General features: G+C 43.0%; 2 protein-coding genes and 1 long non-coding RNA gene across 3 annotated transcripts; 2 read left to right on the top strand and 1 right to left on the bottom strand.

Moving 5' to 3' along the window:
• The first annotated feature begins 20,267 nt into the window (after positions 1–20,267).
• LOC123102732 (protein TRI1) lies at positions 20,268–23,668 on the top strand. Its single transcript, XM_044524159.1, has 2 exons — positions 20,268–20,805; positions 23,370–23,668. Exons 1-2 carry the CDS (start codon positions 20,458–20,460, stop codon positions 23,487–23,489), a joined length of 468 nt encoding a protein of 155 aa, XP_044380094.1. The 5' UTR covers positions 20,268–20,457; the 3' UTR covers positions 23,490–23,668.
• An 80-nt stretch (positions 23,669–23,748) lies between these two features.
• Positions 23,749–25,073, top strand: LOC123102733 (uncharacterized). Its single transcript, XR_006449242.1, has 3 exons — positions 23,749–23,877; positions 23,981–24,282; positions 24,379–25,073. It is a non-coding gene; the product is annotated as an uncharacterized lncRNA (long non-coding RNA).
• Positions 25,074–31,512: 6,439 nt separating this feature from the next.
• On the bottom strand, positions 31,513–36,458 carry LOC123102731 (probable WRKY transcription factor 4). The gene is made up of 4 exons (XM_044524158.1): positions 35,928–36,458; positions 34,225–34,886; positions 34,006–34,146; positions 31,513–32,194 (listed from the first exon to the last, which is right to left on the bottom strand). Exons 1-4 carry the CDS (start codon positions 36,339–36,341, stop codon positions 31,918–31,920), a joined length of 1,494 nt encoding a protein of 497 aa, XP_044380093.1. The 5' UTR covers positions 36,342–36,458; the 3' UTR covers positions 31,513–31,917.
• Between the last annotated feature and the right edge of the window lie 35,631 nt (positions 36,459–72,089).

Raw genomic sequence — 72,089 nt, 5'->3', positions numbered from 1 at the left:
AGGACACCACAAGATTGAACCCAAAGCTAAGCACTTCTCCCATTGCAAGAAAGATCAATCTAGTAGGCCAAACCAAACTGATAATTTGAAGAGACTTGCAAAGATAACCAATCATACATAAAAGAATTTAGAGAAGATTCAAATATTGTTCATAGATAAACTTGATCATAAACCCACAATTCATCGGTCTTAACAAACACACCGCAAAAGAAGATTACATCAAATAGATCTCCACAAGAGAGGGGGAGAACTTTGTATTGAGATCCAAAAAGAGAGAAGAAGCCATCTAGCTAATAACTATGGACTCGAAGGTCTGAAGTAAACTACTCACACTTCATCGGAGAGGCTATGGTGTTGATGTAGAAGCCCTCCGTGATCGATGCCCCCTCCGGCGGAGCTCCAGAAAAGGCCCCAAGATGGGATCTCACGGATACAGAAAGTTACGACGGTGGAACTAGGGTTTTGGCTCCGCATCTGGTAGTTTGGGGGTACATAGGTATATATAGGAGGAAGGAGTACGTCGGTGGAGCAACGTGGGCCCCACGAGGGTGGAGGGCGTGCTTGGGGGGTAGGCGTTCCCCCCTACCTCGTGCCTTGCTGGTAGCTTTCTTGACGTAGGGTCCAAGTCCTATGGATCATGTTCGTTCCGAAAATCACGTTCCCGAAGGTTTCATTCCGTTTGGACTCTGTTTGATATTATTTTTCTGCAAAACTCTGAAATAGGCAAAAAAACAGCAATTCTGGGCTGGGCCTCCGGTTAATAGGTTAGTCCCAAAAATAATATAAAAGTGTATAATAAAGCCCAATAATGTCCAAAACATGATATAATATAGCATGGAACAATCAAAAATTATAGATACATTGGAGACGTATCAGCATACTAAGTGTTCCTCCGGTATTCGGGAGTTGCATAATCTCATAGTCATAGGAACATGTATAAGTTATGGAGAAAGCAATAGAAGTAAACTAAACGATCAAAGTGCTAAGATAACGGATGGGTCAAGTCAATCACATCGTTCTCTAATGATGTGATCCCGTTTATCAAATGACAACTCTTTGTCCATGGCTAGGAAACTTAACCATCTTTGATTAACGAGCTAGTAAAGTAGAGGCATACTAGTGACACTTAGTTTGTCTATGTATTCACACATGTACTAAGTTTCCGGTTAATACAATTCTAGCATGAATAATAAACATTTATCATGATATAAGGAAATATAAATAACAACTTTATTATTGCCTCTAGGGCATATTTCCTTCAGTCTCCCACTTGCACTAGAGTCAATAATCTAGATTACATTGTGATGATTCTAACACTCATGGAGTCTTGGTGCTGATCATGTTTTGCTCGTGAGAGAGGCTTAGTCAACGGGTCTGCAATATTCAGATCCGTATGTATCTTGCAAATCTCTATGTCTCCCTCCTTGACTTGATTGCGGATGGAATTGAAGCGTCTCTTGATGTGCTTGGTTCTCTTGTGAAATCTGGATTCCTTTGCCAAGGACCAGTATTGTCACAGAAGATTTTCATTGGACCCGATGCACTAGGTATGACACCTAGATCGGATATGAACTCCTTCATCTAGACTCCTTCACTTGCTTCTTATGAAGCAGCTATGTACTCCGCTTCACACATAGATCCCGCCACGATGCTCTGCTTGGAACTGCACCAACTAACAGCTCCACCATTCAATAAAAATACGTATCCGGTTTCTGACTTAGAGTCATCTGGATCAGTGTCAAAGCTTGCATCAATGTAACCGTTTACGACGAGCTCTTTGTCACCTCCATAAACGAGAAACATATCCTTAGTCCTTTTCAGGTATTTCAGGATGTTCTTGACCATTGTCCAGTGATCCACTCCTGGATTACTTTGGTACCTCCCTGCTAAACTAATAGCAAGGCACACATCAGGTCTGGTACACATCATTGCATACATGATAGAACCTATGGCTGAAGCATGGGGAATGACTTTCATTTTCACTCTATCTTCTGCAATGGTCGGGCATTGAATCTGACTCAACTTCACACCTTGTAACACAGGCAAGAATCCTTTATTTGCTTGATCCATTTTGAACTTCTTCAAAACTTTATCAAGGTATGTGCTTTGTGAAAGTCCAATTAAGCGTCTTGGTCTATCTCTATAGATCTTGATGCCCAATATATAAGCAGCTTCACCGAGGTCTTTCATTAAAAAATTCTGATTCAAGTATCCTTTTATGCTATTCAGAAATTCTGTATCATTTCCGATCAACAATATGTCATCTACATATAATATCAGAAATGCTATAGAGCTCCCACTCACTTTCTTGTAAATACAGGCTTCTCCAAAAGTCTGTATAAAACTATATGCTTTGATCACACTATCAAAGCGTATATGCCAACTCCAAGAGGCTTGCACCAGTCCATAAATGGATCGCTGGAGCTTGCATACTTTGTTAGCACCTTTTGGATCAACAAAACCTTCTGGTTGCACCATATACAACTCTTCTTTAAGATATCCATTAAGGAATGCAGTTTTGACATCCATTTGCCAAATTTCATAATCATAAAATGTGGCAATTGCTAACATGATTCGGACGGACTTAAGCATCGCTATGGGTGAGAAGATCTCATCATAGTCAACTCCTTGAACTTGTCGAAAACCTTTTGCAACAAGTCGAGCTCTGTAGACAGTAACATTACCGGCAGCGTCAGTCTTCTTCTTGAAGATCCATTTATTCTCTATGGCCTGCTGATCATCGAGCAAGTTAACAAAAGTCCACACTTTGTTCACATGCATGGATCCCATCTCAGATTTCATGGCCTCAAGCCATTTTGCGGAAGCTGAGCTCATCATCGCTTCCTCATAGTTCGTAGGTTCGTCATGGTCAAGTAACATGACCTCTAGAATAGGATTACCGTACCACTCTGGTGCGGATCTTACTCTGGTTGACCTACCAGGTTCAGTAGTAACTCGATCAGAAGTTTCATGATCATCATCATTAGCTTCCTCACTTACTGGTGTAGGAATCACTGGAACTGATTTCTGTGATGAACTACTTTCCAATAAGGGAGTAGGTACAATTACCTCGTCAAGTTCTACTTTCCTCCCACTCACTTCTTTTGAGAGAAACTCCTTCTCTAGAAAGGATCCATTCTTAGCAACGAATATCTTGCCTTCGGATTTGTGATAGAAGGTGTAACCAACAGTCTCCTTTGGGTATCCTATGAAGACACATTTCTCCGATTTGGATTCCAGCTTATCAGGTTGAAGCTTTTTCACATAAGCATCGCAACCCCAAACTTTAAGAAACGACAACTTGGGTTTCTTGCCAAACCACAGTTCATAAGGTGTCGTCTCAACGGATTTTGATGGTGCCCTATTTAACGTGAATGTAGCTGTCTCTCAAGCAAAACCCAAAAATGATAGCGGTAAAAAAGTAAGAGACATCATAGATCGCACCATATCTAATAAAGTGCGGTTATGATGTTCGGACACACCATTACGCTGTGGTGTTCTAGGTGGCGTGAGTTGCGGAACTATTCCGCATTGTTTCAAATGAAGACCAAACTCGTAACTCAAATATTCTCCTCCACGATCAGATCATAGAAACTTAATTTTCTTGTTAAGATGATTTTCCACTTCACTCTAAAATTCTTTGAACTTTTCAAATGTTTCAGACTTATGTTTCATCAAGTAGATATACCCATATCTGCTTAAATCATCTGTGAAGGTAAGAAAATAACGATACCCGCCGCGAGCATCAACACTCATTGGACCGTATACATCAGTATGTATTATTTCCAACAAGTCTGTTGCTCGCTCCATTGTTCCGGAGAACGGAGTCTTAGTCATCTTGCCCATGAGGCATGGTTTGCAAGCATCAAGTGATTCCAAAAGTCCATCAGCATGGAGTTTCTTCATGCGCTTTACACCAATATGACCTAAACGGCAGTGCCACAAATAAGGTGCACTATCATTATTAAACTTATATCTTTTGGCTTCAATACTATGAACATGTGTATCACTACTATCAAGATTTAGTAAAAATACACCACTCATCAAGGGTGCAACAGAACCAGTATTCTCTGATTTAAATGAATAACCATCTCGCATCAAACAAGATCCAGATATAATGTTCATGCTCAACGCTGGCTCCAAATAACAATTATTTAGGTCTAAAACTAATCCCGAAGGTAGATGTAGAGGTAGCGTGCCGACGGTGATCACATCGACTTTGGAACCATTTCCTACGCGCATTGTCACCTCGTCCTTAGCCGATCTTCGCTTAATCCATAGACCCTGTTTCGAGTTGCAAATATTAGCAACAGAACCAGTATCAAATACCCAGGCGCTACTGCGAGCATTAGTAAGGTACACATCAATAACATGTATATCAAATATACCTTTCACTTTGCCATATTCTTCTCCGCCAAATACTTGGGGCAGTTCCGCTTCCAGTGACCAGTCCCTTTGCAGTAGAAGCACTTAGTCTCAAGCTTAAGTCCAGACTTGGGCTTCTTAACTTGAGCAGCAACTTGCTTGTCGTTCTTCTTGAAGTTCCCCTTCTTCCCTTTACATTTTTTCTTGAAACTGGTGGTCTTGTTGACCATCAACACTTGATGCTCCTTCTTGATTTCTACCTCCGCAGCCTTTTGCATTGCGAAGAGCTCGGGAATCGTCTTATCCATCCCTTGCGTATTATAGTTCATCGTGAAGCTCTTGTAGCTTGGTGGCAGTGATTGAAGAACTCTGTCAATGACACTATCATCACGAAGATTAACTCCCAGCTGAGTCAAGTGGTTGTGGTACCCAGACAATCTGAGTATATGTTCACTGACAGAACTATTCTCCTCCATTTTGCAGTTGTAGAACTTATTGGAGACTTCATATCTCTCAATCCGGGCATTTGCTTGAAATATTAACTTCAACTCCTGGAGCATCTCATATGCTCCATGACGTTCAAAATGTCGTTGAAGTCCCGGTTATAAGCCCTAAAGCATTGCACATTGAACTATCGAGTAGTCATCAGCTTTGCTCTGCCAGATGTTCATAACATCTAGTGTTGCTCCTGCAGCGGGTTTGTCACCTAGCGGTGCTTCCAGGACGTAATTCTTCTGTGTAGCAATGAGGATAATCCTCAAGTTACGGACCCAGTCTGTGTAATTGCTACCATCATCTTTCAACTTAGCTTTCTCTAGGAACGCATTAAAATTCAATGGAACAATAGCACGGGCCATCTATCTACAACAACATAGACATGCAAAATAGTATCAGGTACTAAGTTCATGATAAATTAAAGTTCAATTAATCATATTACTTAAGAACTCCCACTTAGATAGACATCCCTCTAATCATCTAAGTGATCACGTGATCCATATCAACTACACCATGTCCGGTCATCACGTGAGATGTGATACGTTGGATTTTTTATTGTTCCAAGCTATTATATTATCTATTTTGGATGTTTAATGGGCTTTAATGTACCTTCTTATATTATTTTTGGGACTAACCTATTAACCAAAGGCCCAGTGCAAATTGCTTTTCTGCCTATTCCAGTGTTTCACAGAAAAGGAATATCAAACGGAATCCAAATGGAATGAAACCTTCGGGAGAGTTATTTTTGGAACAAACGTGATCTAGGAGACTTGGAGTGGACATCAAGAAAGAAGCAAGGAGGCCATGAGGCAGGAGGGAGCGCCCCCACCCTCGTGGGCCCCTCGCGGCTCCACCGACGTACTTCTTCCTCCTATATATACCCATATACCCCCAAAAACATTCGGGAGCACCACGGAACCCTATTTCCACCGTCGTAACCTTCTATACCCGTGAGATCCCATCTTGGGGCCTTTTCCGACGCTCTGCCGGAGGGGGAATCGATCACAGAGGGCTTCTACATCAACACCATTGCCTCTCCAATGATGTGTGAGTAGTTTACCACAGACCTTCGGGTCCATAGTTATTAGCTAGATGGCTTCTTCTCTCTCTTTGGATCTCAATACAAAGTTCTCCTCGATTCTCTTGGAGATCTATTCACTGTAATTCTTTTTACGGTGTGTTTGTCAAGATCCGATGAATCGTGGGTTTATGATCAAGATTATCTATGAATAAAATTTGATTCTTCTCTGAAATCTTTTATGCATGATTTAAATATCTTTGCAAGTCTCTTCGAGTTATCAGTTTGGTTTGATCTACTAGATTGATCTTTCTTGCAATGGGAGAAGTGCTTAGCTTTGGGTTCAATCTTTGCGGTGTCCTTTCCCAGTGACAGCAGGGGCATCAAGGCACGTATTGTATTGTTGCCATCAAGGATAAAAAGATGGGGTTTATATCATATTGCTTGAGTTTATCCCTCTACATCATGTCATCTTGCCTAATGTGTTACTCTGTTCTTATGAACTTAATACTCTAGATGCATGCTGGATAGGATCGATGAGTGGAGTAATAGTAGAAAATGCAGAATCGTTTCGGTCTACTTGTCGCGGACATGATGCCTATATACATGATCATGCGTAGATATTCTCATAACTACGCGCTTTTCTATCAATTGCTCGACAGTAATTTGTTCACCCACCGTAGAATTTGCTATCTTGAGAGAAGCCACTAGTGAAACCTATGGCCCCCGGGTCTATCTTCCATCATATTGTTTTCCTATCTATTTACTATTTTTATCACTGTTTATTTTTCAATCTTTATTTTCCAATCTACATAATAAAAATACCAAAAATATTTATCTTATTATCTTTATGAGATCTCACTTTCGTAAGTGACCGTGAAGGGATTGACAACCCCTTTATTGCGTTGGTTGCGAGGTTCTTGTTTGTTTGTGCAGGTACGAGGGACTTGCGTGTAGTCTCCTACTGGATTGATACCTTGGTTCTCAAAAACTGAGGGCAATGCTTACGCTATTGTGCTGCATCACCCTTTCCTCTTCAAGGGAAAACCAACGCATGCTCAAGAGGTAGCAAGAAGGATTTCTGGCGCCGTTGTCGGGGAGATCTACGCACAAGTCAAGACATACCAAGTACCCATCACAAAATCTTATCCCTCGCATTACATTATTTTCCATTTGCCTCTCGTTTTCCTCTCCCCCACTTCTAAAACGTTTTTCGAAAACCTTTGCCTTTTCTTCGCCTTCTTCCCGTATGTATCTTTGTTTGTGTTTCCATATGCCTTCTATTTGCTTGCATCTTTGCTTGCTGAAAATATATTGATATGGATCCACTTCAAGTGTTCTACTTGGATCGTCTTTGATCCTTATGCGCTCATGCTGAAACCCCAACTAGCCTAGTTGATGGGAAATCTTTAGATGAGCATGCTCATTTTGTGCGTCACCGTTTGTCTGAAAAAGGGAGACTCTTATGGGATCAAATAAACAGATTGATGTGTTATGCTTGGAATCTTTGTGAGATTTATGATTTTACTTGTTGCTCTAAGAACCCTAAAAAACACCTCCCCTACCTATGTGAGTTTAATGATAATGAAATCTTATCTTCTTATGCAAAGGGTGTTTATAGTTACTACGATATCGAACAAATTGAAGAATTTGTTGCTTTTAAGAGTGCTTATGAAGTTGCTTCTTTGATTGAAAAGTACGATATTACTCTCTATGAATCTAAAAATTTTGACATACTTAAATATTGCTATGAAAAGTATGCTCATAATGTCTATGTCAAAGAATTTATTGAAAGAATAACCGCTGCTTTGGAAGAAAATAATGATATGCATGAATCTATAGATAATTATGATTCCGATGATTTGATTGAAATATCCCTTGATGAACATGATGCTTGCTATTCTTGTGGCCATGATGCCAATATTTATGAAGATGAATTTGCTATAGTTCCTTATGTTAAACATGAGATCGTTGCTATTGCACCCATACTTGATAGTTCCTTCGATGAAAAGCATGATTGCAATGATGTTATTATAAATTCTCTTAATATAAATTGTGTTAATGATATGCAAAACCTCGAACTTGGGGATGCTAGTTTTGCTATGTCCACTACTTGTTGCAATGATCATGATTGGGGTGATTCTTCTTATGATCTTAAAAATTTATCTAAGACCCATGATGAATATAAGATTTATAATAATGAAAGTGGGTTTGGAAGAGTGTCAACTTTAGATCCCATGTATTTGGAGAATGTTCAATCTTATGCACTTTTCGATAAAACTGGGTTTGGAGAGGTCATGACTTTAGTTAATGTTAATCCCACTATTTTGGAAGAGTGTCAACTTTGCATGCATGTGGATCGTGTTGAAAATATATTATGTGATAGCTATTTTGTTGAATTTGCTTATGATCCCACATGTAATTATTATGAGAGAGGTAAATATGATTGTAGAAATTTTCATATTACTAAATCACCTCTCGTTATGTTGAGATTGCTATTGTTTCTTTCCGCTTCCTTGCATATGCTAGTTTTTGCTTGCCTTGATAAAAATTTTGCCTATAAGATGCCTATGCATAGAAAGTATGTTAGACTTAGATGTGTTTGTCCCGTGTTTTATGATGCTCTCTTTATGCTTCAATTCTTGTCTTTCATGTGAGCATCATTGAAACTATCAATGCCTAGCTAGGGGCGTTAAACTATAGCGCTTGTTGGGAGGCAACCCAATTTTATTTTTGTTTCTTGTTTTTTGTTCCTGTTTAGTAATAAATAATTCATCTAGCTTTTTTTAGGTGTGTTTTTATGTTTTAATTAGTGTTTGTGCCAAGTAGAACCTTTGGGAAGACTTGGGGAAAGTCTTTGCGATCTTGCTGTAAAAAACAGAAACTTTAGCGCTCACGAGATTTGCTGCCATTTTTTACTGGAGAGTGCAATTAGGTTGATTCTTTTTTGAAGATGATTAATAGACAAATTCCTCATGTCCACCAATTTATTTCATAATTTTTGGGGTTACATAAGTATTCGAAACCTACATATTACTACAGACTGTTCTGTTTTTGACAGATTCTGTTTTTCGTGTGTTGTTTGCTTATTTTGATGAATCTATGGCTAGTATCTGTTGGGTTCTACGGTAGGGTGCGTCGACTGCAAATTAAAATTTTCCTACGTGCAGAACAACCAAGAACATGCTACGGGAGATGGATCACAGTTCGTTACACTAGACGCGCAGTGCCGTGCAGCGGAAGAAGAGTTGGGGCAGCACGTCCGCGTGGATCGTCTCCTCCTCGTCCGATCTCCCTTGTACAGCCCGTCGTTGGTTCCCACGTACAGGTTCTACGAAGCGGCGCAAGTGCACCGCCTCTAACGGTATCCGCGCGTGCAGGAGGAACATCGTGTGGTGGAATGCTAGGTCCGATCACACAACCGGCGGCGAGTGGAGGTGTCTATTCGCAACACATGCAAACCCTAGTGACAGCGCCGAAGCGATCAATTGCGTGAGTGTGCGGCACCTCCACTTTATATAGGCGTCTGTCGCGGGCTCAACACTTGGTCCTCGCACGGACCCTAAAGCCCATAAGTCTACTCGACCACAATCCGAATACAGCTCGGATCACATCCGACCAGTGTCCTCGGATCCGACCTCGTAGGTTCCTTCCCTTAAGCGCGCGACCCCTTAGGTTCAAGCTGGCTTGGTTGCGGTTTGGATCACCTCCGAACTGCACCGTTGGTAGCAGCCTCTAGCAAGGCATGCCGAACACCAAACAGACTATGAAACTGGTTAGGCGAACCTGTACATCATACTTCCATTCCTTTTGCCACACGATATATGTTGTCGGGCTCAAGGCGAGTCTGTCACCCTTGTGCTAGCCCGACCTCTTTCTCGTTCCAGTGATGCCGACCACAAACCGGATTATCTCATAATCCTTGTCGCATGGCCATGCTTATCCTAGTCGGATCACACGAGGGGGCCAGAGTATATCTCTCCTGATCAGAGGGGCAAATCCCATCTTGCTCAACCACATCTTGCAACATGGTTCTGGACAAACCCAAAACCTACCTTTATAACTACCCAGTTACGGAGTAGCGTTTGGTCGGCCCAAAGCAAGTCTGTCACCATCCCGAGTACATGCGTCAGCTCAGGTCTTAGGACATAGAACATATGTTGTACTCGAGACTCACAGATGACATATCGTTGCGTCTCATAGTTGGGTCTGTCTGACAGATCTGACTATTTCGAATCCGACCAGATCCTTCCAAGTCCATATTATCCGGTTAGCATCCAATGCTCCATGGCTAGTGAGACCAAGCCATCAACCGTGTCATATGCTAGTCTAGTTGGCTGCGCACCCACACAACCCTTTTGACTAGGGGCCTTTTAGGACAGTCATCATACAATGCATAGTCCCACAAACAAGTCACGTACTTGCTGATACACATCTTTGATAATGTCCAAGGACTATCTTTATTCATAAACACATAGGAAATACCATCATACATGATTGCCTCTAGGGCATATCTCCAACAGTATCGGGGGGTATGAACCATAGAGAAGTTGGAATACAGTAGGTTTAACACCAATATAAATAAAGAATGAGTTCATTACAGTACCTTGAAGTGGTGGTTTGTTTTCTTATACTAACGGAGCTCATGAGATTTTTTGTTGAGTTTTGTGTTGTGAAGTTTTCAAGTTTTGGGTAAAGATTTGATGGATTTTGGAATGAGGAGTGTCAAGAGCCTAAGCTTGGGGATGCCCAAGGCACCCCAAGGTAAAATTCAAGGACAACCAAAAGCCTAAGCTTGGGGATGCCCCGGAAGGCATCCCCTCTTTCATCTTCGTCTATCGGTAACTTTACTTGAGGCTATATTTTTATTCACCACATGATATGTGTTTTGCTTGGAGCATCTTGTATGATTTGAGTCTTTGCTTTTTAGTTTACCAAAATCATCCTTGCTGTACACACCTTTTGTAGAGACACACATGAATCAGAATTTATTAGAATACTCTATGTGCTTCACTTATATCTTTTGAGCTAGAAAATTTTGCTCTTCTTCACTTATATCTTTAAGAGCATGGTGGTGGTTTTATTTTATAGAAATTATTGATATCTCATGCCTCACTTATATCGTTTTGAGAGTCCTTTAGAACAACATGGTAATTTGCTTTGGCTATAAAATTAGTCCGAATATGATAAGCATCCAAGATGGGTATAATAAAAACTATCATAAAAAGTGCATTGAATACTATGAGAAGTTTGATACTTGATAATTGTTTTGAGATATGAAGATGGTGATATTAGAGTCATGCTAGTTGAGTAGTTGTGAATTTGAGAAATACTTGTTCTAAAGTTTGTGATTCCCATAGCATGCACGTATGGTGAACCGTTATGTGATGAGGTCAGAGCATGATTTATTTATTGATTGTCTTCCTTATGAGTGGCGGTCGGGGACGAGCAATGGTCTTTTCGTACCAATCTATCCCCTAGGAGCATGCGCGTAGTACTTTGTTTCGATAACTAATAGATTTTTGCAATAAGTATGTGAGTTCTTTATGACTAATGTTGAGTCCATGAATTATACGCACTCTCAACCCTTCCACCATTGCTAGCCTCTCTAACACCGCACAACCTTCGCCGGTACCATAAACCCACCATATAACTTCCTCAAAACAGCCACCATACCTACCTATTATGGCATTTCCATAGCCATTCTGATATATATTGCCATGCAACTTACCACCGTTCTGTTTGTTATGACACGTTTCATCATTGTCATATTGCTTTGCATGATCATGTAGTTGACATCGTATTTGTGGCAAAGCCACCTTTATACTTCTTTCATACATGTCACTCATGAGTCATTGCACATCCCGGTACACCGCCGGAGGCATTCACATAGAGTCATATTTTGTTCTAAGTATCGAGTTGTAATTTTTGAGTTGTAAGTAAATAAGTGTGATGATCATCATTATTAGGGCATTGTCCCGTGTGAGGAAAGGATGATGGAGACTATGATTCCCCCACAAGTCGGGATAAGACTCCGGACGAAAAAAAGGGGGCCAAAAAAAGAAAAAGAAAAAGGCCCAAATAAAAAAATGAGAGAAAAGAAGAGAAGGGACAATGTTACTATCCTTTTACCACACTTGTGCTTCAAAGTAGCACCATGATCTTCATGATAGAGAGTCTCCTATGTTGTCACTTTCATATACTAGTGGGAATTTTACATTATAGAACTTGGCTTGTATATTCCAATGATGGGCTTCCTCAAAATGCCCTAGGTCTTCGTGAGCAAGCGAGTTGGATGCACACCCACTTAGTTTGTTTTGTTGAGCTTTCATACACTTATAGCTCTAGTGCATCCATTGCATGGCAATCCCTACTCACTCACATTGATATCTATTGATGGGCATCTCCATAGCCCGTTGATACGCCTAGTTGATGTGAGACTATCTTCTCCTTTTTGTCTTCTCCACAACCACCATTCTATTCCACCTATAGTGCTATATTCATGGCTCACGCTCATGTATTGCATGAAGATTGAAAAAGTTTGAGAACATCAGGAGTATGAAACAATTGCTTGGCTTGTCATCGGGGTTGTGCATGATTTAAATACTTTGTGTGATGAAGATAGAGCATAGTCAGACTATATGATTTTGTAGGGATAACTTTCTTTGGCCATGTTATTTTGAGAAGACATGATTGCTTTGTTAGTATGCTTGAAGTAGTATTATTTTTATGTCAATATTAAACTTTTGTCTTGAATCTTTTGGATCTGAACATTCATGCCACAGTAAATAAAATTACATTGAGAATTATGCTAGGTAGCATTCCACGTCAAATTTTTTGTTTTTATCATTTACCTACTCGAGGGCGAGCAGGAATTAAGCTTGGGGATGCTTGATACGTCTCCAACATATCTATAATTTTTGATTGTTCTATGCTATTATATTATCTGTTTGGATGTTTAATGGGCTTTAATATACCTTTTTATATTATTTTTGGGACTAACCTATTAACCAAAGGCCCAGTGCAAATTGCTATTTTTTTGCCTATTTCAGTGTTTCATAGAAAAGGAATATCAAAAGGAATCCAAACGGAATGAAACCTTCAGCGAGTTATTTTTGGAACAAACATGATCCAGGAGACTTGGAGTGGACGTCAAGAAAGAAGCGAGGAGGCCACGAGGCAGGAGGGCGCGCCCAGGGGGGTAGGCGAGCCCCCACCCTCGTGGCCCTCGCAGCTCCACCGACGTACTTCTTCCTCCTATATATACCCATATACCCCGAAAACATCCGGGAGCACCACGAAACCCTATTTCCACCACCGCAACCTTCTATACCCATGAGATCCCATCTTGGGGCCTTTTCCGGTGCTCTGCCGGAGGGGAATCGATCATGGAGGGCTTCTACATCAACACCATAGCCTCTCCGATGATGTGTGAGTAGTTTACCACAGACCTTCGGGTCCATAGTTATTAGCTAGATGGCTTCTTCTCTCTCTTTGGATCTCAATACAAAGTTCTCCTCGATTCTCTTGGAGATCTATTCGATGTAATTCTTTTTGCGGTGTGTTTGTCGAGATCCGATGAATTGTGGGTTTATGATCAAGATTATCTATGAACAATATTTGATTCTTCTATGAAATCTTTTATGCATGATTTAAATATCTTTGCAAGTCTCTTCGAATTATCAATTTGGTTTGGCCTACTAGATTGATCTTTCTTGCAATGGGAGAAGTGCTTAGCTTTGGGTTCAATCTTGCGGTGTCCTTTCCCAGTGACAGCAGGGGCAACAAGGCACGTATTGTATTGTTGCCATCGAGGATAAAAAGATGGGGTTTACATCATATTGCTTGAGTTTGTCCCTCTACATCATGTCATCTTTGCCTAATGTGTTACTCTGTTCTTTTGAACTTAATACTCTAGATGCATGCTAGATAGCGGTCGATGTGTGGAGTAATAGTAGTAGATGCAGAATAATTTCGGTCTACTTGTTGTGGACGTGATGCCTATATACATGATCATGCCTAGATATTCTCATAACTATGCGCTTTTCCATCAATTGCTCGACAGTAATTTGTTCACCCACCGTAGAATTTGCTATCTTGAGAGAAGCCACTAGTGAAACATATAGCCCTCGGGTCTATCTTCCATCACATTATTTTCCTATCTATTTACTATTTTTATCACTGTTTATTTTGCAATCTTTGTTTTCCAATCTACATAATAAAAATACCAAAAATATTTATCTTATTATCTTTATGAGATCTCACTTTCGTAAGTGACTGTGAAGTGATTGACAACCCCTTCGTCGCGTTGGTTGTGAGGTTCTTGTTTGTTTGTGTAGGTACGAGGGACTTGCGTGTAGTCTCCTACTGGATTGATACCTTGGTTCTCAAAAACTGAGGGAAATACTTACGCTACTATGCTGCATCACCCTTTCCTCTTCAAGGGAAAACCAACGCATGCTCAAGAGGTAGGAAGATGGAGTAGTTTTCAATGGTGAACATCACTATGTTGATCATATCTACTATATGATTCACGCTCGACCTTTCGATCCCAGTGTTCCGAGGCCATATCTGCATATGCTAGGCTCGTCAATGATACGTCTCCAACATATCTATAATTTTTGATTGTTCCATGCTATTATATTATCCATCTAGGATGTTTATATGCATTTATATGCTATTTTATATGATTTTTGGGACTAACCTATTAACCTAGAGCCTAGTGCCAGTTTCTGTTTTTCCTTGTTTTTGAGTTCTACAGAAAAGGAATACCAAACGGAGTCCAATTGACGTGCCAATTTTTGATGATTTTTATGGACCAAAAGAAGCCCCCGAAGTAAAAGAGTTGGGCCAGAAGAGTCCTGAGCTATCCACGAGGGTGGAGGGCGCCCTACCCCCCTGGGCTCGCCCCCTATCTCATGGATGACTCGGAGACCCCCCCTGATGTGAGACCGATGCCAAAAATTCATATAAATACAGAAACCCCCGAAAAGAAACCTAGATCAGGAGTTCCGCCGCCGCAAGCCTCTGTAGCCGCCAAAAACCAATCGGGACCCTGTTCCGGCACCCTGCCGGAGGGGGGATCCATCACCAGTGGCCATCTTCATCATCTCGGCGCTCTCCATGACGAGGAGGGAGTAGTTAACCCTTGGGGCTAAGGGTATGTACCAGTAGCTATATGTTTGATCTCTCTTTCTCTCTCGTGTTCTTGATATGGCATGATCTTGATGTATCGCGAGCTTTGCTATTAAGTTGGATCTTGTGATGTTTCTCCCCCTCTACTCTCTTGTAATGGATTGAGTTTTCCCTTCGAAGTTATCTTATCGGATTGAGTCTTTAAGGATTTGAGAACACTTGATTTATGGCTTGCATGTGCTTATCTGTGGTGACAATGGGATATTACGTGATCCACTTGATGTATGTTTTGGTGATCAACTTGCGAGTTCCGTGACCTCGTGAACTTATGCATAGGGGTTGGCACACGTTTTCGTCTTGACTCTCCGGTTGAAACTTTGGGGCACTCTTTGAAGTTCTTTGTGTTGGTTGAATAGATGAATCTGAGATTGTGTGATGCATATCGTATAATCATACCCATGGATACTTGAGGTGACATTGGAGTATCTATGTGACATTAGGGTTTTGGTTGATTTGTGTCTTAAGGTGTTATTCTAGTACGAACTCTAGGATAGATCGAATGGAAAGAATAGCTTCGTGTTATTTTACTACGGACTCTTGAATAGATCAATCAGAAAGAATAACTTTGAGGTGGTTTCGTACCCTATAATAATCTCTTCGGTTGTTCTCTGCTATTAGTGACTTTGGAGTGACTCTTGTTGCATGTTGAGGGATGGTTATATGATCCAATTATGTTATTATTGTTGAGAGAACTTGCACTAGCGAAAGTATGAACCCTAGGCCTTGTTTCAACACATTGCAATACCATTTTCGCTCACTTTTATCATTAGTTACCTTGCTGCTTTTATATTTTCAGATTACAAAAACCTATATCTACCATCCATATTGCACTTGTATCACCATCTATTCGCCGAACTAGTGCACCTATACAATCTACCATTGTATTGGGTGTGTTGGGGACACAAGAGACTCTTTGTTATTTGGTTGCAGGATTGCTTGAGAGAGACCATCTTCATCCTACGCTTCCCATGGATTGATAAACCTTAGGTCATCCACTTGAGGGAAATTTGCTACTGTCCTACAAACCTCTGCACTTGGAGGCCCAACAACGTCTACAAGAAAAAGGTTGTGTAGTAGACATCAGTCAAGTTTAACCCGAGTATTCCGCGTGTGCAAAACTTGCTTGCACCCATTGTATGTGAACGTAGAACTTATCACACCCGATCATCACATGGTGTCTCGGCATGACGAAATGTAGCAACGGTGCATACTCAGGGAGAACACTTATACCATGAAATTTAGTGAGAGATCATCTTATAATGCTACCGCCGAACTAAGCAAAATAAGATGCATAAAGGATAAACATCACATGCAATCAATAAGCGATATGATATGGCCATCATCATCTTGTGCATTTGATCTCCATCTCCAAAGCACCGTCATGATCACCATCGTCACCGGCTTGACACCTTGATCTCCATCGAAGCATCGTTGTCATCTCGCCAACTATTGCTTCTACAACTATTGCTACCGCTTAGTGATAAAGTAAAGCAATTACATGGTGATTGCATTTCATACAATAAAGCGACAACCATATGGATCCTGCCAGTTGTCGATAACTCTGTTACAAAACATGATCATCTCATACAATAAAATTTAGCATCATGTCTTGACCATATCACATCACAACATGTCTTGCAAAAACAAGTTAGACGCCCTCTACTTTGTTGTTGCAAGTTTTACGTGGCTGCTACGGGTTGAGCAAGAACTGTTCTTACCTACGCATCAAAAACCACAACGTGGTATAGTGATTGCTTTTTGATCTTCAGAAAGAACCCTATTCATTGAATCTGATTCAACTAAAGTTGGAGAAACTGACACCCACTGGCCACCTGTGTGCGAAGCACGTCGGTAGAACCAGTCTCGCGTAAGCGTACGCGTAATGTCGGTCTGAGCCGCTTCATCCAACAATACCGCTGAATCAAGAATCAACTAGTGATGGCAAGGAATAGGTATATATCCACGCCCACAACTCCTTTGTGTTCTACTCGTGCATATAACATCTAGGCATAGACCTGGCTCGGATGCCACTGTTGGGAAATGCAGTAATTTCAAAAAAAAAATCCTATGCACACGCAAGATCCATCTAGGTGATGCATAGCAACGAGAGGGGAGAGTGTTGTCCATGTACCCTCGTAGACCGTAAGCGGAGGCGTTATGACAACGCGGTTGATGTAGTTGTACGTCTTCACGATCCGACCGATCCTAGCACCGAAGGTACGGCACCTCCGCGATCTGCACACGTTCAGCTCGGTGACGTCCCATGAACTCTAGATCCAGTTGAGTGTCGAGGGGGAGCTTCATCAGCATGACGGCATGATGAAGGTGATGATGAAGTTACCGACGCAGGGCTTCGCCTAAGCTCTACAACGATATGACCGAGGTGGAAATCTGTGGAGGGGGCGCCGCACACGGCTAAACAATCAACTTTTGTGTCTATGGGGTGCCCCCTCCCCCGTATATAAAGGAGTGGAGGAGGGGGAGGGCCGGCCCTCTATGGCGCGCCCAAGGGGGGAGTCCTACTCCCGGTGGGAGTAGGATTCCCCCTTTCCCTTGTTGGAGTAGGAGAGAAGGAAGGGGGGAGAGAGGAAAGGAGGCCCCCCCCACCCATTCGGATTGGGCTAGGGGTGTGCCTTCCACCTTGGCCTTTCCCTCCTCTCTTCCACTAAGGCCCAATAAGGCCCATATACTCCCCGGGGGGTTCCGGTAACCCCCGGTACTCTGGTAAATGCCCGAACTCACCCGAAGCCATTCCGATGTCCAAACATAGCCTTCCAATATATCGATCTTTATGTCTCGACCATTCCGAGACTCCTCATCATGTCCGTGATCATACCCGGGACTCCGAACTACCTTCGGTACATCAAAACACATAAACTCATAATACCGATCATCACCGAACGTTAAGCGTGCGGACCCTACGGGTTCGAGAACTATGTAGACATGACTGAGACTCATCTCTGGTCAATAACAATAGCAGAACATGGATGCTCATATTGGTTCCTACATATTCTACGAAGATCTTTATCGGTCAAACCGCATAACAACATACGTTGTTCCCTTTGTCATCGGTATGTTACATGCCCGTGATTCGATCATCGGTATCTCAATACCTAGTTCAATCTCGTTACCGGAAAGTCTCTTTACTCGTTCCGTAATGCAACATCCCGTAACTAACTCATTAGTCACATTGCTTGCAAGGCTTATAGTGATGTGCATTACCGAGAGGGCCCAGAGATACCTCTCCGATACACGAAGAGAAAAATCCTAATCTCGATCTATGCCAACTCAACAAACACCATCGGAGATACATGTAGAGCATCTTTATAGTCACCTAGTTACGTTGTGGCGTTTGATAGCACACTAAGTGTTCCTCCGGTATTCGGGAGTTGCATAACCTCATAGTCATAGGAACATGTATAAGTTATGGAGAAAGCAATAGCAGTAAACTAAACGATCAAAGTGCTAAGCTAACGGATGGGTCAAGTCAATCACATCATTCTCTAATGATGTGATCCCGTTTATCAAATGATAACTCTTTGTCCATGGCTAGGAAACTTAACCATCTTTGATTAACGAGCTAGTCAAGTAGAGGCATACTAGTGACACTTAGTTTGTCTATGTATTCACACATGTACTAAGTTTCTGGTCAATACAGTTCTAGCATGAATAATAAACATTTATCATGATATAAGGAAATATAAATAACAACTTTATTATTGCCTCTAGGGCATATTTCCTTCAGGAATTACTCACGCACGGCGGTAGGCATCATGAAGTTGGTGACGGAGGATGGTTGATGATGACGATGGCGACGATTTCCCCTCTTCGGAGTCTCGAACGGACTCCAGATCTGCCCTCCCTATGAAGAACGGGAGGTGGCGGCGGCTCCGTATCGTAAAACGCGATGAATCCTTCTCTCTGATTTTTTTCTCCCCGAACGTGAATATATGGAGTTGGAGTTGAGGTCAGTGGAGGTCCAGGGGACCCACAAGGCAGGGGTGCGCCCTCCACCCTTGTGGACAGCAGGTGGGTCTTCCTCTGTTGATTCTTTCGCCAATATTTTTTATTTATTCCAAAACTATTCTCCGTGAAGTTTCAGGTCATTCCAAGAACTTTTATTTCTGCATAAAAATAGCACCAAGGCAATTCTGCTGAAAACAGCGTCAGTCCGGGTTAGTTCCATTCAAATCATGCAAATTAGAGTCCAAAACAAGGGCAAAAGAGTTTGGAAAATTAGATACGATGGAGACGTATCAGTGACTAGGAAACCAGCTGACCTAGCTATGAGAGCATCTACAGTTGGATGCCTCAAACCACCCTATACGTCCGGACGGACGGGCGGGTCACTGACCGGTCAAAAGAAAACTCAACACAGACGGACTCATATCCAACCCAAAATCTAGGGCGGATATGAGGAGTCTCGACCATGTCAGAACCGAGAGGTCGGACCCACCTCAATTTGCACCAAAATGACAAAGTCGTCCAAATCCATCGCCCTCCTCTTGCATCCGTCCCCTATTTTTCGTGTTCGGGTCGTCTGACAGAGCTAAATCCGGTAGATTTCGGGTAAGGGGGCTTGAACTAAGGGTATTGAGACGATGGTAACAAGGGCACGAGTTTTTACCCACATTCGAGCTCTCCCGGAAGATAAAATCGTACGTCCTGCTTGTGTTTTATTGCCTTTGAATGGATTATAAAGTACGGATGATCTACCTCGAGACCATCATATATTCTCTACGAGCCCTACTCCTTGATTTATATAGGTACCAAGGGTCAGGGATACATCTAAGTCGCCTATGTATATAAAAAGACAAATTGTATACAACTTCTAATCATCTTGAAGTATACGACAAGTCTTTGGGGAGTCTTCTTTCAGACTCCATTGGCTGCTTTCGATGTGGTCCACTGATAAACCGACATGGGGTCTTTGGTCCGACCCACCAGACCGGGCGATGACGTGTTGAGACTTCCCTAGTCGTAACACCGTCAATAGCCCTGAACCGGTCTTCAAGTCTTGGCACACCTCAGCCCATTCAAACTGTTTTTTCTCTTGGGTCGTCGTTCTTGAAACAGATTCAACAAATCATCCTTTCGGAGACAACCTATAAAACGGTGGTCTTGTGTAATTTGCTCTCCGCTGGCGCTATTGATTTATCCTACCGTTGCCTCCCACGAAGCGGATAAGGTTTTCAAACGCACGCGCTTGCGCCAATACCAGCCGTCCGACCACTCCCCCATTGCCCATCCGACGGCTGACACGCGCCCCACCCGTTCTACTAGTCCACCGAGGCCTCTCACTCGCACCTCATCACTTCGCCACCACCACAAACCCTATCCCCATTAACCCGCGCCCAAAACCCTGAGCTGCGCACCCACCGGCGATGTCGGCGACGGCCATCCGCTCCGGCGAGCTCCTCGCGTTTCCCGCCGCGCTGAGGCGTGGCCCGCCCGTGGCTTCTGCCTCGGTGGTCGCGTTCCGGTTGAGGGCGCCAGTGGCCGGGCGCGTGGCGGTCAGGGTTGTCGCGGCAGCGGCAGAGGGGGCTGGGGCGGAGGCGGAGGCGGAGGCGGAAGGGAAGCCGAAGCCGAAGAAGAAGAGGGCAGCGAGCGGGATCATGAAGCCTAAGCCGATTTCTCCGGAGCTAAGGGAGTTTGTCGGAGGCGCGGCGGAGCTGCCCCGGACAGAGGCGCTCAAGATCATCTGGGCGCACATCAAGGGAAACAACCTCCAGGTAAACCACTCCCTTCTCCTCTCTCATTCCTTGATGTTTAATTCCATTTTAGTGGTTTATTAGGTGTAAATGGTACTATAGGTATGATAGTTTTGTGCCTGCAACTTCGATGTTATTTGTTCCATCGGCGTGGATTTTGATAATTAACGGTATGTTTCATGGAGTGCTGTTTGTGTATCTAGTTTCATGGTTTGTGGATGAAGGTATTTCAATATCTCGGTTGGATTTGTAGCCTCAGTAGTTTGCTAGTTTTTTCCTGAAATGTTGTATAGGCAAAAGCAGGATGCGGAACTAATGTTGTCTATGGTCAAGTGAATAATAGGAAGGGCTTGGGTGAGGGTCTGTGTGGGACTATTGAGTATGGACCACCCATGCTGTATGTTGCGATGGGCTCAGATTTCAATCCTGTGCTGGCGGGAAATTTGGGGTATTTGCCTGTTTTGTTCGATTTAGGGATGACCATGCAAGCACTGAATTTGGGAATAAGCTCATTGTCTGGTTATGTCGTTGGCCAGCGCCCTTGTGTAAATCTGTAGGATTGACCTTAAAATGATGCAAATCTTCTGAACATAAATGCGGACTGTGGTCAGGGTTTAAACTTGACTATGGAAGTTACTCATTCCCCATCCTAATTTTTTCGATAAAGGGCAGTTTTATTATCTCATAATATAGCATCAAGCGGATACAAAGCATGATGAGCAGCACCTAGCCTATGCATAGCTAAGACGCACACAGCCAAAACTAACAGCCCCCATCGGCCCATCCTAATGACCAGAGTATTTGTAAGTTCGAAATTATTTAGGTCTCATGAAAAATGAATTTTTTTTACGAAACCCAAAAATTTAGTTTGAATTTGTCCTGTCTGTATTATGACGAATTTCAGTGAAATATTAAACCCTGGCTGTAATATGGAAAGAGGTTCAAAGGTGTACTCTGATATGTATGCGAACTACAAGGCTGGCACTTCCCTTTCGTGTTTACATAGAAACTGCTAAGGATTACTAGTGCACAGGCAATCTGGTACTCCCTCCGTTCCGAATTACTCGTCGCAGAAATGGATGTATCTAGATGTATTTTAGTTCTAGATACATTCATTTCTACGACGAGTAATTTGGAACGGAGGGAGTACATGAGAAATACCCACGGTCCACATGAGGTCTAAAATTTGAAATATGCACATGCAGAAAATCGATTTCATGCACACACCTGCAGCAAGATTATTAAAGAAACATCCCAAAATGAGGAACCTGTGCATGTAAGACCTTGGAATGTGGCACATTGCCCCACTTGGTTACATTATAGGCCTGACTACTAAGCACCTTCCACGTAGGTAGCTCAGTTGCAGATAGCATGCTTGTGACTGGGCACTCGCTTGTGCCGAAATATCTGTGAAGTTCTCATACCATTATTTTTACCCGTAATAAGGACAGAAAAATGAGTCGGTCATTACTTTGGAAACTAGTGATAACAGAAAGGATTGCAATCTTATTTTATGTCTGTTGCAAAATAAAGGGACACTACTTTATCATACAGACTGTATTGCAGTATGACATTATTTAACCCTCTTGATTAACTAATAACCTATCTACAAATAGAAAAGTAAAATAGAGTGCTAGTAGAGAATTTCCACAACATTACTGTATCCGTATTTCTTGCCAATCTTGTAAAGGTATGCCATATGCACAGATGTAGTTTACATAGAAGGCACATAATATTTTCAAGGAAACCACCTCATTAATGCAAGCTTTAACTTAAAAGGTTGAACCTCCCAGTCTCAGTGCTGTATGAATCATTATAACTGCCCACGCACACACATATTCAAACACAGGGCCCATATTTGCCTGGACCACAAGCCAAAGATGCTATTACTGTGAACGTGCTTACTGAACATCCACTGCTAGTAACTTTAAGTTCTGATGTGGCCTTCAATCTTTTATAATTTCATGGCCTGCATAAAAAAATTATCCTCAGTTGCCATTGTTCTTGTAACTATTAGTGTACTTACCTGCTGTGGATGCATTCTGGGAGAAGACCTGCATGTTAGTTATTCTTTATCATTAGCTTGTCCCTGGATTATCTGTTAGTTACTTATAAGATCTTTAGTTTAACAAACAAGTGGCCACCGTTGTGCGTTCAGTCTTCCAGGTTCTTTCTTGACCAGTTCATCCCCACTCACAGATTACCTAGTTCATAACATTACCTATTTGGATCCAAATGCTGCTTATGTATTACTACTTACCTTTGTGGATTGAAATGTGGTATATGTACTAATAGCACCGGAACCAAAATTAAATATTGTCTGCTGTGGAAGAGGTTTAACTGTATTGTCCCATAGAAGATAAGCCAGTCATTGATTTTTATTTTATTTTTATATAAGACCATTTTTGTCATGTTCATTGTTCAGTAAGAGACTAGAGTGGTACTAAAAAAAGAAATTGGCTGCCACTAAAAGGAGACATACTAAGATAATTGGTTGTCATAGTTCTAGTTAACCTTGCAAGCAATACCTTCTGTTTCCATATAGCAGTTTTTTTTCTTCTGAATCTATGTGTTTTTGCAAGCAGGATCCCGAGAACAAGAAGATAATAGTCTGCGACGAGAAACTGAAGAAGATATTTGGTGGGCGTGAGCGTGTTGGATTTCTTGAGATCTCTGGGCTCCTCAATCCTCATTTCCAGAAATAATAGGATTTATGTAGATGTTGCACTTTTTTGTATTAGCGAAGACAGTTGTATCAGCATATTTAGCTGAACCTGGTATGGAGGGTCCGTAATTCTGGTTTGAGAATGGTACGCGTGTTCCCTGAACACATCTTCATCTAGTATTTGCAGTAAATGGTCTGCTGGTTTTTGGGTTGTGATTAGTTATCTCCCGTTCATCCTTTGTGTTTAAGTCCTGTTAACCTACCATATTAGACCTGAATGGTGGATCATCACATTTTCCCATTCTCTATAGTCTATATATATATATATATATATATATATATATATATGCTGTTTGCCCTTTTTTAGACTGCAGCTGAAAGCCAAGCAATTCTGCATGATAACCAGGGTCACCAACAAGGACCTTAAGGTATGATTCATTCATTCTCTTTGGGTCGCTAATGATTGCGCTGCTGAAACTGTCGGCTAGCATTTGCTGCTCTATGATTGTATCTGAAACTGCGCTTTGGCAGGATAGTAAACCGAAGGAACATATTTCTCTGTGCGAGCTACAAATTCAGATCAAGCCCAGGAGAGAGAATTCTGTGCTTCAGGTCGACGCGAACCGCCCGTCACATTCTGAAGTTGGTTGATGCCTTTGACCGTTGCTCACCCCATTCTGGACATGTGGATGGCTGGCAACAGCAACACGGAGTGCTCGCTCGACAGACGAGCTGCTTCACATGCTCCCGGCCTTGTGCTCCTCAACAGCTTCCATGGTACTAAAATCAAATCCTGCTTACGGATGGTACCAAAGGCTCGCTGTTTGTCAAGGGTAAGTGGCCGCTCTACTTTTCCATAGGCTCGTGCACTTGGACAACTCACCTATAATTAACAGCTAACAAACCTCTCTACCATGTACTCACAACAGATTGACTGTGAAGTTGCCACTCATCGTTGATCATCTCCAGACAGTAATACGGGAAATCATCTGTCGTTGGAACGTTATTCTAGAGATTTACTTTGCTTGGGCTCAAATGATTAGCAGCTGGGTGAATGGACTAATGAATGCGCCAAAGTGATTTTATATGATCCTGCTCCTTCTTTTGTCTAAAGGAAAAAGAAGAGATATTGTGATATGAGCATAGTGCTGCCGCGCGATTAGACTATAATTAGTGTGTGTGCGCGCGGAGGCAGAGATCACATGTCGGTGAATGGTGGTCGCGTAGGAGTTAAACAAAGTTGGCGGTCGCCTTTTGGTGTGGCCCTTGAGAAAGACTGGTCACCGGTTTGATATATCCGTGTTAATTTTCCGTTTGCGCCTTTATAAACTAAAAATATTTTCTGTACTCCGGAGTATGTATTAGTAGTCCACACGGCAGTGCAGGTAGTGCGGCACGTTGGTACAGTCCCATGCAGTCTACCTAGTGCGCGAGACTGAATTGGCTTCATCGCCTTGATCAGTGGCATTTGCCAGGGGCAGGGGCACTATCAACTCACTAAACTACGACTAGCTCAGTGAATTAGTCGCAATTAGGGTCTAAAAGTACGACTTCTTTGTGATGCTAATTCTTCTTTGGCTGCCTTTTTTTTCCTAATTAATGGATTAATGGAAAGCAGTGTTACTGTAGCATACACATTGACGATGATCAATCATTGCAGCATGTGCTGTTCTGGTGTTTATAATCTTCACGCCAAAATCCTGTTTAAATACGTCTTTTTTTCTACTACATACATCGTACATATGTGTAGTGATGGCTTGCATGACTGGGAATTCGTGATTTATGGGGATTTGTGATCCATAGTGAGGTAAAGGCAAATTCGCCTTGTTGCGTCATAATATATCTCACTTCACTTGTACCAGAAGGAGATGGTGATTTTGTGATGTGGTGTCCTGTTTCTGGTCTTTTTTGGCAGGTCCTACCAAAAAGGTCCAGTTCACCACAAACGCACATTCCCTTGTCCTCTTTTATGTACGTGACGCAATATTTTTTCTGCGGAAAACTTTCAATCTATTCGTTTTCAATCATGATAATACAACGAACACTAGAAATAATAAAAATTACATCCAGATTCGTAGACCATCTAGCGATGACTACAAGCACTGAAACGAGCTGAAGGCGCGCCGCTGTCATCGCCCCTCCCTCGCCGGAGCTGGGCAAACCTTGTTGTAGTAGACAGTCGGGAAGTCGTCGTGCTAAGGCCCCATAAAACCAACACACCAGAACAGTAACCGCCGCAGATGAAGAGTGCAGATTAAAAGGATCCAACCTGAAGACACGCGAATGAAAACGAACGATGAACATATCCGAGCAAATCCATCAAAGAGAGATCCGCCGGAGACACACCTCCACACGCCCACTGATAACGCTAGACGCATCACCGGAACGGGGCTAGGCGGGAAACCTTTATTTCATCTTCAGGGAACCGCCGCCGTCTCGCCTTCCTAAACAGGACACAAACTCTAACAAAGCTCAAAAAAATCTAAAAACAGAGCCCTCCGACCGGCAAGGGGCAAGATCCACTCCGCCTCCATGGCCCTAAGACCACCGGAGACGGGACGGACCGCAGCCGGCGCCGGCGGGAGGAAGACTACCCTAGCTTTTTGGAGGCGGCGGCTGGCTGGGTCAAGAGGCGGCTACGTGACGCAATATTTAACAACATCAGCAATCGAATCTGTTGCCAAGTATAGCAGCTGCGCGAGAGGAAAATACACAGAAGCACCTGTGCTCTATTCCCCTGTACGGAAATTAAATTCAAAAAATGCCAGAAAATTCAAATAAATCTGAAATCTTGGGATCTCAAACTTGGGTGCTCAAACTACTCCTGTATGAAGTTTTGTAAAAAAAATACCAGAAAATGTATCTGTAGGGAAGAAAAATACAGTCCAAACTAAAATCCATCAAAACAAATGGTTTTCTATACATAGGGAGCTTTTTGTCTTCTTTACCATGGATATGTTTTCTGATATTTTTTCATGAAATTTCACATGAAAATAGATTGGGCATCCAGGTTTCACATCCGGAAACCTTGGTTTTTATTTAATTTTCCGGTACTTTTTGAACTAAACGTTCATATAGGGATGTGAAGCACCCGATGCTGCGCAAGAGTATCTGGATCCTAGCGCTAGTTAGAAAATCCAACATAACTGTACGAAGAGCTCAATGTTATGCACATCACCTTGCAATATGAGGCTTTGGCTTTTCTATTTATTTTACGAAATGTAAAATACTACCAGCAATCCACTTTTCCGCTCCAACATTTTCTTGCATTTTTTAGGCACTCCGTGGCACTGTATCGATCGAAGTGGAATCATCGTTTACTGAAAACTCACACTTACTACTTCCTCCGTTTTAGAATATAAGAATGTTTTTTACACTAGTATAATGTTAAAAACGTTATTATATTTTGGGACGAAGGGAGTAATTTTATGTGTCAATTGAATCCAACATCCAGGGCTTCATCTTCAACCTTGAAATAGTTTCACATTGTTTCTCTTCTTTCCCACTATGTTCGATCTTTCTCTTCCCTAACCGTCCCCATGGATCACCGGCTGGACCGCCCTCTCCTCAACCGTCGCCCACCGTTGTGCTGCCGCCGCCCCCGGCCATCCCTCTAGCCCCGGCGATGGTTAGTTTTTGTCCGGCGAACCTGCACCACCCGCCTACACCCCTATGATAGATAATGGGGTTGCCTGCCACCCTAAGATAGACCTAGAGTGCCTCTCCGGCGAGCTTTTTCCTTCCCTCCGGTGAGCTCGTTCCTTCCTTTCAGCCGTTCTTTCCTTCACACGAAATTCGACTGACCCAAGTTTCTAAATTCAAGCGACTTACATATAGCTATTGCGTGAGAAAACGACTTAGACATAAGGGACTCCAACTAGCAGAATCATTATTATTTGTAAAATATAAATAAATGAATTCCTGAATAGAAGCACAGATCGCAGGAGTTGTTGGAGCAGCAGGTGGGCGATATCACATCCTACCCAACATGCAGCAGGAGAGAAACGATACATGATGCCTGCCACATTCTCTCTGCTCCACATTCAAACGCTCAAACCACACCCCTCAACTCCAAACCCCTCCACTCCACGGACACCCGCAGAGGAGCACCATCTTCAACAAAAAAGAAGTTGAAAGCAATCCAAGACCATCGGCGAGGAGCCAGCGCGGCAATGGGGAGCGCCACCAAGATCATGAGGGCGGCGCTCCACGCCTTCTTCTCGCACTACCACCCGGCGGCCTCCGCGGCGGCGCTGCTCGCGCTCCCCTTCTCCGCCGCCACGCTCCTCTCCCGCTCGCCCGCGGCGTCCCTCCTCCCGCCGCTCTCCCTCCGCCTCCGCCGCGTCCTCGTCGCCGCGGGCTTCCCGCCGGCGTCCCAGCTCCTCTTCCTCCTCAATCACAAGCTGTCGCAGTCCGTCTTCTCCTTCCTCGCCACCCTGCCCTTCTCCCTCTCCTTCCTGCTCCTCGCCAAGGCCTGCGCCGTGCGCGCCATGCAGCCGCCGCCGCCGCCGCCGCGGAAGCAGCGCCGCCACGAGCTGTCGGCGCTTCCCGCGTCGTGCGGCCGCTACCCGGCGATGGCGCGGACGCAGCTCGCCAACTTCGCGGCGCTCCTGCTCGCCAACGCGGCCGTGTTCGCCGCGCTGCTCGCGGCCTTCAATGCCGCGGAGGCGCTGCGGCTGGGCTCCGACGGCAGGGCCGTGCTGGCGCTCTCGGCCGCGGGCGTCATCGTCTACTCCGTCGCGCTCGCCAACGCCGCCGCCGTCTGCAACCTCGCCACCGTCGTCGCGGCCGCCGAGGGCCGGGGCGGCTGCCACGCGGTCCTCAAGGCGCTGCTGCTCGTCCGGGGCGACGCCGCCACCGCCGTCGCCGTGGCGCTGCCGGCCAGCCTCGCCACCACAGCCGTGGAGGGGCTGTTCCAGCTCAGAGTCATGAAGCTGTACATGATCGACGGCAGGATAAGCTCGGCCATGGTTTGCGAAGGGCTCCTCATCGCCTACATTCACTCCATGATCTGTGTTCTTGACACCGTCATCACCTTCATGGTCTACCAGACCTGCAAGGCCACCCATTATTCTCGTGATCTGCTCGAGTTGGAAGAGAAAGGGGATTTCTTTGCCTGATGAATATCTTAAGAGTCTTACTTAATCACTAGAGAGCCTGGAGCACAAACCTCCCATGATGATGGTGATGCTCATTGCTATTTTTTTAAAATCTAGTTTTTTTTTTATCGTTTTGTTAATGCTGGTTCTGGGGACATAGGTGCTGTTAGTATAATTAGGAGGTGCATCAGGTCCATCAGATGGCTAAGGAGGTCAATCTGTAAATAATTGGAAAAAACTGGGGTTACCATAAAGATTTGTTATCCATCAGAGTTTGGTTAAACTAAGCATGCCATTTGGTCGCTCATATTATCAAGGCAGTTTAGTTGTTCTGCTGCTTTTCACATACCTGAAGCAAACAGTATCTCAGCCGGTTGGTCAAGAAAGAATGTTTCTTTTGTCTAGATGAAACACTCTGCAATCTGGCAGCTTTCCAGCATGAATTATCAAAGTACAAACATGTGAAGTTCAAAAAAAAAAGTACAAACATGTGCCAAATTTATGCCATGTCTTGACATTTTTAGAAACACAGATTTGATTTTTTTTTTCAAAAAAAAACCCCACTCCAGCGCCTGCAGATAGCTGTATTGTCTGAGGGATAAGATCCACATCCTGACACTGCCACCCAAAGTCGCCAACAGTTTTTGGGTCACTTTGTAGGAAGATCCTGACCCTACCATTTCAAGTACTTCCTGCCTTGATTCCAAAGCAAAGCAACAGGCCAAGCATGCATACTCATCTCTACTTGTACACTACACATCCACATCAACTTGGCTGGCCTGGCCTGGTGGTTAGTGAGTTGTAAAAAAAACTCAATGATATGTACTAGCAGCTTTTTGGTAACTTTTTTTCCTAGGCCCCAATCCAATCCATGCTCTCAGATCTGGGAAATATGGTAACTGCCACTTGCCATATGCAGATTCCCAGTGCCACAATGCTACAAAAACATCTTCCAATAGAAGGACCTTGGACTTTATGTGCCATTGGAGCACCGGGGTTGGGCCTGGGGACTAGGCTACATTAACAAACGGTGACACTAAAAGTTAGTACTCCGTTTGTTAATGATAAAGTAGCTGAACTTTTGGAATGACCAAACGGGAGGTGACTGCAAAGGCCTTGCTCTGTGACTTTGTTCACCTCACATTTAATTATGTTGGTACTTAATTTGATGCTGAAGCACAATCTGGGAAATACGATCACACGTTTGTTAAGCCGTCCATTTATGATCAGTGTGAAAATGGTTTCCACACAAATGAACATAATTTTGTCTATCAACAGACAGAACAAATTACAAATATGGCTGAATCTTTTGTTTACTAGCACTAGCAATTCTCGTGCATGATCTTGGCCTTTTCAAATATGAACTCGCCTTCCTTGTACTTGCAGGATTCTTTCATAGGCTCTCTCGTATTTCCATCCAAGCACCTCGAGGCAATCACGGCAATGGATCATTGTACTTCAAGTAGACCATTGTACTCCTATATATATGCCCACGAGGCTCAAGCAATAATTCAACAATTCCATCAAATCCCTCTCTCCCTTTTAACACATTCTTTATTGAATAACTTACGGTGATGAATCGGTATGCCCAAATAACTGAATGGCAAAGAACCTAATTCACACCGGAACAGTTGTCTATAAATGTCTTGCTCTTCTTTGGCCTTTTCAAATATGAACTTGCCTTCCTTATACTTGTAGGATTCTTTCGTAGGCTCTCTCGTATTTCCATCCAAGCACCTCGAGGCAATCACGGCAATGGATATCGACCACCGTGTGAAGCCCAGTCATGAGCTGCCTGCCCTCCTTGGCCCCCGCAGCGATGTTCATGGCGCGAGAGAAGAGAAATGCGCGGCCATTCCTCCCCTACAACAGCCAAAAGAGCAAAGGAGAGATAGTATTACTATTAGGATTAGTATTACAGCAGTACTCCCTCCGTTTCATATTAGTTGTATCTCTGAGGGAGTAGTATTAAGAGTCCACAGTTCGGTTGCAATTTTAGCACGGCTTCCCCAACCAGTCCAACATTTCTAAGATGCTATTGTCCAATCTTGATACCTAACTATTGTCCAATCTTGATCCCTAACGCAGGGCAAAGTCAAACAGTGAGGAGGAGAAGCAAAATTATCCTTGTTCTTCACCTCTACCGGGCCGGGCAAATTCATATCCCGGTATGAATTATCAAAATTATCCTTGTTCCCTGAATCATGATCTCCCGGCAGGACTTGACATTGCCCCGGATTCTAACCACCTAGATTGCCCTTCAAGTGAGTTCCAGATGTGACAGGGTAGCAGTACACATACCAGCTAGAAATGGACATGATATACTTTTAGTAAGTGGGACTACACTCTGATTTCCAACAGAAATTTGGAAAAAAGGTCCTAGCTTGGAACTTGAAGATTCTATCACGCACGAGTCCTACTACTTTAGGGCTTAGGTGATGCATCATCTTTTTTTTTCTTTCCATTTTTGAGATGGAGGCAAAAGCTTATATGTTTTACTTTGGAGTCGGATGTCTGTTGTTCGTGTATAGCCGGAGAGAGGAAGCGTTTAGGCAAAGTAAACTTTAGCGTGAAGCATGGTTGAGAAAGCCAAATGAATAAAATAAGCAAATTAGACACCACTGCCTACGGTAGGGTAAAATGTTTCTTCCCAACGGTTCAAGATCAACCAAACCAAACCAAATAGTACTACGTACGTGAGATTCTGAGTAGATGCAGCAGCGCCAGAGTAGGACTTTCTGGCTGATTTTGACAGCGATGTGCCTCACAGTTCCAGTGCCAAACAGCGATATGCTTTGAAATACCCCACATAGCATTTTCCTTTTGATCAGGCCACGAAAAAGAGAAAAAGTGCCCAAGTTGAGAATGAAAAGGCGGGAGGGAGCACCTCATATGATTGCGGGGCAAGAGAATTTCTGCAGCAGATTCAGAGCCTGTCTACAGGTAGCACCTTCAGCTAGAAAGTGAGCCTGAAATAACTTTTTATTTTATTACAACAAACATATATAGAATACAAGAAAGCATATCTGTACATTCACTTCTCCTTTTTAATCTTATTACAAATACAAACAAGAACATGTTGGGGAATATATAAAGTTACAAAGCGAGCATGTATACAACTGACCCATCTACAAATCATAAACAAGTATTAACTAGCTGGTATGTATTATACTGCATTTGCGTCAATTTTGGCAATTCCGTTTTTTGCTGTGTCCTATGAGAAATTGAAATTCCGTGTGTCTGGGAAAAACTGCAAATGATGCTACCGTTGTAGTATTTGACAGCATTAATGTTTGGAGCGATATGAATTCATGCAATCCTTTGACAGAATGAAGTCGCCGCGACAAACCAGTAGCGAGGTTCCAGAGTCTATTCTTCCCTTTTAAACTGCAAGACCCCGATCTGCCCCTGGTTAACATTGCCGAGGTCTGTTCTTGTATGCGAAGCTTGATTGCTAGACATGCTATTCGACCCTTTCTGTTGTGACCGGTTGGAATTTCCTCCATTCTGGTTGCTGCCTCTACCGACCGGTGGTTCATGGTTATGTTTTCCTTCATAAGTTGTGATGACAGCCTTTGGGTCTGATGAGGCCCTCTCAATGTGCTTCCTAACATTGCACCCAGCAAACGTGCACTTGTAGTAACTCCTATAATTAGAGAGAGTGTGAGATCATGTAGGTTCAACATGAAACAGGTAAATCACTAACCACATGCATTGCATGTAAACTGAGTATGGAGCTAGCCTATGACCAAATGGTCCGATTAAGTCAACAGGAAGCGCATAAACAGGAAAGTATTTTCTACAGGAATGATTATGCTTCAGACACAATTGTACATTTGGATGCAGTGATGTTGTTTCGCCTTTCGGGAAAATGTCATTTCACAAAAATAGAGTAAGTCATGAGGATGTTCCTTTCACTTTTGAGTGCCTTCTGTTATCCACTACATCAATGAACAGTGACTTCTACTGTATTTGCTTTCTCTCTTCACTTTTGTTATCTACCTTTTGCGCAGCTACAGTTGTTCTTTTTTGGGGGGTATACAAACATTTATAGCACATATTTCACGAGCTGTATTTCTGATCATCTCAAAGTAAGGAATGATGATGTTGAGTAAAGCTCAGGTCTTTCCATGATATCATTCTATTGGAGATATCACAGAAATGCCAAATAATTCATCGAAGCAATTAGGATTATTTTGCAATTTAAGTAACAAACTGACACTGTTATTTTACAATAGCATGGGTAAGACAAATAAGAAAACCTATGATCAAGTATTTAAATGAAATCTAATTGTGGCAGAGGTTATGCCCTGAGTACAATACGAATGCTGGAAAACAATGGCAGTGCTTCTACTCAGGAGAGCCGTGAGTAAGATGAAACCTATGAGCTCAACAGGATAATACCAACCATATCAAATTTGGTAAAAGCCTGACACTGGCCCAGGTTTTGACCAAGCAAGTTCTTTACACTCCCAAATACTGAAGTTGACGGGATAAAACTCCGGTCTATATTTTATTTTGGTTCAGCTGACTCCTCAAAAGCTTCAATACCATTTACTTAACCCCCTAGCTTGGTTTTAGACCTATGGTGTTACTGACATGGACAAATGGAACATAGTGTGCCTACACAGCAGCCATGTGGCCGATTTTTACCACGTAGCATCACATGTAGACAATGACATCATCAACTGCAGCAGTGTAGCGTCAATTTGAACTCATGTCCTACAACTCTGGCAGACTGCGACCACCCCCTTCCTTCTATTCTGAAGATGCTCCAGCGGATGTAAGACCCCGCACCACCGTCAAACTGGTCGCTGCACCACAAGAGGGACGTGGGAGGAGAGAAGAGAACAGATGGTGCCACACGGACTTCGAAATGGTGATGTGAACATTGCACATGACCTGTTTCTCTTATGTACACATTACACTCCTTTTTATCTTTTTCTCTTATGTACACATTGCTGATGTAGCATTGCATAACCTGTTTTTTACTTTAACATTTCTGGCTATACTCATTTTAGGTATCGACAGCATCAGAAGTCTATTCTAGTGATGTGCCTTCAGGTAATAACTAGTAAAAATGATTAAGGAATCATGCTACATTAAATGAGGTGTGAATTCTTGCTTTAGTGAAGTGAACTTGTGTTGCATACCTTCCAACTTGTTTGGGTAAATAAAGCATGCAACGTCGGACAAAAATAAATAACCTAAAATTTCTAAAGGCATGCATCGGATCATATATAATACTCCCTCCGTTCCATAATACTTGTCGTGGTTTTAGTTCAAATTTGACTAATATAGGCGATGAATACCTCAAATAGCAGAACACGTGAAGTTGAATTAGTAGTGTGCATGGCCCATGGGTTGTGATTTTTCTTTTTGACTAAAGTGGGTCATGATTTATGGGCTATATATTATTTCAGTAAACAACTAACAGTCAAGAGTGTAAGGAAAAACCTTGGATGAGGATTTCCTTTGACCACCTTCTGCCCATACTTGCGCCATCTATAACCATCATCCAAAAGGTCAACCTCACTGGTTGTTTGTACAATGATCTTAGACTCTGTCAGGGCCTTCTGTGAAGAAATTTGTATATTCCTACACAATAGAGGAATTAATTTTAATAACGCAACTATCTAATCAAAGAGTGGAGTGGTAATTGTCAGCTAAAGGCACCTTCTTTTGCAGTCATTCTCTCTATCATCAACTTCATTTGGCCGAGATTCACCATCATCCTTATCATCTCCATCACTTAGACCAGATAATTGCTCAGACATTCCATATACAGCTTCCTGATCTCGCCTAACACCTGACAAACCAGATGCTGTGTCATTGGATTGTTCATTTTGCTCGGCTGCTGAAGAGCTGCCATCTTTTGCCCGTTTATTTGGTGGACGTTGGTGATTGTGTTTTCCCTTATATATTATTTCAGATATTTGGCCATCTTCTGCGTGCTCTACTTTTTTCTTCACAGGACAACTGGGATGAGTACATTTGTAGTAGCTCCTTGGGCAATCACTGCCCTTCACCACCTTCTGACCATACTTCCGCCAATTATAGCCATCATCAGCAGGCTTATCAACTGGGGCAGGAACTTGGTACCTGTGAGAAGCCTCAGCAGATTGGAAGGCTGCATGCTCATTGTTCGATATGGTTGTCGCCATCTCTGACATCTCAGCCACATTGGCTGCAGAGCTCATATTCTGTAGAGCTCCAGATGACGTTGCAGCTGCTGAAAACGATGGCTGTTCAGTGTGATCAAACATTCTGAGTGGAGAATGGCTTGCTTGGGCTGTGACTTGGGCAAGAGCCTGTTGATGCGACATGCCGAAACCCCCCTGTAAAATTAAGTAAAATATCGATTTTTTTTATTGACAACTAAAACTGATACTCCAGACATGAGGAAAGTGCAGAATGAAATGATATAAGAGTTGACTGTTCTTCACGATGAAATGGTGAATTATATATCATGCTGACAGTGAATGTGCTAAACTGAGAACTTGTACAAAAAAAGCTAAAATTTGAAGTACACAACGTCCAAATGGAACAACTACACTCAACCCGCGTCAGCCATTGTGAACAACGAACACTAAATATATGGAGTACCCGTGCTACGACAATGGCTCTACTCTCCAAGAAAAATGGGCGATTAATATAATCACTGGAAGGATCCTATCAGTTATCAACAGGTTAGGACCATCAAAAGCTAGAAGCTAACGATGACGTCTCACCGGGACTTTGTCTTGTCCCATCGGTATCAAGTATCAACCTATCATGCCAACTTGTAACTGCATCATACTGGGGATAGGCTAGTAGTACAATTATTGATACTGGCACAGAAATGTGACGAATCATTATCTCTCATTTGCAGGTTAAGGTTCTTCACTGCACCAGAGTGCCGCAAATATAAGGTAAAGCACCTTTATGCATTATCTATATGGGGCAGATAAGTAAACTGCATGTTGCCACCTCACCAAAAGTAGTAGAGCAAATGTAAAATTGTCACATCTAGAAGCTCCAGATTCCCTAATACATACTACTACCTCCTTCCCACAATATAAGATCATTTTTCAAGCTAAAATGATCTTATATTGTGGGAAGGAGGTAGTAGTATCTTAAAACACCATGGAAGATCAGTACAGAATTCTCAGATTTGCACTCACGTCATGACAGAAGAAATGAACGGGAAGCTTAACGAACTGACGACGCCGATCAAGGTCGAATTAACAGCTCTACAAGGCAATGAACGGGAAACATGCTTTACGACTTAGTACAATCTAAGAACCTGCTGTAGTGAAGGCCATTAGCCTCGGAGAGGGAGGAACCAAGAGCTAAAAATCCAATATCGGCAGCAAAAGTGTATGAACTGGAGTATGTACCATGGCCGGCGAGAAGATTAGGCCGGGGGAGTCGAAAAAGCCGGAGGGGCTGAGGCCGGGAGGCACGGTGAAAACAGCTGCCCCGGCCGGCGGTGCCACAGACAGCGCCGGCCCTGCCCTGGCGACCCCGCCTCTCCCTCTCTCCTGCTGCTGCTGCTGATGCTGATGCGGAGGCGGTTGCGAGAGGGAGCCGATGAGGAGCTGGGTGAAGCTGGTGGCCCCCGCGCCAGACGAGGCGCCGCTGCCGCCGCCGCCGGCGTCGGCGTCGGCGTCGGCGTCGGAGGGGAAGAGCGCGGAGGCGAGGGTGAGCGGGCCGGGGCTGGCGTCGCCGGTGCCGGAGAAGAGCGACTCCCCGGTGGAGCGCGGGGGCAGGGACAGACGCGGGCGCGGCGGCGGGGGCGGGCGCGCGGACATGGTCGCGGGAGGCTCGGGAGAGAGAGAGAGAGAGAGAGAAAGAGAAACGGAAGGGATTGGTTTGATCCCCGTCTTGGTTCCTGGCGTTGACTTCGGTTGGAGGTTCTGGTTTTGGGCTACCCTTGACCTTTTGTTCCTGAAGCTGAAGGAAGGAAGGAAGAAGAGACGGAGGGGAATTGGATTTTTTGTTCTTTGTTTCGCGTCTTTCACAAAATAATTTGTGGGAGCTCAAGCTATCAGGTCAAAAAAAATGTCTAAGCTTTGCTTTCTCATTCTTCGGTGATTTTTGTTTTTGACATGTATTCCATCCGTCTCATAATATAAAAGTGTTTTTGACACTATACACTAGTATAGAAAACTTATATTATGATACAGAGGAAGTAACTTTTCAGTTTCTGCACAAAAGCAACGTTTTTTTTAACCAGGCATAACCCCTTTCCATTACTGCGACATAACGAAAATACATAGGTCCATAGAATGAGACGGGAGAGGGGAGAACGAGTTCAAGCATCGTTGGGAAACTCACTGTGAGCACTCGCAATCGAGATTATCCACTTCGGGGCGAAAACCTGACGACACTATTAAATTTTATACCATAACAGTTTACGACCAAGCCCATCAACAAAGGCTAACCAGCCACTACTCACATATGAGCATCAAAAGATAAAGTTTCCACAAAGGGAACAAAGAGCAACGCTAGTAATACGAAAGAGGAAGACATCGCCATCTCTTTCAGCGTACCTTCTCGCTTTGGCTTGCAGCACAAATACGTATCAGTCTCAACGCGTTGTTCTTCGGCATGTCCATCCCGGCTCATAGATCCACCGTGTTCTCCTGCCTCAACAAACCTGCCCAAGCAGAAAAGATGCACTCAAAAGGGGATTTGAGAGGCTTAAATTCAAACGTAGCTCTATTACGACAAGATCAAATTGCCCAACATAGCACGGCAATACCAACAGTATAGAAAGTCTCCCTTTTTGGAAAGAAAGTGTAACACCAAGAGTAAGCTTGCCACATATTGTCTGGACACTTATCAGTGCTAAACATACATGCGGTCGTTCTCCAGGTTACCCTAGCAACAGAGCAAGTAAAGAAAAGATGTTGGGCAGTCTCTCAATCCCCACAGAATGAACATTTAGCGTCCCCCTTCCACCCCTTATGTTTCATCACATCTCTAGTTAGAATTGAATCCCGAGACAGTTGCTGCATAAAGATCTTAATCTTCAGGGGAATGCCAGTTTTCCATATCCATCTATAGTCACAACTTGTGATATTTCTCTCCAGAAAAGAGTACGCCGATCTAGTTGTGAAAGATGATTTAGGACCCAAAGCCCATTTGATACTATCTGTTTCCTTAGAAATACAACTTTTTTGGCAATATCAACCATCATCTTCCATTGCTCATTTAAATCAGAACTTAATCTCCTTCTAAAAAAGGATAAGGGGTCAGCCTCCATACATGCATCCACAGTGCATTCACGGAAGTTACATATCGAAAACAAATGGGGGAATTGATTCACAAAAGGCATTTGATCCCCAGTAGGATTCATCCACAACCTGGCAACATCACCAGAACGGATGATTACCCGTCTCCCGGCCATATACAAGTCTTTGACCTTCATGATAGCTTTCCAACAAGGGGAATCGTTCATTTTGATCTTAACAGAGGCTACTATAGCCCTACCAAAATACTTGGCTTTGATAATCTCTTGTCAGAGGTCGTTTTCAGTTTCAAGCTTCCACCACCATTTAGCAAGCAGACTTAAATTTTGCTTATGGAGATCTTTCACACCCAAACCCCTTTTTTCTTTTGATCTACAGATCCGAGACCATCTGACTAAGTAGTAACGTTTTATGTTCTTGGACACCTGCCAAAAGAATCTCCTCATATGTTTATCCAGTCTATTTATAATGGTTTTAGATAGTAGGAACATAGACATATAGTAATATGCAATGCTGGAGACATTAACATTTTAATAAAGTCAACCTCCCTCCTGAGGAAGCATTACCCCCCAAACCAGAATCACATCTTTTAATATTTTTGGCCTCTAAAAAGTCCCAGTCCGCCCCTCGCAAGGAGGAGTAACTCACAGGAACCCCCAAATATTTCATAGGAAAATGACCAATCTAGCAAAAATTGCAGCATATGTCTTCAGGATATTGTCATCCCCTCCAACACAAAGAATTCCACTCTTCTGGTTGTTAATCTTCAAACGAGACATGACTTCGAACATATAAAGGAGTAATTCCAAGTTTAGAGCCTTTTCTGATCATTTTCAATACACAGGACTATGTCATCCCCGTATTGCAAGATGGCCACTCCATTCTCTATCAGATCTGCAGCCAGACCAACAAACAATTAGTCTTTTTGTGCCTGCAACACCATCTTACACAAGCACTCAACAGCTATGTCAAACAAAAAAGGAGACACCAGGTCCCCCTGCCTTACCCCTTTGAAACTTTGGAAGTACGAGCCCATAGTGTTGTTTAACTTGACACAAACCGTGCCATTTTGGAGAATCTTCTTCATCCAATCACACCAAGTTTTCCCAAATCCCCTTACCTCAAGGCATTTTAACAAATATGAAAAGGGTTAAACATGCAAAACAATATGAGTTCTTTTTCCTCCTCAAGAAAACACAAACATCATGTCTCGATGCAATAGAAACCAAACATTGCACGACGTCTTACAGTCAAATGTTGTAACATGTCATGCAATGAAGAACCAAGGAGAAAACCGGCCTAGGGACTTCAGGCCAGTCTACTTAGGCGGACAACTAGAGAGGTGACGCACCACTGGGCTATACCATAATATGTATCTCTTTGTGCCATAACACTTTCGAGGACTTCATTTGACATGAAAACAGTAATGATTACTTCTCAATTAGTTCGGCATACCACTTTGAATGGCAGCATCAGTTCAACTCTAGATCTTTGGTGCATGTCACAACACCATCTATGCCTAACCTGGCCTGGAGTATTTTATGAAAAATAAAAATACCGGCAAGGTAAAATTCATTTGTTGGAGGGCACTTCATGAACCGATCCTGTTGAAGTGCATTTTGGCAATGAACAGATTGGAACCGATGGACAATGTCTAATAAGTCATGAAGAAGCCGAATACATCTTCTATTTCTTGTCCAGTCGTGGTTGAGCAGTAGAATGTGGCGTCTCCTTGGTATATCGCATATTATCATAGATGTTTGTCGATTGGATAGATTTGGTTTTGTGGTGCTGGAATATCTTCTTAGGTTACCTAATTCGTCTCTGTTGTATATGCCTAGCATCAGACCGAGCGAAGGAATAGATGCCGCATTTGGTATCTTTGGAGGTTATGACAAAGACAAACTCATGGTGAAGGTGTACCCCCTCCCCCCTCCATCACAAGAAGTGCAATCTCAGTCCAAATCATTTGTGCTAATTTACAACGTGCACAATCTCATGGCTCGAGAGCCGCTCTTTGCCTAGATCGAGTTTAGAAGAAACCTCCATTAGAATTCATTAAAAAAATTTGGTGCATCTTTCATGTAGAAGAAAGAAGGAGAACTACCAGAGTTGTAGCTCGGGACAGGAACAACACCTTCCTGGCGGCTTCTTGTGCCACAATACCATATGTTTCTAATGCGGAAACTGTTGAAACAATAGCGATGAAGAACAACCTGGACCTAGCAAACACCATGGGATTCCATATGATCCAGATCGAACCCGATGTTGTGGAGGTTGTTAATGCATATGCACGACACGACAAAAATTTGGGATGAACCAACTGCCATTTTTGTCGATTGCTTTGTTGCGACAGGGATGATAGGGAATATTGAATTCTTACACTGTTTAAGAGAATCCAATGGAGTTGCCCATTATGTAGCCAAATATGTGTATGATCATGAGTTATCTTGTAATTAGGTTGATGAACCACCCATATTTTTCTGAACATAGTACAAACATAGATGCTCATACATACGCACATACACTCTCCATATAAACGCACACACGCACACCCTAACCCTATGAGCACCTCCAAGATACTGAGCCGGCACATTATCTTGAGTTTGGTGAATTCTCCACAAACGCCTTCATAGTTGATGGAACGTCTCCTCCCACTGAATGCACATTGCTGGAAGGACTGAAATAAATCCAAGAAAATGCGAACACCAATATTAAATCCAGGACTTGAATTCTAGTGGGATGGAGATACCACTGTTGTCGGAAATATGCCCTAGAGGCAATAATAAATTGGTTACTATCATATTTCCTTGTTCATGATAAAGGTTTATTATTCATGTTGGAACTGTATTGACCGGAAACTTAAATACATGTGTGAATACATAAACACATACCATGTCTCTAGTGAGCCTCTACTAGACTAGCTCATTGTCAAAGATGGTTAAGGTTTTCTAATCATAGACATGGGTTGTCATTTGATAACTGGGTCATATCATTAGAAGAATGATGTGATGGACAAGACCTAACCGTAAGCTTAGCATTTGATCATATCAGTTTATTGCTATAGCTTTCTTCATGTCAAGTATATATTCCTAAGACCATGATATCGTGCAACTCCCTGACACTAGAGGAATACTTAGTGTGTATCCAAACGTCAATTCGTAACTGGGTGATCTTAAAGGTGCTCTACAAGTATCTCCAAAGGTGTCTGTTGGGTTGGCACGAATCAAGACTGGGATTTGTCACTCCGTATGACGGAGAGATATCTCTGGGCCCTCTCGGTAATACAACATCATAAAGAGCTTGCACACAATGTGACTAATGAGTTAGTCACGAGATCTTGTATTACAGAACGAGTAAATAGATTTATCGGTAACGATATTGAACTACGTATGAAGATACCGACGATCGAATCTCGGGCAAGTAACACATCGTCGGACAAAGGGGATTGTATACGGGATTAACTGAATCCTTGACATCGTGGTTCAACCGATAAATATCTTCGTGGAATATGTAGGAACCAATATGGGCATCCAGGTTCCGCTATTGGTTATTGACCAGAGAGGTGTCTCGGTCATGTCTACATGATTCTCAAACCCATAGGGTTCGCGCGCTTAACGTTCGGTGACGCTAGAGTAATATTGGGGTATGCATGTTGGTAACCAATGTTGTTTGAAGTCCCGAATGAGATCATGAACATCACGAGGAGTTTCGGAATGATCGAGGGGTAAAGATTTACATATGGGAAGTCATGTTTTGGGTTCCGGAAAAAGTTTCAGTTTTTTCGGTATTGTACGGGGAAGCTTCCAGAAGGTTCTAGAAACTTCCGGAGGAGTTCAGAAGTTCACCAAGAGCTCCACCACGTCCCAAGGGATGGCATGGGCTGAGGGAAGGTAGAAGCCCATGCGGCTAGGGAAGGGAAAAAAGAGAGTCCTAGTAGGAATATAATTGGACTTGGAGTGCAAGTCCTCTCCCTCCAGGCGCTAGTCCTAACATAAGAAGGGCTGGACTCCAAGTCCCTCCACCTATATAAATAGAGGGGAGGGGGCGCACCAGAAGAGGAGAGATCCATGGATCAACACACCAGCCCCTGGGCGCCCCTCTCTCCCATTACACCGCCGCCTCGTCCCGATGACGCTTAGCGAAGGCGCTGTCGACGCTCCACCACCATCATCACCTCCAGGCCGTCATGCTGGTTGTGATCCCATCTACTTCTCCGCCTTCTCTTGCTAGATCAGGGAGGATGAGACGTCATCAAGCTGCACGTGTGCTAAACTCGAAGGTGCCGTCCGTTCGGCAGTAGATCGATTGGATCATGATCAGATCGCGGAGAGTACGACTACATCAACCGCGTTATATACGCTTCCGCTTTCGGTCTACGAGGGTACGTAGACACACTCTCCCATTTTGTTGTTATGCTTCTCCTAGATAGATCTTGAGTGTTCGTAGGATTTTTTTTATTTTCATGCTTCGTTCGCCAACAACCGTTCTCCTAACCATCCAACCACAAGTTGGTTCGTCCACCCATATTTTCTTAATGCTTTAGTGAACGATGTAACTATTTTGCTAAATTAATAAAGTAAGTTATGGCGACATTCTCTAAAAAAACCGTGCCAGTTTATGCAACACTGCATTATTGATGGGATTATGTAGAGTCATTTGAGACATTCCTTTTTATGCAATAACTACAAGGTTTGGATTGGATGCAGATTGGGTGGGTGCACGCTAAATATTTGATGGAAGCGATAGAATGTTTATGTCTTCCTTTAGAACGCACGTACATATTAACTAGTTAACATATATGTGAGTTTAGGATATACGTACTATATGAAGGTTTGACGGCATATTACCCACTTACATCCTTAATCAAAGACATTGTCATATGGTTACGGAAAAACCTAAGGAAAACTCTGTACATAGCTCAATCAGACGAAATTTATAATTCTTCTGAATCAAGCAGGGGAAGGGAAAAAGGACGTTGGGAAATTCGACAAAGCGATGCCTGAGTGGCAACCAAATACAGTGGGCGCATGTCCATGAAAAATTAAGGTAAAAAAAATACTCCCTCTGTAAAGAAATATAAGAGCGTTTAGATCACTAAGGCAGTGATGTAAACGCTTTTATATTTCTTTACGGAGGGAGTAGTATATAACTCCTTTTCTTTTTGAAAATAAACAATATATTACTTCTAATAATCGCAGAGGTGATGGCCAGTCAAGTATACATATAATTGTAGACCCTCTACCCATTTACCTTTAGGCACTACGATCCTTGTTGTCCACGTTACTTTTTTATATTAAGGATAATTTTCTTTTTGTTGAATATAAGACCATCCATATTTGTCAAACCAAGAAATCCAAGATAGAAAAACACATATCTCGCATCAAAATCTTTCCATCCAGCTAGTAGGAGGAGAATGCTTCAGTAGTCGACATCACATTTATTGAATCAGCCATGGCATGTAGTCGATGGATCAATTGTTGAACTTGATGTTTCAATAATTGGGTGTGATAAGTCTGCACATTGGCATTGGTTAGGTGTAGCGACTCAGTGTGCAATGAATATGGAATGTTAGTACTATGGGCAGTTTCAGTGCATTAGTATATATGAAGTTATATCTAATGACATTAGATAAATGTTTAGATATATCAGTCACAGTACACTATATATTAAGTGTTGTACTATATCTTAAGACTATCTAAATTAATTCTCATTTAATTTCTTTTGCGAGAGAATTTATGAATCATCTTAGATTTGCTAAGATTTATATCTAGATTAAATTCAAAAATGTTATGGAGCTGACGTTTCTTAGGAGCGGGTTTTCTGTGAAACGCTCTCTGGTGTGTCTGATTCCATGTGCAAATCTTAATGCGGTGACACGCGGTAATCTTCGTGGGGTACACTGTTGGCTCTCATGCACTCTCCCATGTGAATGACCACTCTCCCATGTGAATTGACCCCATGTGCATCATGGCACTCCCCTAAATATACTCGCAATTACTGGAAGTATGTATCTGACAAAGCATGTCAATTCGACGTGCTGTAGCATAGCAAATTAACAGCGCCCCTCCATGGAAAAAATATCTGAAACACATAGCAATGATTGATGTTACACCATGACAAAATTCCTAAAACGCATGGTAGTTTTCTTTAGTAACATGACAATTTTTTTGTTAGCATGGCAAATCTCTTTGTTATAGCATGATTCCTGAACCTTCATAGGAGCAGTTTTTGGAGAGAACACTGTAGTTGTGTTGTCTGCTCGAATGAGTCTTCCCGAGGAAAACAGTGGTTCTGTGCGTCAGGGTTGTCCTGTACAGAACGTCTGCTCCCTATTAGGGCCCACTAAAATATAGTTGCTCTCCTTTTTCTCATTAAATAAGGTGCCGCATGAGATTTTTACTTATGAAATGTACACAGATGTAAGCAATGGGAGTGCCCAAATAAACTTCCATGACATGATCGTGGCAACCTAGCGCCACATGTCCTCCTCCTCCCTCGCTCTCATGACCTAGGAGATAGGCGGCGGCCGATTGACCTCGTTTCTTTTGTGAGGCAGTAGGCCTACCAGATTGCAACCGCCATCTCTTCAGATATACATCGATTACTTTACAACCACTGGTTCTACGGGTTTCTAGATTTCAATAAGTTTGTTTCGCTAAGGCACTGACTCAGAGGCGGCAACAAGGTTTGCCCAAGACGCGCTACAATGGAGGCATGAGAAAGAAAACTTAGCAATATATATGTGTGTGCGCGTGTGTGTGTGTTTTTTATAAGAATCTGTATACTTTGGCCAAAAGAGACGTGATTGTCGTAAAGTTACCGATCCAGACCGCACATGTTCGACCATAACACTTTTTATCCGATCATGACTTAGTCTTGTAAAAAGAGAAGGAAAATGGTGACGGTAGCAAAGAAACGGGGCAGGCCTTCTCAGTCACTCAGATTTAAGGCATGATACTTTTAATTTGGACTAGTTGAATGCTCGTGCGTTGCCACGGACACACGAAATACGAAGTGTGATGTGAAAAGATTACTCGACAAAGTGATAGCATGGACTTGGATATTTTAAATGAGTGCTTTCTACAGAAAATATTTTGACAAAAAACAATGTCAAAGGTAATTCAAAATCCTTGAACATGGACAAACTTGTTTTTAAATGTAAATAATAACTAAATCATCCGTGAAATTAGCACATCCCTTAAAACACCATAGACACAAACAAATACGACGAAATAGTCACCTACATAGTAGATACAAACCGAGTACGTGATAACTACACTTACAAATAGAAACACACAATCATGCGTAATAGACATAACCAATGTATACTATCTATAGTACATGCACTGAGCTTTCTTTATATACATTCTGTGACGGGGATCCTTTGTAGACAACTCGCTTGCTAGGAAAGCCCACCTCCACTCAATAAATTGTTGAACAAACTTCATATCAATTAACCCACCTATTATTTTCTGGCGAATATCTGCAAAAATATATATTATAAATGTTGCATTTAATAATATTTAAACTTTGTGTACATATGTTAATAACAATCGTAAGTAATTGATTGTAGTTGATAATAAGTCATAATTACTCACCATGAAGTGCGCGTGCTGCAGTATGATCCGGGTTGAATGCAAGGGTGGTGTAATTTGAAGTTTCCAGAATTCCTATTGCCAAGATAAAAAAATATTTAGGTCGACATAACAGTACACTTGATAATCACTGTGAAAGTAAGACCAATGAGATGGTAAGGTTGATAGTCACCGTGAAAGTAAGTAATATTTGTATTTGCTCTTCTTATCACCGTGAACTCCTCGGCCTGAACGGCTTATCCTCTCCCCCCATCACTTTTTCCTTCTGGGCTTCTTTTCCCCATCCCCGTCGTCTTCACTGAGAGAGAGAGAGAGATAGAAGAGCTGGAGGCCTTGCCGCCGCTCACCGGTGAGGCTTCGCCGCATCTCGTCCGTGGCTTAGATTTCGGTGAGGCGCTCGAGGGGAGCGACGGCGTCGGCGACCTGGGAGGCGGCAGAGGTGCTGGTCGCAGGAAGTGGTGGTGGCGGCGACTGCCACACCAGCGGAGCTGTCCAACGCCGCAACAGGGGCCTACCACGGCTCCGACAAGGTGCCTTGATACGTCTCCGTCGTATCTACTTTTTCAAACACCTTTTCCCTTATTTTGAACTCTAACTTGCATGATTCGAATGGAACTAACCCGGACTGACGCTGTTTTCAGCAGAATTGCTATGGTGTTATTTATGTGCAGAAACAAAAGTTCTCGGAATGACCTCAAACTTTACGGAACGTCTTTTCGGAAATAATAAAAAATCTTTGCAAAAGATGAAGACCAGGGGGCCACCACCTGTCCACGAGGGTGGGGGCGCGCCCCTACCTCGTGGGCCCCCTGGAGCTCCTCCGACCTCAACTCCAACTCTATATATTTGGTTTTGAGGAGAAAAATATCAAAGAGAAGAATTCATCATGTTTTACGATACGGAGCCGCCGCCAAGCCCTAAAACCTCTCGGGAGGGCTGATCTGGAGTCCGTTCGGGGCTCCGGAGAGGGGAATCCGTCGCCATCACCATCATCAACCATCCTCCATCACCAATTTCATGATGCTCACCGCCGTGCGTGAGTAATTCCGTCATGGGCTTGCTGGACGGTGATGGGTTGGATGATATTTATCATGTAATCGAGTTAGTTTTGTTAGGCTTTGATCCCTAGTATCCACTATGTTCTGAGATTGATGTTGCTATGACTTTGCTATGCTTAATGCTTGTCATTAGGGCCCGAGTGCCATGATTTCAGATCTGAACCTATTATGTTTTCATCAATATATGAGAGCTCTTGATCCTATCTTGAAAGTCTATAGTCAGCTATTATGTGTTATGATCCGTTAACCCCGAAGTGACAATAATTGGGATACTTACCGGTGATGACCGTAATTTGAGGAGTTCATATATTCACTATGTGTTAATGCTTTGGTCTGGTACTCTATTAAAAGGAGGCCTTAATATTCCTTAGTTTCTGCTAGGACCCAGCTGCCACGGGAGGGTAGGACAAAAGATGTCATGCAAGTTCATTTCCATAAGCACGTATGACTATATTTGGAATACATGCCTACATTACATTGATGAATTGGAGCTAGTTCTGTGTCACCCTAGGTTATGACTGTTAGATGATGAACCACATCCAGCATAATTCTCCATCACTGATCCATTGCCTACAAGCTTTCCATATATTGTTCTTTGCTTATTTACTTTTCCGTTGCTATTGCTATCATCACTACAAAATACCAAAAACATTACCTTTGCTATCATTACCTTTTGCTACCGCTACCACTACTATCATATTACTTTGCTACTAAACACTTTGCTGCAGATATTAAGTTTCCAGGTGTGGTTGAATTGACAACTCAGCTGCTAATACTTGAGAATATTCTTTGGCTCCCCTTGTGTCGAATCAATAAATTTGGGTTGAATACTCTACCCTCGAAAACTGTTGCGATCCCCTATACTTGTGGGTTATCAAGACTATTTTCTAGCGCCGTTGCCGAGGAACATAGCTCTATTCTTTGAGTCACTTTGGATTTATATCTGCTTATCATTATGAAGAACTTGAGAGATCCAAAAAACCAAGATTTATCCCTCAACTTTGAGGGGAGGTAAGGAACTGCCATCTAGCTCTGCACTTGATTCACCTTCTGTTTTGAGTAAGCTTGCGACACCTAAACCTGCTTCTGTTATTCGTTCTGATATGTCGCATGTTATTGATGATGCCACTTCTGCTATGCATGATACTTATGATGAAACTACTTCTATGCTTGATACTACTGTGCCACTTGGTGAATTTCTTGATGAACAACTTGCTAGGGTTAGAGAGAGTGAAAATATTGAATCCGATAATACTGATGAAAGTGATGATGAATACTCACTTGTTATTCCTGAGGGTTATGTTTTTGAAAAAGAAGCTGCTCTAGCTATTTTAGCTTGCAAAGATAGATACGAACTTAAGAGGTTATTAGCTAAATGGAATAAGCAATCTCTTAATGCTAGAATGAAACCTGACCCTGCTTTTGCTACTTCACCTATCTGTGTTACCGATAAGGATTATGAATTCTCGATTGATCCTGATATAATTACTTTGGTTGAATCTGATCCTTTTCATGGCTATGAATCTGAAACTGTTGTGGCACATCTTACTAAATTAAATGATATAGCCACCCTGTTCACTAATGATGAGAGAACTCGTTACTTTTATATCCTTAAAATATTTTCGTTCTCATTAAAGGGTGATGCTAAGATATGGTTTAATTCTCTTGATCCTGGCTGTGTGCGTAGTCCCCAGGATATGATTTATTACTTCTCTGCTAAATATTTTCCTGCTCATAAGAAACAAGCTGCTTTAAGGGATATATATAATTTTGTGCAAATTGAAGAAGAGAGTCTCCCACAAGCTTGGGGAAGGCTTCTCCAATTACTTAATGCTTTGCCTGATTATCCTCTTAAGAAAAATGAAATACTTGATATCTTTTATAATGGACTAACCGATGCTTCTAGAGATTACCTGGATAGTTGTGCTGGTTTTGTTTTCAGGGAAAGAATGCCGGATGAAGCTGAAATTCTATTGAATAATATGTTGACAAATGAAAATAATTGGATACTTCCTGAGCCAGCTCCTGAGCCTATTCCTAAACCAACTCCGAAGAAAAGGGGTATTCTATTTCTCAGTCCTGAAGATATGCAAGAGGCAAAGAAATCCACGAAAGAAAAGGGTACTAAAACTGAAGATGTTAAGAATTTACCTCCTATTGAAGAAACTCATGGTCTTAATTCACCGCCTGTTGAAGAAACATATGATCTTAATCCATTTCCTATTGAAGAAACTCATGGTCTTGATAACCCGACACAGCTAGTAAAGGTAATTTCTCTCTATAGATATGATAAAGCTGAAATCCCATTTACTAAATTTGCTAGCCCATGCTTAGATGAGTTTGATAAATTTATGGCTAAGCAAGAAGATTTTAATGCCTATTTTGGTAGACAATTGAAATACAGCTCAAATATGCTTGAACACTTGGGTGATTATATGGCTAATGTTAAAGGTGAACTTAAACTTATTAGTAAACATGTTTCTATGGTTACCACTCAAGTAGAACAAGTACTTAAAGCTCAAAATGATTTGCTCAATGAATTGAATAGTAAGAATAATGATAATGTTGTTAGAGTTATGACTAGAGGTGGTAAAATGACTCAGGAACCTTTGTATCCTGAAGGCCACCCTAAGAGAATTGAGCAATATTCTCAGAGAAATAATATAGATGCACCTAGTCCCTCTAAAAGGAAGAAAAAGAAAAATGATAGGACTTTGCATGCTTCTAGTAAACCCATTACTGAAACACCTGAGAATCCAAACGATATTTCTATTTCTGATGCTGAAACACAATCTAGTAATGAACCTGAAACTAGTGATAATGTTAATGATAATGTCCATGATGATGCTCAACTTAGTAATGATAACGATGTAGAAACTGAACCTGCTGTTGATCCTGATAACCCACAATCAAATAATCAACGTTATGATAAGAAAGACTTTGTTGCTAGGAAACACGGTAAGGAAAGAGAGCCTTGGGTTCAGAAACCCATGCCCTTTCCTCCCAAACCATCCAAGAAAAAGGATGATGAGGATTTTGAGCGCTTTGCTGAAATGATTAGACCTATCTTTTTGCGTATGTGATTAACTGATATGCTCAAAATGAATCATTATCCTAAGTATATGAAAGATATTGTTACAAATAAAAGAAAGATACCGGAAGCTGAAATTTCCACCATGCTTGCTAATTATACTTTTAAGGGTGGAATACCAAAGAAACTTGGAGATCCAGGAGTACCAACTTTACCATGCTCCATTAAAAGAAACTATGTTAAAACTGCTTTATGTGATCTTGGAGCCGGTGTTAATGTTATGCCTCTCTCTTTATATCGTAGCTCGATTTGAATAAATTGACACCTACTGAAATATCTTTGCAAATGGCTGATATATCAACTGCTATACCTGTCGGTATTTGTGAGGATGTGCCTGTTGTAGTTGCAAATGTTACTATTTTAACAAACTTTGTTGTTCTTGATATTCCTGAGGACGATAGTATGTCTATTATTCTTGGAAGACCCTTTTTGAATACTGCAGGGGCTGTTATTGATTGCACTAAAGGCAATGTCACTTTTCATGTTAATGGTAATGAGCATATGGTACACTTTCCGAGGAAACAACCTCAAGTTCATAGTATCAACTCTATTGGAAAAATTCCATCGATTATATTTGGAGGTTTTGAATTTCCTCTTCCTACTGTCAAGAAGAAATATGATATTCTTATTATTGGGGATGTGCATATCCCCGTCGAGGTAACATAGTGTTATTCGAAATTTCTCCGGTTCCATGTTATTCGGAATGAGTTCGTTAACAAGACTTGATCAACCTTGTTAGTGGATTCCTTTTGATGAGCATGAGATGGATGAAACTAGAAGGCACAACCTTCTGTACCCTCCTCTTACTTTCTGTTATTTATATTAATAAAATAAAAAAGTATTTTTCTGTCTATTATCTGATTTATCCATGCAATATAAAAATACCCCGAAAATAAAAGCTCTCCAAATGCCCTGAAATTTAAATATGATTTTTTCTGAAATATTTGAGAATATTTGGCACTGAGAACACAACAGGAGGAGCTGGCACCTGGCCACGAGGGTCAGGGGCGCGCCCTACCCCCCTGGGTGCGCCCCCTGCCTCGTGGGCCCACGGTGGCCCTCCTCCACTTATCCTTTCACCCACACACTCCTTCTTCGTCCCATAAACACGAATATCCAGCTCAAACCCGAGTCCAAGCTCATTTTGCTGACATTTTCGATCTCCTTGCTCAAAGCACCTCTCACAAAACTGCTTGGGGAGATTGTTCCTTGGTATGTGGCTCCTCCATTGGTCAAATTAGTTTTTGTTCTAGTGCTTTATTCATTGCAATTTGTGCTGCCTAGGTGACCATGTTCTTGAGCTTGCATGTCAAATTTATATGGTTCCAAGTAGTTTTGATGCATGATATAGGCTCTAGGCACTTGTATGAGTAGTTGCTATCAATATTATTGAGTTTGGCTTACTTTTATTTTTGAAGTTACTAAAAATTTCAGAATTTTTCAGAAAATGATAAAGATATTTTTGAGGGGCTCATCGAGCCGAAGCTCAAGGGAAAAGCAAAATGAAGAGGCACAGAAGCCCAAGTATAATTTTCCTCGCACCGCGGAGGTTAGGCCGTGTGAATGGCCCTCCGATGAATTCTTGAGAGCAACCGGGATTTATGAGGATCTTTATAAATTGGCTAAGAATGCATGCCTCACCGACTTCCTCCACGACCAACGCGAACAGTATCTCTTACTCACCAATACTTTTGTGCAAAACTTCTACTATTATCCTAGGGAATCACCTCCTTCAGTAGAGTTTCATTTATATGATGTGGTTAAGAAGATGCCACTTTATGATTTTTGTCGGGTTTGTTTGATCCCTTTCGAGGGCAAAATAGAGGAGCCACATCGTGACAATGTGGATGGGTTTATTGATACCATCACCGTAGGGGAAACGAGGAAGGTTTCCGATGCACGAATCACTAGCATACATTTTCCTATTTTACGCTACTTTGCAATATTTGCTAGTCGTTGCTTAATTGATCGCGGAAACTGTGGAAACCTTAGTGTTCCTGATATTATTATTTTGTTCCACGGGTTATCCTGTGATAACTCTGTGAGTATGGGCGGTATTATTGCTAAACAGTTGAGTCTGAACCGTAAAAAGGTCCCCATCTTTGGTGGTATCTATGCTTCACGCCTAGCTGCACATTTTAACATACCTATTAGGCATTATGAGAAGGAAGAAAAATTGCTGCCTCGTGTTTATTTAGATTATAAGAGTATGGTAGCACATGATTTCATTATAAAGAATAGGGAAGGGGAGCTTAAATACAAATTGTTCTTTGATAAACATCATCCGGAGACTATTACCTTGCTCGCTCCTTCCTTATTTGATTTATCTGCAGGCCAGTACCTCGTCTCACCGGAGGACATTCACGCCTACTGGAACCCTGCACCAGCCACAGAGCTAGAGTCGGAACCACCAGTTGATCCTCCACGATAGTCTAATTACCAGTGGGATCCGGAGATGATTGCCAACCAATGGCAATTAGAGTCTTCTTCATCGCAGTACGACCCCAACTACTATTATGGATATCCGCCAGGCCAGCCGTGGCATAGACCAACTTAGGCCAAAATCCTAAGCTTGGGGGATGTAGCGACCCGACCTCAGATGGCCAAGTATCTGTGCTTCCGTGTCATCCCTGGATCGGTAATGCTGACACACAGTACTCGAAGGATTTATAACAGAGTGGCAATCACACACTTATTATCTCGAATGTCTCAAAAGAGAACTTATTACAATAATATGGCTTAAGGCCATCTAATACGATAATAGCGGAAGGCTTGGAAGATAAAGTGAGTCCATCAACTCCAACGACATAGCTGAGTTGCATGGCAACGACCTAACGAACCTTACTCCCTGTCTGAAAAGTCTGCAACATAATACGTTGCAGCCCGAAAACGGGTCAGCACATGGAATATGCTGGCAAAGTAACACAGTAGAGCAAGAACAGAATAATGCTATCACTACATGCATATTTGGCTGGTGGAAAGCTCTATGGTTATAGTTTTTGCGAAAAGCCAATTTTTCCCTACAACAAAGGAATAGATTTTAATTTAACTATCATGTTAGTTGAAACATCATTGAGAAGGTTCCTCCAACTCAATCCCAATTAAAGTGATTAACATCCCAACAATATTAATTAAGGATGATGAGATACATGTGATAACCCAAATACTAGATACTCAAGAATTGTCCATAACCGGGGACACGGCTAACCATGATTAGATTATACACTCTGCAAAGGTTTGCGCACTTTTCCCCACAAGACTCGATCGCCTCCGTTGGATTTCTCGCACTACAAGGTGTTTGAGAAACGGATGACCGAGACACAGTCTTTCAGAAACATTAACTCTCTACTCCGGACAGACCATACCAAACCTACATCCCACTACGTGCTGATCTGCCTCTTCAAGAGCTTCACGTAACTTACTCAACTATGCTAGAGCCCATAATAGCTTGTGGCTGCACACGGAAGTTTGTAGCATGAATCATCTCAGTTCCCTTTGAGCCTGGGTGGCGGTCCATAGGAAGATCACACGGGTACCCCGGGATTTCCAAAAAAATACAAGCAACACTGGGTACTCCAGGTGCCTCAATCCACCCAGATGTTAAATTTAAGTTGCCACCTTAAGTTGAACCATTAATTAACAAACTCACATCTATCATGGATTTCACTCAAACCCAAACCACGTCTACAAGCATAACATAGCATAACAATATAAGCAACGCGTAGAAGTAACTCCCAAGGGTTTGAATGTAACAGGGTAATAGGTTCTACCTCATCAACTACTTCCCAACCCACATGTAAATGACATCCTAATCATGCAATGTTTGAGGATTGGAACTAATGCATAAAAACTGGGTGATAAAAGGGATATGATCAAAGTGTTACTTGCCTTGCTGACGGCCTGCGAAACCTAGGGACTCGTAGTAGCACGCTTCGCACTCCGGGTGTTCTATCGCAAACAAACAATAATATACATAAGCAACAAGCAAATATGCGCAAGCAAAACTCAAATAAAAGAGGTTGACCAGAAGGTTCAACTTAAGAACTCCGGTTCGCAAAAAGAATCAAATCAAACGGAGCAACGAAACTCAAACGGCGAAAGAAAGAAGCTTTGTTTACTAATCTGAACCTAGGTCAAATTTTACAGTAGCAAAAACTTATTTAAGTTGGTTAAACGGAAAGAGGGTTTCGAGACGAAACTCTAGGCGATTGAATCGCCTGATTCCGACTAACGAGCGAAAAGATAAACAGAAACTAAGATCAGATCAGAAATCGCGATCGAGAAAAACTCGCGGATTAAATCCGATAAAAGAAAACTGACGAACAGACTAACGAACGAGCGTTCGTTAGCTGTAACTAACGGGCGGAAACCGTTCATTAAAATGAACGTACGGACGAACGTCCGCTAACTAGAAAAACCAAGAAAAATCGGCGATAAAAAAACGAATCTAGGGTTTTCTAAAAAAAACCGAACGGTTTTAAAAAAAACCGGCGGCGGATCCGGCGGCTACCTCCGGCGTGGGGCTCCGGCGGGGAGAGGTGCGGGCGGCGGCTCGCGGGCGGCGGGGCTTGGCGGCGGAAGCTGCTAGGCGACGCGGCGGCGGCGGCAGCTGGCGCTGGCGGCGGCGAGGCGGCGCAGCTCGAGTGGCGGTGGTGGTGGTGGTTTGGGCGGCGGGGGTGGCGGCTTATAAGGAGGGGGGCTTGCTTGGAGGAGGGGGCAAGCGGCGGCGGGGCGGCGCGCACGCGGGGAGGCGGCGGCGGCTGCGGGCCGGCCTGACTGGGCTGGGCCTTAGGCCCAGTCGGGCGTGGGAACCCTTTTTTAAATAATTTCGCCGAGCGAAATCAAATCCTAAAAAGATGAACATTTTCTTGGCCCTAAAATGCAATTTTTAAAATGTGCAATTTTTCTAATGCAAACAAAATTGCAATAAAATTCAAATAAAACAAATATTTGATTTTAATACTTTTCCTCCAATATTTCAATTATCTTAGAGAAGTCATATTATCTCCTCTCATATATTTTGATATGAAATATTTTCAGAGAGAAAAATAATTAAAACCAAAATCCTCGTTTCAAAATTTGATAAAATCAAATTTGAAAACGAGGAAGAATCCCCAACTCTCTCCGAGGGTCCTTGAGTTGATTAGGATTTCGAGGATCGCGAGACGGAAAACAAATAAAATATGATTGCATGGATGACTATGTATAACATTCCAAATTGAAAATTTGGGATGTTACAAACCTACCCCCCTTAAGATGAATCTCGCCCTCGAGATTCGGGTTGGCTGGAAAATAGGTGTGGGTGGTCTTTGCGAAGATCATCCTCTCGTTCCCAGGTGGCTTCGTCCTCGGTATGGTGGCTCCACTGAACTTTGCAAAACTTGATAACCTTACTGCGGGTGACTCTGCTGGCAAACTCAAGAATCTTTACTGGCTTCTCCTCGTAAGTCAAATCACTGTCCAATTGAATTGCCTCCAATGGTACTGTATCTCTTAACGGGTATATCGGCCATCTCATCATGACACTTCTTCAACTGTGAAACGTGAAACACATCATGAACTCCTGACAATCCCTCGGGTAATTCCAACTTGTAGGCAACTTCTCTCATCCGTTCCAAAACACGATACGGTCCTACAAATCTCAGAGCTAATTTCCCCTTAACTCCAAAACATTTCACTCCTCGCAAGGGAGATACTCGCAGATATACTCTATCTCCAATTTCATAGGTTACCTCTTTGCGTTTTGAGTCCGCATAACTCTTCTGCCTGGACTGAGCAATCTTCAATCTATCACGAATCAATTTAACCTTCTCCCCAGACTCTTTGATCAAGTCTGGTCCAAACAACTGCCGGTCTCCTACCTCATCCCACATCAAGGGTGTTCTGCACCTGCATCCATACATGGCTTCAAACGGTGCCATCTTCAAACTGGCTTGGTAGCTATTGTTGTACGAGAACTCTACGTAAGGCAAATTGTCATCCCAACTAGATCCATAATCTAGCGCACATGCTCTCAACATGTCCTCCAAAATTTGGTTCACTCTCTCGGTCTGTCCATCTGTCTGTGGGTGAAAAGCTGTACTGAACTCTAACCTTGTTCCCAAAGTCTGATGTAACTGATGCCAGAACTTTGAAGTAAACTGTGTTCCTCTATCTAATACGATGGTCCTGGAACTCCATGCAGACATACGATCCTGGACATATAAATCTTGGCCAACTTTGCACTGGTATAAGTGGTTTTCACTGGGATGAAGTGAGCCACTTTGGTCAAGCGATCAACTACTACCCATATAGAATCATACCCTGCTTTAGTCCTGGGCAATCCGGTGATAAAGTCCATTCCAAGTTTATCCCACTTCCATTCGGGTATCGACATAGGCTGTAATAATCCTGATGGCTTCTGATGTTCTGCCTTCACTCGCTGACATACATCACATACGGCTACATACTCGGCAATATCCTTCTTCATACCGGTCCACCAGAAATGTTCCTTCAAATCCAGATACATCTTGGTGTTTCCAGGGTGTATCGAGTATGGTGAGTCATGATCCTCTTGAAGTATTAACTTCCTGATCTCTTGGTTATTGGGCACATAAACTCGGTCCTCAAACCATAGGGTATCGTGCTCATCTTCACGAAAACCTTTGGCCTTTCCTTTGCTCATCTTCTCCTTTATCTCGGCAATCTCCTTGTCATCCTTCTGAGCTTCCCGAATCTTGTCCAGCAATGTCAACTGGACTTCCATTGTTGCAATGAATCCTCTAGGAACAATCTCCAATCGAAGTTCCATGATATTCTCTGCTAACTCCTTCGGCAGTCCCTTACCTTCAAGGATATTAGCATAACTATTCCGGCTCAAAGCGTCTGCTACAACATTGGCCTTTCCTGGGTGATAGTGTAGCTTAATATCATAATCCTTTATAAGCTCCAACCATCTCCTTTGTCTAAGGTTTAGTTCCTTCTGGGTGAAGATGTACTTCAAACTCTTATGGTCCATGTATACATCACATCGGTTTCCAATAAGGTAATGCCTCCAGGTCTTCAATGCATGCACTACGGCTGCTAACTCCAAATCATGTGTGGCATAGTTCAACTCATGAGGTTTTAGTTGTCGTGAGGCATACGAAACAACTCTTCCATCCTGCATAAGTACACATCCAAGTCCTAAGCGGGAGGCGTCGCAATACACATGGAATTCCTTATGTATATCCGGCAATGTTAGCACTGGTGCTGTAGTCAACCGTTCCTTCAACTCCTGGAAACTCGCCTCACAATCTTCTGTCCATTTAAACTTAGTATCCTTCTTCAACAGTTCAGTCATTGGCTTCGCAATCTTGGAAAAGTTCTCAATGAATCTCCGGTAGTAACCTGCGAGTCCAAGGAAACTGCGGATCTCACTAACTGAGGTGGGTGCCAACCATTCAGTGACTGACTGGATTTTGCTGGGGTCTACTGCTATACCTTCTCCCGATATAACATGTCCAAGAAACCCGACTTCCTTCAACCAAAACTCGCATTTGCTAAACTTAGCATACAACTGGTGTTCCCTGAGTTTCTCGAGAACTAAGCGCAAATGCTCCTTGTGCTCCTCCTCGTTTTTCGAGTAGACCATAATATCATCAATAAACACCACAACAAACTTGTCCAAATACTCCATGAACACCTTGTTCATCATGCTCATGAAATAAGCAGGGGCATTAGTCAGTCCAAATGACATGACCGTGTACTCGTATAATCCATACCGCGTCGTGAACGCTATCTTTGGTATATCCTTCTCACGTATCTTCAACTGATGGTATCTTGATCGCAGATCGATCTTCGAAAACACCTTAGCTCCTTGCAACTGATCAAACAGATCGTTGATCATCGGCAGTGGGTACTTGTTCTTAATCATCACCTCATTCAAGGCTCGATAATCAACAACCATCCTTAGGGATTTGTCCTTCTTCTCAACCAAAAGCACAGGGGCTCCCCAAGGTGATGAACTTCTTCGAATGTATCCTTTTTCCAATAACTCCTTGATCTGTTTCTTAATTTCCTCCAGATCATTTGCGGGCATCCGATAGGGTCTCTTGGATATTGGTCCTGTTCCTGGCAACAGCTCTATCAAAAACTCAATGTCTCTATCCGGTGGCATGCCTGGTAACTCCTTGGGAAAGACATTCGGATAATCCTTCACTATAGGCACTTCCTCCTGAACAACTCCCGTAAGGGCATTCACTTGGCTCCTCCTAGGCACATGCCTAGACACATACTTAATCCTTTTTCCCTCCGGGGTGGTAAGATAAATCGACTTACTAGCATAGTCAATACTCCCTCCAAACTTTGACATCCAGTCCATACCTAATATCACATCCAATCCTTGTGACTCCAAGATAATTAGGTCGGACGGAAAAACATGTGTGCCAATGGTTAAGGGTACCTGGTCACACCATCGGCTAGCCATGTATTCTGCTCCGGGTGAGCTCACTAACAGAGGGGTCCTAAGGGTTTGGGTTGGTAGTTTAAACTTATCCACAAATCCCCTTGATATGTATGAATGCGATGCACCAGTATCGAAAAGAATAAGAGCGGTAATTGACTTAACCAAAAACTTACCTATTACCGCGTCCGGCTGCTCTTCAACCTCCTCCACGTTAATGTGGTTTACTTGTCCTTTGTTGAATGGATTAGGCTTCTTCCCAGCGCTCCCATTTCCATTTCCATTCTTTCCTTCAGGGCACTCCGTGGCGTAGTGTCCAGTCTTCCCGCACTTGAAGCAAGTAACATGATTTAAGTCCCTTTTGGTGGGTGTGGCTGGATTGGGGCGGTTCTGATTATTGTTGGCTCCGTTCCCATTCCCATTCTTAGAACCGTTGTGGTTATGCGATCCTCCTCCAGTGTGGTTGTGACCTCCATGGTTATGAACAAGTCCTCCCGAGTTCGGGGTTAGGCGAGGCTTCTGCTGAGCTCCTGAGTTATACTTCCCTTGTCCATACTTCCTCTTGCGGCTCTCAATCTGCTGCTGCTTCCCTTTAATCATAAGAGCCTTATCTACCAACTCCTGGTAGTTGTTGAAGGTTGCTACCATCAACTGCATGCTCATCTCATCATTCAGCCCTTTCATAAACTTCTCCTGCTTCGCGGCATCTGTGGCCACATCATCAGGGGCATAGCGTGATAACTTGCTAAAATCATCCACGTACTGAGCCACAGTACGGTTCCCCTGGCGTAGGTAGCGGAACTCCCGCTTCTTCATTTGCATAGCCCCAGTTGAGACATGGGCTGTGCGGAAAGCTTGCTGAAACTGGTCCCAAGTGATATTGGCTATAGGAAAAGTGGCTGTGTAATTCTCCCACCATGAGGCTGCAGTCCATCCAATTGGTGTGAGGCAAAGCGCACTGTTTCAGCATCTGTGCAACCTGCGGTGGTCAACTCCCTTCCAATACGGTGTAGCCAATCATCAACAACTATAGGCTCGGTGCTACTGGAAAACACCGGCGGTTGTAACCTTAGAAAACAGGCTAGGTTGTCCACTGGCGGCGGGTTGTTGTTGTTGTTGTTGTTGTTGCCCTGGTTCTGAACTAGCAATTGCATCAAAGTATTCTGCTACTGAATCAACTGGGTGAGCTCCGGTGGGAAAGCAAAACCGGTGTCACGTCTCGGAGGCATCTGATGGGTTTAGATGGAAGAAATCAGAATAGAAAAGGGGTCTAATGAGAAAACACTACCCATATGCACATGAGACAAACACAAACATTTCACTCAATCAATCAAGCAAGGGCATACAAACGGTCTAGGACTATCGCAAAAGTGCTCAACTACTACTAAATACATGGGGGAATACTACTAATATTTGGTGGTCATCTAGAAATTTTGATCAGTGGAAGACTCCATGATGTCTGCTCCAGCTTCGTCTTCAAAGTCATTATCACTAGGATCAGAATCAGTGTCGTCGATGATGATGTAGTCCTCGGGGTGTATCTCCTTGGGTTCTTCTTCTTCTTCTTCTTCTTCTTCTATTGGTGCCGGTCCTCCCATGAATACTCCGATCTTCTTGACTAGGTCGTCATTCTTCTCCAGTAGTGTCTTGATTTCCTCCTCATATCCATAGCGTGTAAACTTGAGTTCTTCCTCCAGTTCGATGATCCTAGTCTTTGAAGGAAATATTCCCTAGAGGCAATAATAAAGTTATTATTTATTTCCTTGTATCATGCTAAATGTTTATTATTTATGCTAGAATTGTATTAACCAGAAACATAATACATGTGTGAATACATAGACAAACAGTATGTCACTAGTATGCCTCTACTTGACCAGCTCGTTGAATCAAAGATGGTTAAGTTTCCTAGCCAAAGACATGAGTTGTCATTTGATTAACGGGATCACATCATTAGGAGAATGATGTGATTGACTTGACCCATTCCGTTAGCATAGCACTTGATCATTTAGTTTGTTGCTATTGCTTTCTTCATGACTTATACATGTTCCTATGACTATGAGATTATGCAACTCCCGTTTACCAGAGGAACACTTTGTGTGCTACCAAACGTCACAACGTAACTGGGTGAATATAAAGGTGCTCTATAGCTGTCTCCGAAGGTACTTGTTGGGTTGGCGTATTTCGAGATTAGGATTTGTCACTCCGATTGTCGGAGAGGTATCTCTGGGCCATCTCGGTAATGCACATCACCTAAAGCCTTGCAAGCACTGCAAGTAATGAGTTAGTTGCGAGATGATGTATTATGGAACGAGTAAAGAGACTTGCCGGTAACGAGATTGAACTAGGTATTGAGATACCGACGATCGAATCTCGGGCAAGTAACATACCGATGATAAAGGGAACAACGTATGTTGTTATGCGGTTTGACTGATAAAGATCTTCGTAGAATACGTGGGCGCCAATATGAGCATCCAGGTTCCACTATTGGTTATTGACTGGAGATGTGTCTCGGTCATGTCTACATTGTTCTCGAACCCGTAGGGTCCGCACGCTTAAGGTTTCGATGACAGTTATATTATGAGTTTATGAGTTTTGATGTACCGAAGGAGTTCGGAGTCCCGGATAAGATCGGGGACATGACAAGGAGTCTCGAAATGGTCGAGACATAAAGATCGATATATCGGACGACTATATTCGGACATCGGAAAGGTTCCGAGTGATTCTCGTATTTTTCGGAGTACCGGAGAGTTACGGGAATTCGCCGGGGAGTATATGGGCCTTATTGGGCCATACGGGAATAGAGGAGAGAGGCCAAAAGGAAGGAGGGGCGCGCCCCCCCTCCTAGTCCGAATTGGACTAGGGGGAGGGGCTGTGCCCCCTCCTTCCTTCTCTTCCCTCTTCCCCTTCCTTGTCTCCTACTCCTACTACATGAAAGGACTCCTAGTTGGACTAGGAAAGGGGGAATCCTACTCCCGGTGGGAGTAGGACTCCCCTAGGGCGCGCCATAGAGAGGGCCGGCCCTCCCCTCCTCCACTCCTTTATATACGAGGGCAGGGGGCACCCCATAGACACACAAGTTGATCCACGTGATCATATTCTTAGCCGTGTGCGGTGCCCCCTTCCACCATAGTCCTCGATAATATTGCACGCGGTGCTTAGGCGAAGCCCTGCGACAGTAGTACATCAAGATTGTCACCACCCCGTCGTGCTGACGGAACTCTTCCCCGACACTTTGCTGCATCGGAGTCCGGGGATCGTCATCAAGCTGAACGTGTGCTAGAACTCAGAGGTGCCGTAGTTTCGGTGCTTGATCGGTCAGGCCGTGAAGACGTAAGACTACATCAACCAAGTTAACGCTTCCGTTGTCGATCTACGAGGGTACGTGGACAACACTCTCCCCTCTCATTGCTATGCATCACCATGATCTTGCGTGTGCGTAGGAAGTTTTTTGAAATTACTACGTCCCAACAGTGGCATCCGAGCCTGGTTGTATGCGTTGATGTAAAATGCACGAGTAGAACACAAGGAGTTGTGGGCGATATAAGTCACACTGCTTACCAACATGTCACACTTGGTTCGGGCGGTATTGTTGGATGAAGCAGCCCGGACCGACATTACGCGTACGCTTACGCGAGACTAGTTCTACCGACGTGCTTTGCACACAGGTGGCTGCGGGTGTCAGTTTCCACAACTTTAGTTGAACCGAGTGTGGCTACGCCCGGTCCTTGCGAAGGTTAAAACAGCACCAACTTGACAAACTATTGTTGTGGTTTTGATGCGTAGTAAGAACGGTTCTTGCTCAGCCCGTAGCAGCCACGTAAAAACTTGCAACAACAAAGTAGAGGAGGTCTAACTTATTTTTGCAGGGCCATGTTGTGATGTGATATGGTCAAGACATGATGCTAAATTTTATTGTATGAGATGATCATGTTTTGTAACGAGTTATCGGCAACTGGCAGGAGCCATATGGTTGTCGCTTTATTGTATGCAATGCAATCTGCGCTGTAATGCTTTACTTTATCACTAAGCGGTAGCGATAGTCCGTGGAAGCATAAGATTGGCGAACGACAACGATGCTACGATGGTGATCAAGGTGTCCGCCGGTGACGATGGTGATCACGGTGTTTCGAAGATGGAAGATCAAAGCACAAGATGATGATGGCCATATCATATCACTTATATTGATTGCATGTGATGTTTATCTTTTATGCATCTTATCGTTGCTTTGTTGACGGTAGCATTATAAGATGATCTCTCACTAATTATCAAGTATAAGTGTTCTCCCTGAGTATGCACCGTTGCGAAAGTTCTTCGTGCTGAGACACCACGTGATGATCGGGTGTGATAGGCTCTACATTCAAATACAACGGGTGCAAAACAGTTGCACATGCGGAATACTCAGGTTAAACTTGACAAGCCTAGCATATAACAGATATGGCCTCGGAACACGGAGACCGAAAGGTCAAGCGTGAATCATATAGTAGATATGATCAACATAGTGATGTTCACCATTGAAACTACTCCATCTCACGTGATGATCGGACATTGTTTAGTTGATATGGATCACGTGATCACTTAGAAGATTAGAGGGATGTCTATCTAAGTGGGAATTCTTAAGTAATATGATTAATTGAACTTTAATTTATCATGAACTTAGTCCTGGTAGTATTAGCATATCTATGTTGTAGATCAATTGCTCGCGATGTTGCTCCCCGTTTAATTTTTATATGTTCCTAGAGAAAACTAAGTTGAAAGATGTTAGTAGCAATGATGCGGATTGGATCCATGATCTGAGGTTTATCCTCATTGCTGCACAGAAGGATTATGTCCTTGATGCACCGCTAGGTGACAAACCTATTGCATGAGCAGATGCAGATTTATGAACGTTTGGCTAGCTCAATGTGATGACTACTTGATAGTTTAGTGCACCATGCTTAAACGGCTTAGACTCGGGACTTTAAAGACGTTTTGAACGTCATGGAACATATGAGATGTTCCAGGAGTTGAAGTTAATATTTCAAGTAAATACCCGAGTTGAGAGATATGAAGTCTCCAACAAGTTCTATAGCTAAAGATGGAGGAGAATAGCTCAAGGAGTGAGCATGTGCTCAGATTGTCTGGGTACTACAATCGCTTGAATCAAGTGGGAGTTAATCTTCCAAATAAAATAGTGATTGACAGAATTCTCTAGTCACCATCACCAAGTTAGTAGAACTTCGTGATGAACTATAATATGCAAGGGATAACGGAAATGATTCCCAAGCTCTTCGTGATGCTGAAATCAGCGAAGGTAGAAATCAAGAAAAGCATCAAGTGTTGATGGTAAACAAAACCACTAGTTTCAAGTAAAGGGACAAAGGAAGAAAGGGGAACTTCAAGAAGAACAACAAGCAAGTTGCTGCTCAAGTGAAGAAGCCCAAGTCTGGACCTAAGCCTGAGACTGAGTGCTTCTACTGCAAAGGGACTGGTCACTGGAAGCGGAACTACCCCAAGTATTGGCGGATAAGAAGGATGGCAAAGTGAACAAGTATTTGATATACATTATTGATGTGTACTTTACTAGTGTTTATAGCAACCCCTCAGTATTTGATACTAGTTCAGTTGCTAAGATTAGTAACTCGAAACGGGAGTTGCAGAATGAACAGAGACTAGTTAAGGGTGAAGTGACGATGTGTATTGGAAGTGGTTCCAAGATTGATATGATCATCATCGCACACTCCCTATACTTTCGGGATTAGTGTTGAACCTAAATAAGTGTTATTTGGTGTTTGCGTTGAGCATAAATATGATTGATCATGTTTATTGCAATACGGTTATTCATTTAAGTAGAGAATAATTGTTGTTCTGTTTACATGAATAAAACCTTCTATGGTCATACACCCAATGAAAATGGTTTGTTGGATCTCGATCGTAGTGATACACATTTTCATAATATTGAAGCCAAAAGATGCAAAGTTAATAATGATAGTGCAACTTATTTGTGGCACTGCTGTTTAGGTCATATTGGTGTAAAGCGCATGAAGAAAATCCATGCTGATGGGATTTTGGAGTCACTTGATTATGAATCAGTTGATGCTTGCGAACCATGCCTCATGGGCAAGATGACTAAGACTCCGTTCTCCGGAACAATGGAGCGAGCAACAGATTTGTTGGAAATCATACATACTGATGTATGTGGTCTGATGAATATTGAGGCTCATGACAGGTATCATTATTTTCTGATCTTCATAGATGATTTGAGCAGATATGAGTATATCTACTTGATGAAACACAAGTCTGAAATATTTGAAAAGTTCAAGGAATTTCAGAGTGAAGTGGAGAATCATCGTAACAAAAATAAAAGTTTCTACGATCTGATCGCGGAGACAAATATTTGAGTTACGAGTTTGGTCTTCATTAAAACAATGTGGAATAGTTTCACAACTCACGCCACCTGGAACACCACAGCATAATGGTGTGTCCGAACGTCGTAACCGTACTTTATTAGATATGGTGCGATCTATGATGTCTCTTACCGATTACCACTATCGTTTTGGGGTTATGCATTAGAGACAACTGCATTCACGTTAAAAAGGGCACCATCTAAATCCGTTGAGACGACACCGTATGAACTATGGTTTGGCAAGAAACCCAAGTTGTCGTTTCTTAAAGTTTGGGTTGTGATGCTTATGTGAAAAAGTTTCAACTTGATAAGCTCAAACCCAAATCGGAGAAGTCGTCTTCATAGGATACCCAAAAGAAAACTGTTGGGTACACCTTCTATCACAGATCCGAAGGCAAGATCATTCGTTGCTAAGAATGGATCCTTTCTAGAGAAGGAGTTTCTCTCGAAAGAAGTGAGTGGGAGGAAAGTAGAAACTTGATGAGGTAATTGTACCTTCTCCCTTATTGGAAAGTAGTTCATCACAGAAATCTGTTCTTGTGACTACTACACCAATTAGTGAGGAAGCTAATGATGATGATCATGTAACTTCAGATCAAGTTACTACCGAATCTCGTAGGTAAACCAGAGTGAGATCCGCACCAGAGTGGTACGGTAATCCTGTTCTGGAAGTCATGTTACTAGACCATGACGAACTTGTGAAATATGAGGAAGCGATGATGAGCCCAGATTCCGCGAAATGGTTTGAGGCCATGAAATCTGAGGTATGATCCATGTATGAGAACAAAGTATGGACTTTGATGGACTTGCCCGATGATCGTGCAAGCCATTGAGAATAAATGGATCTTCAAGAGGAAGACGGACGCTGATAGTAGTGTTACTATCTACAAAGCTAGACTTGTCGAAAAAGGTTTTTCGACAAGTTCAAGGTGTTGACTAGGATGAAATTTTCTCACTCGTATCTATGCTTAAGTCTGTCTGAATCATGTTAGCAATTGCCGCATTTTATGAAATCTGGCAAATGGATAAACAAAACTGCATTCCTTAATGGATTTATTAAAGAAGAGTTGTATATGATGCAACCAAGAGGTTTTGTCAATCCTAAAGGTGCTAACAAAATATGCAAGCTCCAGCGATCCATCTATGGACTGGTGCAAGCATCTCGGAGTTGGAATATACGCTTTGATAAGTTGATCAAAGCATATAGTTTTATACAGACTTGCGGTGAAGCCTGTATTTACAAGAAAGTGAGTGGGAGCACTACAACATTTCTGATAAGTATATGTGAATGACATATTGTTGATCGGAAATAATGTAGAATTATTCTGCAAGCATAAAGGAATGTTTGAAAGGAGTTTTTCAAAGAAAGACCTCGGTGAAGCTACTTACATATTGAGCATCAAGATCTATAGAGATAGATCAAGACGCTTGATAAGTTTTTCAATGAGTACATACCTTGACAAGATTTTGAAGTAGTTCGAAATGGAACAGTCAAAGAAGGAGTTCTTGCCTGTGTTACAAGGTGTGAAATTGAGTAAGACTCAAAACCCGACCACGGCAGAAGATAGAAAGAGAATGAAAGTCATTCCCTATGCCGTGGCCATAGGTTCTATAAAGTATGCCATGTTGTACCAGATCTATTGTATACCCTACACTGTTTTTTTGCAAGGGAGTACAATAGTGATCTAGGAGTAGATCACTGGACAGCGGTCAAAATTATCCTTAGTGGAATAAGGATATGTTTCTCGATTATGGAGGTGACAAAAAGGTTCGTCGTAAAGGGTTACATCGATGCAAGTTTTGACACTAATCCAGATGACTCTAAGTCTCAATCTGGATACATATTGAAAGTGGGAGCAATTAGCTAGAGTAGCTCCGTGCAGAGCATTGTTGACATAGAAATTTGCAAAATACTTATGGATCTGAATGTGGCAGACCCGTTGACTAAACTTCTCTCACAAGCAAAACATGATCACACCTTAGCACTCTTTGGGCGTTAATCACATAGCGATGTGAACTAGATTATTGAATCTAGTAAACCCTTTGGGTGTTGGTCACATGACGATGTGAACTATGGGTGTTAATCACATGGTGATGTGAACTATTGATGTTAAATCACATGGCGATGTGAACTAGATTATTGACTCTAGTGCAAGTGGGAGACTGAAGGAAATATGCCCTAGAGGCAATAATAAAGTTATTATTTATTTCCTTGTATCATGATAAATGTTTATTATTCATGCTAGAATTGTATTAACCAGAAACATAATACATGTGTGAATACATAGACAAACAATATGTCACTAGTATGCCTCTACTTGACTAGCTCGTTGAATCAAAGATGGTTAAGTTTCCTAGCCATAGACATGAGTTGTCATTTGATTAACGGGATCACATCATTAGGAGAATGATGTGATTGACTTGACCCATTCCGTTAGCATAGCACTTGATCGTTTATGAAAGTGCTAGTGATCGACTAGGATCGTTGAATAGATGTTTGCTATGCTCTTCAGAATATACATGAAGTTCCTATGACATGACTGATTAGCAAATAACCGTATTACCATCAGGAACACTTTGTGTAGAGTCTGACACTAGGCAACACCATAGTTCAACCGTATCTGGTGTGATTGAAAGGAGCACAGGTGTCTCCAATAGCATGTTGGGCGTACTTGAGATTAGGCGAATATTGTCAAGCCGATCAGCAGAGCAGTCACTCAGTGAAGACAGAAGATAATGCACATCATCATACAATGACTTCACAAGGATTGCAACTAAGTTAAAGGGAGGGAAGATGAAACCTAGTGACATCGTGGTAGACAATGATTTGTTGACCAGTTCCGTTGAACTGTGAACAACTGTATGTCTGTTAGGGAGGCTGAGATTCAACTCAGAGACCTCGTCTTCACCTATTCCCCTTGAGCTAAGGACACCCAGTCCTCGCCCAATCACCTGGTAAGTCTTCAAATGGTAGACTTCCAAACCTTCACAGACTTCGTTCACCGGCGATCCACAATGACTCTTGGATGCTCAGAACGCGACGCCTAACCGGCTGGAGGATTCACAGTCCTCAAGTGTAATAAGTCTTCAGATCACACAGACATGAAGACTTAAGTGATGCCTAACACTCTTTGGCTCTGGGTGTTTAGGGCTTTTTCCTCGCAAGGAATTCTCTCTCAAAGGCTTCGAGGTGGGTTGCTCTCAAACGACAAAAGCCGTGCACTAACTCTGAGCAGCCCACATTTTATGGTTGTAGGGGGTGGGCTATTTATAGCCACTAGGCAACCCGACCTGATTTGTCTGAAATGACCCTTGGTCACTAAGGAACTGACACGTGTTCCAACGGTTAGATTTCAAACACACACGACAACTTTACTTGAGCTAAAAGCAAAGCTGACTTATCCAACTCTGGACAAGATTTGCTCTCATAGTCTTCACTCGAAGACATATGATTTTGGTTAAGCACCACTTCAGTCATTCTGACTGGTTCACTTGGACCCCACTTAACAGTACGATGCTTCCTATGACTCAACAAAGAAGAAAAAGAACGACGAAAGAACTAAGTCTTCGCGCTCCATAGTCTTCATGCGATGTTTTCTCTTGTCCTAGTCTTCAATGTGAATGTCTTCACATACCACCTTTGACTTCAATGTCTTTTTACATTTTTAGGGGTCATCTCTGGTAGGAAAACCGAATCAATGAGGGACTTCTACCTGTGTTATCCTGCAATTCTCACAAACACATTAGTCCCTCAACTAGGTTTGTCGTCAATACTCCAAAACCAACTAGGGGTGACACTAGATGCACTTACAATCTCCCCCTTTTTGGTGATTGATGACAAACTAGTTGAAGTTTTCAATGGGGAATAAAATATGTGAAATTGTAAAGGATAGGGGATTGTCATCATAAGTGGCAAAGGCTCCCCCTGAAGATGTGCATATAAGTAATTTGCTTTTGGTATGCAAATGCACATGGCAGGTTGTACTTGTGGAGATCCTCTTCAACTTATGATGACAATTCATCGTGCAAGAAAAGTATGCGAATATAATGACATGCATAATGAAAAATGGACGTCTGCAAAATGATCTAAGTGCAGAATTTATCGTCGCACATACGGAATTTATCATTGCATCACAGAATAGCAAATAAGTAGCAGACGACCATCGAGTTTAAGTGTTACAACTCAAATAACCAAATGTATCGAAAACGAGAGTTGTAAGCACTTGGCAAAAGTAGCAAAAAGTAAAGCAACCACCCATATGGACCCGCTTGAAGACTATCAACTCATATGCTTCTCCCCCTTTTGTCAGTGAGGACAAAAAAGGTTTGAAGACATAGAGCGCCTACTCGTTCCCATGAGGTGCAAGCGAGGCAGCAGGGTCGTCGGTGAGATCCGGTGGTGCAGAGGAACTTGGTGCAGTGTCGTCATGCGCTGAAGTTGGAGGAGGTGAAGTTGCATCATCTTGGTCATCAATGACTCTGGCATTTACGGTCGCAGCTGAGGACGAGTATTCAGAGTCTTCAAGTGAGGGAATCCGACGCAAGTGAGCATTTCTAGGAGGAGTTGAGTCAAACTTGGAGTGTTCGGTGAAGCCATCGTCATGCAGATCAGCTTCAACACTCAGTAGGGTCAAACTCTTCCACGACCTCCGACAGGTTTCATGAGTGACAAAGGCATTCTTGGTGGCAAGATTGCGAATGTGGTTGACATCCACCAAGAGGCTTTGCATCTGACGCTTAAGCCAGTCGTGATGTTTGTCCTGTTTCTGATGCAGCGCGATGAGAAGCTCTCGGTCATTGAGGACACGAGATCGTCTTTGAGGCCTTTACGCAATGGTGCTACCAGTGGCATCAGTTTGAGCACGAGGGGCACGTGTGTTTCCAGCAAGGGGATAAACACGAGACACTGCTGGAATTCCTTCAATGGGCTGGGTGAAGCTTTAGTGATCAACATTGTGAAGATAAATAGGATCCTTAGCAGGCTCTGGGTAAATGGCTTCAACTGACAGATCAACCTCGGACAAGAATATAAGATGATTGCGCGCAGACGGCTGATAGTTGAAGGCTGAGTGACGCTTGATCAGACGCATGACCCATGGAGCATAGAATTTCAACCCAAAGATGTCGGAGCCAGACGCAGCCAACTGCCTGATGAAGAAGTCTTGAGCATTGAAGCTGATGCCATTGAAGATATAGAAAACCAAAGTCTTCATTGCTCCTTCAAGCTTCGTTGCAGATGAGTGTCCTTTGACAGGCCATTGAGTCTTCCTGATGATGTGGTAAATGATGCGAGGCAGGTACTCTAGGTCTTCAACAAAGAACTCAGATGGGTATTCAGCGTCGTGAGGCAGAGGATTCATCATGCTCATCATTTGACTCATGTTGGGTTCTGGCTTTTGAAAGATGCTTTCCAAGGCATTTTGATGTTGTTGACAACCTGGTTCATAGTATTCACCAGGAGTGTGCAGGCCTGTGAGCTCAATGATATCAAAAGCTTTAGCTTCATGATGGACATTGCCTGTCATCCACTCAAGGACCCAAGTCTTCGGATCCCTGTTGTAGCCTCGAATATGAAGAGTGGTATAGAATTGAAGCAGCAATTCTTCATTTCAGTGCTCCTTGTCAGTGATGAACTGCAACAGACCAGCATCTCTGAAACAGTCCAATGCTTCTTCGAGGTAGGGCAGACCAACTATAGCTTCAGAGTCGAGGCGCATATGTGGAAATATGCGCCCTTGATTGTATAGGACATAGGAAGTAGCTGCACTGCTGATAGCTCCAGAACCGATCTGAGGAAATGTGCGGTCTGGTATAAGGGTTGGAGCTGTTGAAGAAGGTATTATGTGCCACGAAGCCATTCGCATTGAAGACCCCAGGTGAAGTGGCAGTGCCTGGGAAACATGGAAGTCTTGGCTTGGGCTTGTGGACTTGAGGCCTGTGCTCGACGTGGTACTCAAATTGTGGACCAGCAGCAGGCGGAGGAGTCAGAATGGGCCATCGAACCATAACTGGCTGACCACGATCAAATGCCAGCTCCATTGTGTGAGGTCTTGGAGGGGGAACAGGGGCATTGGCATTGTCTTCATGGGCTTCAGGGGCCACATGTGCTTCAGGTACTTGGACCTTAGGTGCTGCAGCATTGACTTCAGGTGTTGCAGCATTGACTTCTGGTGCCTCATTGGCTTCTGGCGCCTCATTGGCTTCTGGCGCCATATTGGCGTCAACCATGACAACGTCATTGGCGTCAGCAGTGATGTTGGTGGTTACTTCAGGGTTGCTAACCTCCACTTCAGAAGCTGGAGGGTCGGTCACGTTCTCCTCGAGAACAACATCTTGGTGAGACGGGGGTGTAGCAACTCTTGTGTCTCTTGGGGCTTCTTCTTCATCTTCTTCTTCATCGGCTGATGCAGCCGGAATGTCTTCAGCCATTTTGGCTTCGGGTTCAGACACGTGCATTATGGGAGTGACTTGGGGCCTTGGTCCTTTGCGAAGCCTGCATAATGCGGGCGACGCTTGTGGAGATGGAGTGTGCTGGGCCACAAAGTCATCATCATCTTGCACTGTTGGGGTAGCTTGCGGTTGGGGAGAGCTTGGAGTGTCTTGTCTCTGTGGGTGATCAGCCCACGATGCATCCTGAGCAGTTGGCATCAGAGGATGACCAATGCTGATGAGTTCGTTGTGCGTAAGCACAGGCGATGATATCAATTGGTGCTCGATTTGAGGAAGGACTTCATCATCTTCAACATTGTCATGGTGACCAATGCCTTCAGCAGCGATGGGGTCAAATGCTAGAATGTCTTCAGCTTCAGGAGCCTCTGTGGAAGCAGGCTCATGAATTACCATCCATCGTTCTTGATGCGAAGAGGCAGGACGAGCAACCGAGATGGGCTCAACAATAAGGGGCTCTGTGGGAGCAGCCCGATCTTTCTTGGTTTTGCGCTTCTTCTTGGAGGGAGCGACATCAGAAGCTTCAGGATGTTTCCTCTTTCTGGCTCCAGCCTCGGCAGCCCTTGTCTTCTTTAATTTTGAAGCCACTGTGGGGACCTTAGGCTTCGAGCCTGTCATACTGGCTGGGAAGACAATAGGATGTGCTTCCTGCCTTGTTGCTTCGGGTTCGGCCACAGCTGGCTTCTTCTTCTTCTTTGCAGCCATCCTGAGATCGATGCCAGGACGCCCAAGAGCCTTACGCTTTTCAGCTTCATTGTAGGCTTGCACGCACTTGTCAGCCAGACTCTTCATGCGCTCACGAGAACCTTTAGCTTCTTCGCGTTTCTTGAGAAAGGCTTCCTTGAGCTCGTGCAGCATAGTCTTGAAGTTCTTGACATCTTGCATGCTGAGCTTTGCCATGTGCTGCTTGAACTGACTTTCTCATAGTCGATCTTTTGCTTCAGTTCAACGATGCGCTGAGCTAGAGCTAGCTCAGAAGCAATGGCGCCAGTGAAAGCGACGCTGAGGCCAATTGGAAGTTGCAGAGCATCAAAGCTGAGATTGGGGGTTTCAAACCACTCATCAATGAAGTTGTGAAGGATTGCTACGTTAAAGAGAGGCAACTCATTGAAGATTTTTGCTTCTTCTTTGCTCTTGATCAGTTGCTCAAGAGCGTCATCTGCAAGATCTTCATCGCTGGACAGATCAATGGTGTCGTTGCGCAGAATAGCAGGAGCAGTCAGTTCTTGGCTGGTGGGTTGCAAGGGCATCTTTACTCTCGAGGGCTTGGAGATGCGTGACAAATCTTCAGACTGCACACTATGTTC

This window comes from Triticum aestivum, chromosome 5A (assembly GCF_018294505.1).
Source record: "Triticum aestivum cultivar Chinese Spring chromosome 5A, IWGSC CS RefSeq v2.1, whole genome shotgun sequence".
Lineage (NCBI taxonomy): Eukaryota > Viridiplantae > Streptophyta > Magnoliopsida > Poales > Poaceae > Triticum > Triticum aestivum.
This window is presented reverse-complemented; position numbering and strand designations above follow the sequence as displayed.

Excerpts from the sequence above, each read along its gene's own strand:
- LOC123102732 (XM_044524159.1), top strand. The coding sequence starts at position 20,458 with ATGTCGGCGACGGCCATCCGCTCCGGCGAGCTCCTCGCGTTTCCCGCC. Across the intron at positions 20,806-23,369 it reads TCAAGGGAAACAACCTCCAG|GATCCCGAGAACAAGAAGAT; the intron begins GTAAACCACTCC and ends TTTTGCAAGCAG.
- LOC123102731 (XM_044524158.1), bottom strand. The coding sequence starts at position 36,341 with ATGTCCGCGCGCCCGCCCCCGCCGCCGCGCCCGCGTCTGTCCCTGCCC. Across the intron at positions 34,887-35,927 it reads TAATCTTCTCGCCGGCCATG|GGGGGTTTCGGCATGTCGCA; the intron begins GTACATACTCCA and ends TTAATTTTACAG. Across the intron at positions 34,147-34,224 it reads GAGAATGACTGCAAAAGAAG|GAATATACAAATTTCTTCAC; the intron begins GTGCCTTTAGCT and ends TCTATTGTGTAG.